We start from the raw sequence: 72,089 nt of genomic DNA, 5'->3' as shown, positions 1-72,089 counted from the left end.
GGCAGTGAAGAAAAAAATGTGTAGTTAATGGAGGGACAACCAAACAGGTGGAAAATAGCATTTTATGTGAAAAAGAGTTGAGACTATTTATCTGGGCTTCAGGTATGTGTTTGTCAGTAAACAAAAATACTACATATCAGTAATATAAATGCAAATAAATCTAGATTCAGTAAAAAGTAGTCAGAATGTTTGATATCTGACGTCTTGATGCCCTCTGTCTATTGCTAGGAGAGCTTTGGAAAAGATTAAGTGAACATTCTGTCATGCTTAGAATCGCTACTTATTGTATTAATTCACTGTATTATAGTATTTATATTACTACTAGTGTTTGCTGTGCAAATAAACGCTTACTGCCCAGATAGATACTGCCAAGATTGCACAGTACCATAAAAAAACATATATATATATACATACACTCACACATCTTTCTTTCTTTCTCTCCCTCGATCCATGCTCCATTTAACCAAAGCGCCAGGGATTATCCAGTGTGTGTGTGTGCGTGTGTGTGTGTTTCTCTCTCTGTTACCACTCAGTACTTCAGTTTTATTTTTCCCCTCTGTTGTGTTTCTGATGTTTTTCATTTCGCTTTTTGATCTTCATTATCAGTTTTTCTTCATCTCTGTCTCTGTGGTTACCACTGATCTCTATTTGTATAACTGAAGCAACTTCCTGTAAGTTTATCACATGTAACATGTCACCAAATCAATAAAAGGTGAAAAGCATTCAGATCTCTTTCTTCAGTGTGTGTGTGTGTGTGTGTGCGTGTGTGTGTGTGTGTGTTCTGAGGGTGGTTGCCAGATCATTTCTGACAGGTGTGTTAAAACTGATTTTATTGTAGTTCTGTGTTTTGACCAGCAGGGTGGGATGCAGCTCTGCACACCACTGTGATGAATCTACTGCAAAGCCTGCACTGATGCACTACATTCAGTTGGCAGTGTGGTCTCTAGGAAGGCAGTTTAGTTTCCTGAGATTTGTACTGCTGGTAGGTTTCTTCCTTAGGCCTTCGTTACATTTCATTTGTACAGGATAGTTTGTGGTGTTTTTTTTATTTTGTATTTTCCATTTAATAAAGTTTAGCTCATTTGGGTTTTGTGTACTGGATTTATTTTGATAAGATTTGGCTTATGTTTAGTTGTTTGGCCAAATTTTAACATCTGCAAAAAGTAGACATGATAAGTTCTGGCCTCCACACATAATGCCCCCTGACATTAGCTATGCCTTGATATCCTATCCGTGAATATCACAAACAGGAATGGAGACAAGGCACAACCTTGTCCAACACCCAGATTGTACGAGCTTGACTTAATGGCTCTCACTCCAGGCATACAGAGACCTGGAGTAGTGGCCCTGGCACCCGTACTCCCAGGGGGAACTCCCACACAGTATCTTAGAGAGCATGTTCGTAAGCCTTCTCCACGTCCAGAAAACACATGTAGACTGGGTGGGTAGACTCCCATGCCCACTCAACAATTTGTGCAAAAAAAGGGCGAAAAGCTTGATGGAATCTGTGTTCCTCCTCCTCAGTCTGAAGTTCAACTATAGGTCAGAGTCACCTTTCCAGCACCTGGGCCTGAACTTTTTTCAGGGAGGCTAAGCAGGGTGATACCACCTCGGTCTACCAGTCTGAGAGTACTGTTCCCGAGGTCCACGTGACATGTGCAGGGGGATGTCAGCCACTACAGCCCCACAACATCCAGAGCCTTAAGCATGGAAATGGAGTCTGACACCTCATAGTGCTCCTTCCACTGACCAACAGTATCCTTTTTCAAAGTCAGATTTCTCCACCTTGAGTACAGCTTGAGCAAAGCCACACCAACTGCTCCTGAGTCACCAGAAATTTGTGCAAGAACCTCCTTGAAGCAAACAAAAGTCTTTTTCCATGGCTTTTCCAAACTCCAAATTTTGCTTATGCTACCGCTATTGCTGCTGAGTCAAGAGTCACCTGAGCCAACAAGTCCCTAAGTCCCTTAAGGCCTCCATCTTAAATGTGATGGGCTCCATGTCCACCAGGGGCTTCTTGGGCTGCCACCCTGGTTTTAGGCTTTAGTTTGTTGAAGTTGTGTTTGTAGAATTTAGTTTGTGAGATTTTGTTTGGTAGTTTCGTTTGTGAGATTTACTGAAGTTTAGTTCATGGGGTTTGGTTTGGTTTAGTTAATTTAGTTTTGTAAGTTGTTAGCTACGTTAGTCCCATAGCTCCAGTGTAAGTCTAAAGAAGCGAATTTCAGACACCAAGCATGTCTTGGCTGATGGACATTTTAGGTAAGCAGTAGGGGGGACTTCATACATTCAATTTTTTTGCCAAACTTATTTATAAAGATGTGCCCTGGTCATGCGTATGTTGACCATTTTCATCTGTAATGTGTGTCCACTTTTGTGTGGGCCCTGTTATAGCTTTAATGACAGAAATACACTGATTTCTTTTTTCCTGTTGTATTTTTACACTCCAGCTTACGTAACAAACTGTATTTTTGGACCCATGAATAGTAGATGTGCAGCTGTAATGGTAGACTGTCAGACCTAAATGTCTTTCTGGTTCTGGTTTAGAAGGTTGATGAGCAACTGATTGGCTGTTTGATCTGAAGTGGCTCTCATTGTGAAACACACACACACACACAAACACACACACACACTTATGTGCTCTGATGTAAAGAAGAAAGTAGTTGTGTATGTTTTTAACTGGAGAATAAAGATGTGTGTGTGTGTGTGTGTGTGTGTGTGTTTACTAGCTGTTCATTTTTATTTTGGGTAAATACAGACTGGAAACAGTGCTTTAAAACACACTGATTAAAAAAAAAAAACAGAAGGTTCAGGCTTCAAGATGGTTGCTACTATTTTTAGCTATGATGATGTACTTTAGTCCATATTTCATACAGAATGTCATATAGTGCCAAAAACGCATAAGCAAGTCTATTAAAAATGATTTAACAACTTGAAGCATGTGTGATGATATAGGCGTGCAGTTAGCACCATGTTAAATGGTGGGGTAAAAGCCTTGTGAACTACATTAGCCTTGTAGCTCTAAAGCTAAAGAAGCAAACTTCAGACACCGAACATTTCTTGGTTGATCAGCTACCTCTTGGCTAAAGGTAAAAGGGGGACAAAGAATTTTAGTTCAACTGTTGCTTTAAAAGATGCACTGGGTTCAGAGCCATAATGTTTTAGATTAATGTTCAGATAGGGGGTCACTCGCAAGCTCAGAGGGAATCTGTACTGGGATGACCCCCCACCACCATATGTGGCTCATATCAGTGTCACCGGTGCCACTGTTGCTAAGTAACTGTCTCCTCATCACTGTAAGATACTGGAGGATCGTCCTCAGACAACGTAGCCACGGTAACCATGTAACCCACAAGCTCTGAGATCCAGGTTGGGGTGTGTGGGTGGGTGTGTGTGTGTGAGTGAAGTAGAAAAAAAAACTGAAGGGGGGAGGAAACTCACTCTCCTTAAGGGGTGGGGGTGCACACGACGCTGAACAGTGACAGGGAAGAGTGTTCATTTCAGTGTACGTAGATTTCTTTCGTTGTTACAACACACAGCATCTTTATTTATTTATTTATTTAAAAGTAGCCCAAATGTAAACTGTATTGAAGTTAGCCACAATTTTAAACTGCATTTCTCCTTCTGTTGGACAGGCTTAAGTTATCTGGCTAATGGAGAAAATTCCTTGTTTATGAATTATCTCCACGATAAATAAATAAACCAATAAATAAATGCCACCCCCATTACAATGCATGGCCAATGCATTGCAAATGTACTGTTCTTCTGAACTCACTGTGCATTCCAACAGTGCAACAGAGAGCAAAGCATAGCATCTGTTAATGGGATCTACAATTATTGCAAAAGAGGACAAGTCAGATCATCTCTTAATGGGATATACAGTTATTCTATGAGAAAAGAGGATACAATTACTGTCTGTAAATGAAGTCTCCTGTTTTCCAACAAATAGAGGACAAATCAGAGGGTGTCTTAACAGGATCTACTGTTACTCCATTAGACAGAAGGCATACCAGAACATCTGTTAACAGGATCTGCTGTTATTACAACAGATAGAGAACAAATCTCGAGGGGGGATGACCAGAAAGAGTATGGCAGAATTACACAGCTTGGCTGGACTTGGCTGCTGCTATAGCGCCCCTTTGCTGTAGTGCTCAGAGTGAAGTTTGTTCTTGTGTTGGGTTATGACTTGTGTTGTCACACATTTTAGAACAAACAATGCTTGAAACTCAGAAAACCTCAAACCATTAGAATACTGGCATAAAGTATGTTTCTGGCCTAAGCTGTCTTGTGTATGACGGCAGGGTTACTGTGTGTGTGTGTGTGTGTGTGTGTGTGTGTGTGTGTGTGTGTGTGTGTGTGTGTGTGTGTCAGACAGCTATAATGCTGTTTTAATCCCCATGCTGAATGAGAATGAAGCTGCAGCAGGTTTTTTAGTGTGGAGGATAAAACCTGCTGATACAGCACTCTCTCTTTCTCTCTCTCTCTCTCTCTGTCTCTCTCTCTGTCTCTCTCTCTGTTTCTCTCGATCTCTATGTCTCGCTCTCTCGCTCTCTCTCCTTCCCCATTTTCCACGCAAAGAATGTAAGTGTGTTATTAGTTTTGGTGTGTATTTATAGAAGTTGGATGCAGTAAGAAATACATACACACAGACACTCTGCTGTGCTCTCAGTACTAAACCGATATTCAGGCACCACAAAATGAAAAACTGTCTGAGTAAGATGATATTTAACATACGCCACACCGCACCAGCTAAAGATCATTCCACCTGAGAGGGAGATATGTGTGTGTGTATGTGTGTGTGTGATAAAATGAAATGATATAAGGTTTAACTCTGCACTACATCACCTAGAACCTCTCCAGTCACTTCATGGATTTCCATGAAAAAAAAAAGTGCCGCTACTGGACTCTAGAGCAGTGGAGACATGTTCTCTGGAGTGACCAATCACTCTTCTCCGTCTGGAAATCCGATGGACGAGTCTGGGTTTGGCGGTTGCCAGGAAAACGGCACTTGTCTGACTGCACTGTGCCAAGTGTAAAGTTATGGGTGGATTATGGTGTGGGGTTGTTTCTCAGGTGTTGGGCTCCTTAGTTCCAGTGAAAGGAACTCTTAATGCTTCAGCACCAACAGATTTTGGACAATTTCATGCTCCCAACTCTGAGGGAACAGTTTAGGGACGGCCCCTTCCTGTTCCAACATGACTGCACACCAGCGCACAAAGCTGGTCCATAAAGACATGGATGAGCGAGTTTGGTGTGGAAGAACTTAACTGGCCTGCACAGAGTCCTGACCTCAACCTGATAGAACACCTTTGGGATGAATTAGAGCGGAGACTGTGAGCCAGGCCTTCTCATCCAACATTAGGGTCTGACCTCACAAATGCGCTTCTGGAAGAACGGTCAAAAATTCCCATAAACACACTCCTAAACCTTGTGGAAAAGCTTCCCAGAAGAGTTGAATCTGTTACAGCTGCAAACGGTGGGAGCACATCAAATTAAACCCTATGGATTAAGAATGGGATGTCACTCAAGTTTATATGCATGTGAAGACAGACGTGCAAATACTTTTGGCAATATAGTGTGTGTGTGCGTGTGCATGTGTGTGTGTGTATATATATGTATGTATATATATATATATATATATATATATATATATATATATATATATATATATATAAAATACATTCTTACCTTTTAAATGTTCTATAGAACAGATTAAAGGACAGAATTTATACAATTATAAAAACTGATAAAAGGATGGAATGTATGGAATTATAAAACCATTCAGTATAGAACAGATGAAAGTGTAAAATTCATGAAAACATAGAAAAAGTATAAGAATATAAAATATAAAAGAATAATTCATACAAATACAGGGCAAATGATAGTACAAACATGTAAAGGTAAACAGAATCATATGTAGAATTTATAAAAATATAGAACAAATAAAAAGAATACAATTTATGGAAGTAATGAATCAGTAAGTATAGAATTATAGCATAGAATTTGTAAAAGTAAAGAACAGGTACAAGTATTGAATTTATGGAAAAGTATGGAAAATATACAATTGGTAAAAGAAATGAATAGAATATCTAATTAGGATTAAAGTGTGCAGATGGTGGAGGACAGCGTAGCAGTAAATGCTATGGTCATGTGGTGATATGATCATGTGACCAGTGAAGACAACAATAGCAGGGATCCGCCGGTCGGCACTTTCTTTACCAAAGGATTATCGGCCTGTGGCTCAGCCGCAACACCACTGGGTCCTCTATTACAACGTCACACACACACTGATGTCTGTCTATTCCATGTGTGTGTGTAGCGCTGATTTACTGAGAACATGATCCTTCACCCTTGTCTGCTTACTCTCTCAGCACTTCAGCTTCACTTTCCAAAATCACACAGCCAGTACTCTGTCCTCATATAACACCTCCCTGCCCCCACCTGAAATTCAAGGCTATAGCAGTATCAGCGGAAGAACACTAAATGTTAGGGTTTATGGTTGAGTTAACTTAGGTTTGGGTTTTTCGGTTGAGGTTAGGGTAAGGGTTTAGTGTTAGAGTTAGATTAGGTGTAGGGACCTAAAGGTTTATGGTGGGAATGAGTTATGGTTTATGATTGGACTTAAGGTTTATTGTTGAGTTAAGCTTTTGATTGAGTTAAGATTTATGGTTGAGATGTGTTAAGAATTATGATCGGAGTGAAGTTAATGTTTAGGTTAAGCTAGCATTTAAGATTGGAATTAAGGTTTATGGTTAAGTTAGGGTTTATGATTGGAATTAGGGTTTATGGTTAAGTTAGGGTTTATGATTGGAATTAAGGTTTATGGTTAAGTTAGGGTTTATGATTGGAATTAAGGTTTATGGTTAAGTTAGGGTTTATGATTGGAATTAAGGTTTATGGTTAAGTTAGGGTTTATGATTGGAATTAAGGTTTATGGTTAAGTTAGGGTTTATGATTGGAATTAGGGTTTATGGTTAAGTTAGGGTTTATGATTTGAGTTAAATTAGGGGTTATGGTAGGGGTTAAGTTAGGAGCTACATGTGGGGTAAGATAAGATTTATGGTCAGGTTAAGTTTAGCTTTATGAATGATTCTTTTAAAAGTTATTTTAAAGAGCTGATAAAAAAATCTCTTCTTTATGTCTGCAAAAGGTGATGTTTTCCACTCTCTCTCTCTAACTCTGTCTCTCTCTGTCTCTCTCTGTCTCTCTCTCTCTCTCTCTCTCTCTGTCTGTCTGTCTCTTGTTGGTCTCTGACTCAGGACAGAGTGGAGTTGCCGTGGAAATGGCCCATTGCCAGTCCGTGTCCTCCAAATGTTCTAGGACGGATGATCTGTGTGTTTGTCCAGGAAGAGTCATCTTTATTTAAAATAATAGATCTGGTTATAAGCCATTATTACTGTGCTCAGTTATAACACATTATTAACCCAGTATTACTGTGCTCAGTAATAACACGCCACTCAGTTGTTTAGTTATATCACATTATTAGTGCAGTACCTTCTAACATAATATTGCTCTTTTTACTATGTTCAATTATGTATTCAGTTGTACTCTGCTATAACACCTGATTACTGCTCATAGTTATAACACACCAGTCCTAATGTTCACAGTCAGCATGTGATTACATAAGGCAGTCACTGTGTGTGTGTGTGTGTGTGTGTGTGTGTTTGGCAGCAGTGTGGGGTGCATTAATATTTAAATGTTTTAGGCATTTATATGTCATCTCCTCTTACAGTCAGCAAGAAAAAGAAGAATCAGCTCTGAAATATGTACACATACACTGCCTGCCTATCTATCTATCTATCTATCTATCTATCTAGAAAGACGTAATAATTATAATAGTACAACTAATAATAACTATATGTGATAGAGAATTTCATTCCTTCTGCAGATCTTGTGGGGGTGGGTTGTGTGGATGTGCATGCATGCATGTGTTTGGTGTATGTGAGTGAGCAGTGTAGGGTTTACCACTGCAGATATGTCTTATAGAATAAAGATCACTTTATATCATTAAATATCACCTATGGTATCCAATAAGACAGAGAAAGTTAAACAATGTTTATACACTGGTGCACAGTTAAGAGTATAGTTGGGTATTATTAAAACACACCAATTCAGGTTTGGTTATAGTTTTGCTGGCACAGGTAAAAGCTTTGACATTCACACATCTCAAATGCTGAAGCACAGTCCTCAAATGAAGACCATAGTAATTCAAATATTGTGTAAAATACTCCTTATCAAGAGTTCATTTTTTCATATGTCTATTTCTCATTGCTTTCCCATAGAATTGAAATGTGGAAGCAGTTTTGCAAGTTTGCAGCTGTCTTCAGTTGGCCTAGAGATGCAGCTGAGTAAGCCTTGCTGTTCAGAAAGGATGACACTGCTGTTTTGTTGAATTGTATTACTCTCACATTTATCACTTTGCTCATTGTATGAATCCTAAAATGTAGAATACATTAAAAACAACATTCATAAACTGATTATTGAACTCAATAATCAGTGAGTTCAGGTGCTTAGGCCACATTCATTGCTGACAGGTACGAAAAATCAAGCACAGAGCCTTGCAATTTCCATAATTAAGCAACAGTAGAATGGCACTGAAATGTGCAGTTACTTTAAATGTAATGCTTTCATAGTATCCCCACTTTGCCAAAAGTCAGTTTTTATAGAATTTCTGCCCTGCTAGATCTGCCCCAGTCAACTATAAAAAGTTTTGTTATGACATGGAAGCATGTTGGAGCAACAACAACTTAGCCACAAAGCAGTACACCATGCAAACTCACAGACTGTGGCTGCTGAGTGCTGAAAAATGTAGAGCATAAAAATCGCCCGACTAATGGCTTCAATAAAAGAATGTTCTCAGTAGCTTACTACTTTTAGCAGTGGCAAACTGTAGCCATTAGTGTTAGACCTTTGTCTTGAAATAAAATAACATAATTTAATTTTTTTTGTATGAGCTGGTATAGAGCTGCCACCGCTGTTTTCCATTTTTAACAACTGACTGAAGCCTGGTTAGACTACGGCTTGTATTCACAGTCAGTGATTTGTCTACAACTTACAGAAATAATAGAGTGATTTTACTCACAAAAGTAACTACTGTTATGAAAAACAGAGGAGAACACCCTTAGGCATCCTTAGGTCCTCCTGAAAAAAATGCTCAGACCTTTGTTTGTGTTGGTTTAAATTATTACCCAGCACAATCATGCTGGTTGACCAGCATCCAAAATATAACATGTTGGATTTGCACCCCAAGTGCCTGTCCTCACAGTCATGTATAATAGGTGAATACTATATTTTGAGGTAAAAATATTTTTCTGCAATTTTAACTGCAATAATCGATACATGACTATGAAATATATGATTTGAATGACATAAAAAAACAAATGCTAAACATTATAAAATATATAATGAAAGTTGTGGTCCTCAGGAGTCGTGTCACTGGTGTTACTGTGTAAAAAAATCTCTTATTTTGAAATATGATGTCACATGACTCCCTTTTACATATTTTCTGAAAATCTAAGAACAAAAGCACGCGGTATCTCCACTGTGTCTGTTCATTCATCAGAAACGTTCTCATTTAGCTCATGATTTCACATGACGCTTTTAGCTAAAGTCATTGGTGTGACTTTAATCTTAGGTGATGGTGAAAAATTAGAATTCAAATGGATGAAATTACATACTTTAGTGGTTATTCCATTATTGGCAACATGTAGTTTGATGCTCTGTAGCAGTCATTTTGTAAAATGCATTTTTCATTGAAACTGTCTCCGGTGTCACCTTTTTTGTGTGTGTGTGTAACACCAATGACGATCAATAACACCAGCGATTCCTATGGACAGATAAAGAAGTGGACGCCTCTGTAGAATGACCCAGACATCATCGCGCTGTAAAGACCTAGATGGCCCAAATGTTTCTCATTGAGTTGTAGCCATGCTCGTGCGCCAGCACTGTGGTAGGCTTCATCGAGACACACAAATCTGAATATGGCATCTCATTTCGATGCAGAGTAAAATCAGAATTACTGGGACTGAATCTGAAGAGTGAGAGAGTGCAGGGAATAGATAAAGAGTTCACTGAAGGATGAAGAGTGAGGTCCAAGGTCATGAAGCTTTTTTGCCCAGTGCTGAAAGAAACTGACAACCATTAGGATCCATCTCATTATGGGATTCTGTTTATGACTCAAACGCATCAGGCCTCCCGCACAAATCACTGTTTCAAAAGGCTCCATTCATGGGATTCACTAATGAGCCCGATCCACATCTCCGAACGTTTAATATTCAGTGTGCCTTTATCTGTTCTATCTTTTGTTGAATAATGAAACCCCAGCGAGAAGCCTTCATTTTTCAGGGCTGAAGGTTTTGTGCAGTGTGTGTGTGTGTGTGTGTGTGTTGGTGTAATCAGTACCTGTAGATAAAATGATACATCTGCTCATCTGACTGTGATAGAAGGGATCAAAAAGTTGTGCACCAGAGTGCTCACATAATTGAATTTCAGCAGGATACTTTTAACGTCATTTTTTGGGGGCAGTAGTGGGCTGGAGGTTAGGGAACTGGCCCTGTGACTGGAAGGTTGTCGCTTCAATCCCCAGCACCGACAGTCCATGACTGAGGTGTCCTTGAGCAAGACACCTAACTCCCAATTGCTCCCTGTAATTGGCACAGACGAGGGGCTGGTGTAGCAGAATCTGGTGCCTGTATTTTTACCTGAAAAAGTAAAGAACTCACAAAACTGCCATGGGCTTCTTTGAGCTCCATTAGGTCCTGTTGGTACCAGTCTACCAGTCTTGAACAGGCACCAAAAACCCATTTTGGAACCTTCAGTCATGTGACAATGGAAAAAGCACACGTCCAGTTTTCTGGAGCCAGCTGCGTTCAGCTACTTCGTCCAGCGAAATAAATGCCCACAGTGTATGAGACGTTCTCTCTCCTAAGAACTGAAGCTGGTAAGCTGTGCTGGGCTCACAGATATAAAACTAGTTAGCGATGAAGCCATGACTCTGAAAAGAGAACAGCCCTTTCATTAAACCGAGCAGGGAGAGAGGCACAAAACATACACGCCATCCTGAGGCCGCCAGCACAATGTAAAGACCTGTAAACTAAAGATGTGAGCAGTTCCGTTTTTCTGAAATTATACTTATTCTGAAATTATAAGTATACTTCAGGAATTATACGAGTCTCTGTGATTTAAACCTGTTTTAAAAACACAGATTCATGAATTTTGAATTTTTACTGATTATTATTTATTTATTTATTTGGCATAAATAGCCGGCTAGAAAAAAAACCCAACAACATAGCAAACCCAGGCTATGTGGTTGTGTTGTGGACGTAGGTATATTGTTCAGCAGTAATGGAAGTTAATATGCTGACCATATGAGCGGGGTAAACGGCCCAGAGTGACACTCAGCCCGGCTGCAGCGCCGCGTGGGCTCCTTGTAGGTTCACTGGTGTTTCTGGGCAGTAAGTAAAGTGACTATATTTATGTTGTCGACACCATGACCCCTGGTTCCCATCGGCACCACTGTAAAGAAATCCGAGCCGGTAACAAAGCTACAAAGCGCGCGCACGGAAACGCTTCTTAAATTTTACAGTATCGGTGGAGTTCCCCTTTAAACTTCTCCGCACAACATGGCGGGACAGGCGGGAGCAGCGTCTGCGCGGTTCCCATTGGCTCCGCGTTGCCCCGGTGACTGCCGCCCTGCGTGATGACGCTATATGAGCGCGCGCGGCGGGAGCGCGCTCCCTTTTTTACCGCCATCAGAGCGGCGCGAGAGAGACACGCAGATCCAGGCTGAGGGGCAGCGAGAGTGACCGAGTCAGAGTCTCCGAGTCCGGCCTCAGTCCGCCTTCATCTCCGCTTAAAGACACAGACGCGCCGCTTCTCCGCGCCTCAGCTCTAGGTAAGCTGTGCTGCCCGGCTCTCCCGCGGTTTTCCCTCAGGAGGAGCGGAGCGCGGTCTGAAGATGGACGTGTTGAAGCTAGGCTAGGCTATGTTAAGCTAACGGAGCAGCGCGGCCCTTAGGCGGCCAGGGAGAAATGTCCGCTTCTCATGGTGCCGGCGAGGCTCTCCGCAGCTGCTGCCGCGGCTCTGGAAGCTGTCTGTGGATGATGTTTATCTCCACTCCGCCCCGCTAGCTTTAGCTGCACACCTCGATGTCCGTCTCCCCCTCACCCGTTCAGGAGCTCCGGGAGGCGCAGCTAAAGCTATCGGGCGGAGTGTAGCAGAGAATGGATGAGGATGGGGTGGAGAGGTAGAGGTGGAGAGATTAGGGAGCAATAAGTTTAGTTTTTTGCGATTTGAGCTGTTTGGGCCGCTCTGATATCGCATCTAGCGGGTTTGCTAACAGTTAGTTGTTACCTAATTTAAACCGTGTTCAATGGAGACCTCATCGGTTAACCTGCTAGGTTAGCGGGTTAAATTTATATCGGGAGAAAGGAGTTAGTCTGTGAAACCTTTACTTCAGAAGGGCCTTTTGGCAGAGAAAGTTGAGGCTCCACGCAGTGTGGAGTAACGGAAGACTATGGTATTTAATCAGCTCCTCCAGATCAGTGTTAATACAGTTAGTCATCTGCGACTTAAGAAGCTTTATAATCGACTCGTGTCGCTTCAGGACTGCGAAACGTGGTGGACGTCGTGCCGCGGTGTGGATGGGAGTTTCAGGTTTTGAGTTTTATTCCTGTATACGAGTCACATTTAGCATCAGAGCTAATGGCTTATCCGGACAGACGGAAGGAGAAACACGTGGAGCCGCTGCTGGGCAGGGCGAGGGGGGGAGCTGGCACAAACACGCGGAGCCTCTCGCTTGTGTGGAATTAGTGCGCTAAGAACGATCACCATTAATATCCACTTTTCCTTATCCTTGTTGTAAAACTCTGCCCCGCTTCTTGCCAGCTGGGTCACTGGGTACAAACTACAACCCCCCTCGCTGTGGAAAAAGTCTTGAGCATCGCCACTGTTGTGCCCTGTGGCTAAAAAGGTTTAAAATCCTATGCTTTGACAGTCAGAGAAACTTGTGAGACAAAACTGCAGGTTTGTAACGTTTGTTTATAACGGGGTGCAATGTCAGGCACATCTGTCTGGGCCTCTAGTTCCTAATGTAAGCCTGACTACTGTTTTAGCTCCACCAGTTCGTGCTGATGTTTAGTTTCTTTTAAATGGAAAATGGTCATGCAAAAATGAACTTGCAATTGTTTTTGTAAATAAACTCACGCTGGTGTTGTAAGTGGGGCTCCATGAAACACAGTGCAAGGAAAGTGTACTACATGAGCTGTTTTAAAGTAGTGACAATTTTCTGGTCTGTTAGTTTGTATTACGTATTACTATAGTAATAGGCCTGCCTACTGAAAGGTGCTGACAATGACAGCAGTGACGAGCATCTGTCTTGGACTGAATCCCTGCAGGCTGTTTTGAATATGGGCATTAAACTAGCTTATTTATGGTTACCATCACTCCAGAAAGCCCTCTGGAGGTTGAAGATTTCATAGTACTGTTACTGGAAAATGTAGTTACATTAACTCAGTGAATAGAGCCGTCAATGCTTTTGATATTCTGATGAATCATGTGGTTTCTTCATGCAGACTGGTTAATCAAGACTTTGACTTAAGATCTGCAGATGTTCCGCCTGCTGTTGAGTTAAAAATCGGATTGTAGTGTGTGAATTTGTAAGGAGAACTTTCACTTACCATTCAAACGGGTTTAAATGTTAAGCTAGAAATTGATAATTGATGGTAATGAAAACTAAATACCTTAAATCTCCTTAATATTTAATTTACTCATTATTAATTTAGCACCCCTGTTTCTCATTGGGGATCAATAAAGTACATCTGTTTATAAACCTTGTCAATAAGAAATTTGAGAGGTAACAAGTTTGTAGTTGTGTGTTTTGGGTGTTTAGTTCTAATAAAACCCTTGCAGTAATCCTTTGTAGCCACTCGCCAAATATCAAGGGGGTTCGGTCTCATGCTTTAGTCCGGCCTGTTGGCTGGCAGCGGGTTTTGCTGATAGCAGCACTTTAAAACTCTTTCAGAAGAATGACGTTATAAAAGTACTCCACTAAAGCATCCAGCCAACACTGGGTACCAACTGCTATAGATTAGTTTACTCATCTGAACACTGTGCTACAGTCTTTACTTAAAGCTGCTCAGCAAACATACTACAGGTTATGTTTTAAGGGGTAATTTAAGCCCTCACACATGTACAGGAGTATATATGCCCCTCTCCTTTTTTTAAAACATGTGGACATCAGTATTTGAAATTGGGTTAGAGTATCTATAGATATTTACACAATTTGATATGATGATTATTTTCAATATCATTTATTTCAAAAACTAATTTTGTCAGTGGAGAATACACCCCTGGCTTCAGTAACTGCTGCTGCCCCCTCTGGCAGAAACAACTGTCTCCTACAGCTGTCAACCAGTTTTTGACATTTACTGGAAGAAAATCTAAACCAAAACATTTCTGCCATCATGCTTTAGTTGGTTTGAAGTTCTTCTGATCAAATGCTGTCTTGTTTTTGCCAAACATGGCTTCTGGTACTACGGCCAAACAACGCTCTTTGGCTCATCTGTCTATAGCACATTCTTCCAGAAATCTTGGTCCTTGACTAGATGTACATTAACAAACTTTATTCTTGCCCTGGTGTTCTTGTTGGGCCACACAGGCTTCTTCCTGGTGCACCTCCTATGTAGAACAGATTTGTGCACTCCTAATGGTAGGTGCATGCACTTTCACTTCAGTGATTGGCTACCTGCAGTTTCTTGTGGTGATTCTGGGGTTCCTCGAGACTTATTTATAGCATATTGTCTTCTGCTTGGGGGCACCTGATTTTCAGTTTGACACACTTGAAAAAGTGATGGGAGTATAGTTACTTTTTGGTTTTGGTTAATTTCAATTATATAATGCAAATGTTAAGTGTCATTTATTACATTATGACCTTTTATCTAACAATCTTGACTTTGTTTGAATGAAGACAGGATATCTGTAGATCTAAGTTATGTCTAAAGGACCAGTTAATGTCTGTGTATGTATAGGTAACCATGTCAGTCAATGAACACTTTCCAGCCTTTGGCCTTCTTAAACGTGCTGTTTGTTACTGCACCTTGAAGATTGATATGTAAATGACCTCTTTTCTGGTTGGCTGTCCTGTTGTACTGCCTCTTTCAAAAAGACTGGGCTGATATGCTCAATGTTAATATTGGTGAGGTTTTATTAGTGCTGTCATTTATATTGGCTCCAATTCAAGTTTAAAAAAATGTATTAACATATAAAACTGCCTGGAGACCATTGTTTTGAACAAATTTTGAAATGTTGAGTGGACCATTTAATTCTGACATTGGACGTGTTTGTGGTGTCAATTTATTAGCATTTAACAGGCTAATACAGCTCAAGTCTGCTGAAAGCCTTGCTCCTGGCTGAGTTTTGCCTGTGCTTTGAATATCTACCCCATCACAGGCCTTTGTGTCGGCAGCTCTTTAACCAAAGGAAATTTCACTTTCTCTCAGGTTGAAGCACACTGCTGATTTTCATACGTTAATCTGGCCATTTATGGACTGATCTTTATTTAAATTTTTTTACAGGAATAACAGTGAAACATGGCAGACCTTGACAAGTAAGTACTGATGCTTTTATGCATTTTTAAGTTATTACCGTTTGTATTTGGCTTTTTCTTCCCCGCGTGTTAGCTTTGTGCTGTAGCCTTAGGAGAGTTTGTGCATTTTATTTAAAAACTTTAATTTCTGAATAATTTATAGTAGTTAGTAGGAAAAATCATAGCAGATACTGAATAATTTTATATATTCTGAAACATTTGCAGTGTGAATAACTTATTATAGATACTGAATAAGTTCCTATATTAAAAGGCAACTAATAATCCTCGGGTTTAAAGAATGTTTACTGCAGTATGAAATCACTTCCATATGTTGATCCTTAAACTGATCTGCTGTGCCGTTTGGGTTTTGTTTGCTGTGCTGGAGTTGATTCGTCTTCTCCCAGTTCATGTCAATCACAACCAGGCTCCTCCCACCTGCTGTCTCCTGAAGGGCCTTGAAGGGCTCCGCAGTGCTACTGTTAATACTGCCAGCCCAAAAACCCACACGTCTGGTCCAGCAGTTATTTGTGGCTCATCCGGAAGGAAAGCAGCTAGAAGTGTCTTCATTTATTAATACTAGAGGGTAATTGGTGTTCCAGCAGCAGACAAGACACCAAGAACCCAATATAAAAAATCCAGAATGTGTAGATAATGAGTGATTTATATTAGAATAAACACGTACTGTTCTGCAGAAATGCAAGTTGTCCTCTAAAGTGATCTGACTGCATTGTAAAGTCACTTCCTGGCTTTGTGGTGCTCTGTGCCTCTTGTAAACAGAGTATTGCTACAACATCTCCGATTTTCCTTTAGCACTACTGAGGAATAAGCCTTATATTTATAAAAACATTGTACAGATGGTATGTCAACAGGAACACGGACCCTTAGAAATACATGAAGGTTTTGTTTGGAGTAGTTTTAAGAGATGAAAATGGCAGTTTAATCAAAATGTGCATATAACACTAGCTAGTTGAATGATGGATGGAATCGTCACCCGACATGGCTGTGGCTTGATCAGTTGGAGCTGAAGGTGTCCCTGTATTTAACATGAGTCTCTAAACAATATTATCCTTTGTGTTTTTCAGTAAAGAGCAGGCTGAGCTGGACCCAGCTGATATGGAAGATGTTGAGGAGGTTGAGGAGGAGGAGACTGGAGAAGATGTTAACAGTAAAGGTTTGACATTTTTAGTCTGCTGAATGCATTGCCCCCCCCCCCCCCAAAAAAAAAGTTGATTTCCTGAAAATATGTAACATAGCACTTGTGGAATGTTGTTCTTATAGACAATTAGCTTGCCCATTAAATGCCTTTCTTTGTAATGCAAATTGGTATAATTCATCGTTGGTATCGTTCATTAACACTTCTAATTGAACATGTTAAATTTCCAGTATATATTAGGTAGGCTGTAATATGCTGATTGGTTAATTAAGAGGGAAGATGAGAATGAATCTCACTTACTGTGGCTTTTGTACTTATTAGAGGTATAGCTTTTGTCTGAGCTGAATTAGGCTGTGTAGCCCAGAATTGGGGAACATTAACGCAAAAACTAGCAAAATGATTGAATCTTGTGTGCATCATTGCACCTTTGAGACTGGTGTATTTTTAGACTCAGAGGAAGTTGAGATCAAACTGCAGCTCTGTCTCAAATGCTTATCACAGTTATGCTCAGTCATCAGCTGGAAGGAGGTGTGTGTGTGTGTGCGCGTGTTATTTGATATCAGTTTTTGACCTCTGTGACCTTATCAATGTTCAGTAGCTGTTTGCTGACCATCAGGAGAGTGAACAGTATCTGTGCAAGTGTAAGCGTGAGTGTGCTAAATCGTGCAGTGTGTTGAATAATGTAGGGCTCCCCAGTCTGGCTGGCTGAAGGGTGTGTTTTATGTGGTGCTTCAATTACACCATTATCCTCCTGTAGGAGTTTTTTTTTAATTTTGGCAGTTTTGTAAAGTTGCCCTGGTGTTGTGAATAGACCCGATGCAATTAATGGTTTTCAAAATTGAATATTAGATCTACTATTTTATAGACAACTAAAGTTCTTTCATTCAGATTTCTAACTGTGCAACAAGATTTCTTTTATGGACCAAGGAAACTTTAGTCTTGTCCTCTGCGTTTTCTGTAGTGTACAGTCAGAATATCTCTGTGGATCATATAAACATTAGTAAAACTAGGGCTGGGTGATGTGGCAAGCATATTATGCTGTAAGACATTTTCACCATACATTTAGTTTTTCCTGAGGTTTAAGAAGTTGCAGAACCTGTTATGCCACACATAAAAAGGCTACAATAGTAGTGGTATTAATCATAAGTCAAAGTACAATCATTTTTGTGTTTTACAAAGTACACTGTATTCAACTGGCCTAACTGTGCTCACGTTGTAATAAAACATGTTCTTTTATGTGCTGATTGTACCAACAGTATGTTCAGAAAAGCATATTTGCCCACCACCAAGTAAAGCATTGCATAGATATTTCTGACGGTTGATGTTGACTTGATCAGCTAATCATTTCAAGCCTGTCTTTAAGAAATTAAGTGCTTGTCTTCAAATTTGACTGACAGTTTGGCTCACATGTAACACTTGCTTTTCTATGTGTTTAGAGAGGCAGTTGACTGTGCAGATGATGCAGAACCCTCAGATTCTGGCAGCTCTGCAGGAGCGACTGGACGGCCTTGTGGGTTCTCCCTCGGGGTACATGGAGAGGTGGGAACGTTCATATTTGGTAACAAAAAGCCCAAAACAAAGGGTTTTTGGCAATCAAATTTTAGCAGCTTGTTAATATGCTAGAACACTAGAATGGCTTATGAATGCCTGGCAGCTACATCTGTGTCCTAAACCAGCTTAGCGCTCAACTGCAACCAGGGGCTGGGGGGAGGAATTGACATTTGTCTTATTAAAATGCTACTAACCAGTCTAAAGGACTATGTGCTACTGCAAAAACAATTGTAGGCATGCTGCTAAATTTTGCTGTAGTGCTGAAACATTTTTCATTAAGTGGACTTATTCTGTATTGTGTTAATCTTGGAATGTTCTGTTATTGTTAAAATGCTGATCATGCATACTGCATGAAAAGCTATATTTTATGCCTGTCGCTACACCTAGACTCAGTATTGAGGGTATTTTTGTGTTTCCTGTCCAGCTTACCAAAGGTAGTGAAGAGACGTGTAAATGCACTTAAGAACCTGCAGGTGAAATGTGCCCACATCGAGGCAAAGTTTTATGAAGAAGTTCATGAGCTGGAGAGGAAGTATGCTGCTCTGTACCAGCCTCTGTTCGACAAGGTGAGAACACCGCTGCATCTTACAGCTTCCTGTTCTATCTGTACAGGCTCTCCTCTGAAAAATCTCCTTCAGAGTTGTCTGCAGCCGTGCGAGCTATAGCAACATTTAGCCAGGCAAAATCACCTTCAACCTCAAACTAATATAGAATTAAATTCTCAGATTGAGCTGCTGCAGTAATGGAGAGGGGATGCAAATCTGAATTGTAATGATTTCTTTAGAAATTGGTTAAAAGCAACACTTGCATTTCACCCTGATTTGATTAGATTTTGATTTGATACAGATCGTTTAAAATTCTTGGCTACACTTGGAAAATAGGGATGCGTTGAAATGAGGTTGCTGAAATTTTGGTCCAATGCTGATGACCAGTGTTTTTCATGCATGTGTCTGCCGATGCTGATGTTCCTTTTACATGTAGAAATTGGTCGGCGTTAGTTAAGTAGGGTTACAAATGCAGTAAATTGTAATGCTGCAGTTCAGTGTTGCCTAAACCTTGTTCTATCACCGTACATTAAATACAAGTGTGTATTTGAAATATTGTTCAAATGTCACGTCAATACAATTTTGTTTTCAAATTATACGCTAATGATGTGTTTCTTAGTGTTTTTGCTAGAAAGAATTAACTTTATTGAGCCGTATTCTAATCTTTTGAATTTTAATATTCAAACATCAATGGGTTTCTACACATGTACAAGTGTATAACCTATAGTGAAAACTTTTAAATAATTGTTCCTTCCCAAAAATTAAGCTTTACTCATTTACTGGTATGATGCACTGAGAGGAAATGTACTGTTTCTGTGAACAATACAGCTCTTTCTTGGATTTGATTCCCTTTGACTTCAGAACTGACTGTTCTGCCTGCCTGTTCATTGTTCAGACTATTTTAGTACTGGCTAATTGGTGTTTTGGGATGTTGGTGAAGCTGTAGTTGTATGGATGGGCTAACTGCTGTGTGTTTACAGAGGAGTGACATCATCAAAGCTGTGTATGAGCCCACAGATGAAGAGTGTGAGTGGAAACAGGAGGAGGAGGAAGAGCTGACAGTAAGTAAGCAGGTACAGGTGAGCATTACCTGCATGCTCAAAACTGGACCTAAAACCATCACACACAATCTCATTTTACCAGAACACTGCTGTTAATGTGCTGTCTGCATTAACTGTACATTTTATGACCATATAAATGCATCTTGCAATTGTATTATACACCTGTGTGCATGCACTCAATTTGATTGATCTCGGGTGTTGCTGCTGAGTGTTCGTTTCCTGTGTGATTGAAGCTTATTGTTAACATTTATTAACGTTATGTCGATACTCAAACACTAGTCATTGTTACTCTAGAACACTAGTCATTGCATCTTTCCACTTGTAACTGTTGCCAGTTATTACTTGATGTCTGTCCCAAGTACCTCCAATCCAAGTACCTTAATACTGAGGATCGAATAATGCCAGTTCGTTCTTTATATTCTTAAGCCTCACAACTTGGGTAAGATTCTTGACTACAGATAACTCCACAGTAAAGTCACTTAATTTTTTTTGTATTTTGTCTTGTAAGACTATTTTAGGGTTATACCTTTGACTTATCAAACGTAAATGATTTTCATATTGCTCCAACAGACATGCAGTAGTTGCTATTTTCTGTTTTTAAACTCAGTTTAATGCTAGTTTAAAACAAGGAGCAGCACAGCTAGTAAAGTGTGATTCTGGTATAGGTTCTTGCTTCTGCTGGCATATTCTGCTCACAACAAGTTTCAAAGTAGACAAAACAATGTTCACTTGCTCTCATTTCAATTATCAGTGTTTAGAGGAAATGTGGCTAAAACACACACTGGAGATTCAGATTATAGCTTTTAATTGTCTATCAAATTGTTTCGCTCTGAATACATTTAGATATCTTCTGAAAACGCTCCTCAATGATCCAGGTTTTGGATAATGTCAGTTTGTTTTGTCTACGACAGTAGAGTAAACACTAACAGACGAGAAACCAAGGAATGGATCTGGATCATATGTTTTAATGTACTTAAAAATGCATGCATCAACTCTTACATCCCTAGTTACAATGTAAAATGTATTTACAATATAGCACTATATGCACAGTTTGTTTAAACTGCCTTTTTGTGGGAACAATGCTGGGTCCCTGTATCTCTGGCTTTTTACACAGCTCCCTTTGTTTTGGTCCATAACAGGAGGAGATGAAGGAGAAAGCTAAGCTGGAGGAGGAAAAAAAGGATGAAGAAAAAGAGGACCCTAAAGGAATCCCTGAATTCTGGCTTACTGTCTTTAAGAATGTGGACCTGCTCAGCGAAATGCTGCAGGTGAGCTGTGTGTGGGTGGGCATGTGAGAAAATGGGTCATTCAGGCTGGGTGTTTACAGCTTTGTATATATGCTTTGCTGCCACCTAGTGATGCTGAAATGTAGCTTTATTTCCTTTGCACTTGACTGTAATATGCTGATTCTCTTCTGCGCAGGAACATGATGAGCCAATCCTCAAGCACTTACAAGACATCAAAGTCAAATTCTCTGATGCAGGCCAGCCAATGGTGTGTTAAATATGTTCATATGTTAATGCAGCTTAAACAGCACAGCAGTTTAAGACTAGCATCTTATACTGTTTTCTCTCTCTGCTCCTCCAGAGTTTCACATTAGAGTTCCACTTCGAACCCAATGACTTCTTCACAAACACAGTTCTGACCAAAACCTATAAGATGCGATCTGAGCCAGACGAGTCAGATCCATTCTCCTTCGATGGGCCAGAAATTATGGGCTGCACAGGGTATGACACTTATACTTGCTCTCAAGATAAAACACGCAAAACTGTTTTTCGTACAGCAGTTAATTTGACTACAGTTGCTCAGTAGTTGTAACTTTTGTTCTTTTACTTGATAAAGTTCAAGATTTGTCATGTAACTGAATTGTTACAGGAACAGCACCATCTGATAGTTTTGTCTGAGACTGTAGAGTGAACGCTTAGCTTGATGCCATATCTATTAGTTATCTATTCCAGCGTTCCAAAATAAACACTGTTGGATCACATGTTCACGTTGATGAATCGTGTGTTTTTTATTCCCTGATATGGAACAATTTTAGCTACAGTGTCGTTATTGACTTTCTCCATTTCTGGTTAGGTGCACGATCGACTGGACCAAAGGCAAAAATGTTACATTGAAAACCATCAAAAAGAAGCAGAAGCACAAGGGTCGTGGCACAGTCCGAACGGTTACAAAAACGGTCCCCAACGATTCTTTCTTCAACTTTTTCTCTCCTCCTGAAGGTACACTCAACTTTCTTAGACCTGAGATTAAGTTAAGATTTGGAATGTTCTGTTAAGTGTTAATCACTAGTCTGTCATTTGTTCTCTTTCAGTACCTGAGAGTGGGGAGCTGGTGAGTAAATTGGCTTAATCACTCATAAGACTAAAATAAAACAAAATAAAAAGTAATCGCTCTATGTACACGCACTCAGCAAATGGTCACTTTAAATGTAGCTAAGCACTTTTGTGCCTTTCAGGACGAGGACTCTGAGGCAGTCCTGGCAGCTGACTTCGAGATCGGTCACTTCATCCGTGAGCGCATTGTTCCCCGAGCCGTTCTCTACTTCACTGGAGAGGCCATCGAGGATGACGATGACGACGTAAGTGGATGTTTCAGGGTGTTGGTAGTGCAGCTAAGGGCAGCCTGCAGATATATAAAATGTTCAAAAGAGGCTTGCACAAAGTAGTGCCACACTGACAAACTGTACCAATGTAGTGCTGTTGCCTCAAAGCAATCAGGGCCTAGGTTCGATATCTCCTTCTGCGACCCAGGAGGATCCGTGGTTTAGCATGTTTTATGCTAATAACCTCAAGGAAAAACCATTCAAGTGATGTGGTGTCCATGAAGATATCCTAGAATTTTCAGTGACACACAAGCCAAATAAATGCATTGTTGAGACATGCCTTTGCATACAGACCATGTATACCTCTTGATGTTGGTATGCTTAAGTTCAAAACGGCGGCCTTGGTATCATGATGGCTGGTGTTTCTGGCCTGTCTTTTAAATGCAGGTCTAGCACCCTCAGGCACCAGCTAGTATGTTCAAAAAACATTTGTGCTGGTTGGACAGACTTGTTATAATATGGTGCTTAATTGACCTAATGATAAATCTTAACTTTCAGTATCTGCTGATTTGTGTCTTATTAATACTTATTTACTTTTTTCAGTATGATGAGGAGGGAGAGGAGGCTGATGATGAGGTAAGTTAAACAGTGTGCGGTTTTATTTTAAATTTTTTTGTAAAAAAAAGCCAGCTTTTGGTTCTTAATGATCCTAATGTTGTTGTTCTGTAGGAGGGAGAGGAGGAGGCAGATGAAGAGAACGATCCAGATTATGAGCCGAAGGTACAAATCCTCCCCTCTCAGGGTCTGTTTCAGACTGATTTCAACATACAGAATGCATACTGACCAGTGCAGCTCAAACAGTTACTCTACGACAGAGTTTGGCTCAGAGTGGTGTTGTAGTTATTACAAGTTAATTCTGCAAGATCTGTGATGGAACTCCGTTCTAACATTCTGCTAATGGGTTTTTGGAATTGCGTGCATGGCTTTTTTTTTTTTCTTTTGTGCTTCTCATATTTGCTCTAAAATCAACATGCAAATGAATCATTTTACTAATCATACATGATGGAAGGGCTATGTGTGTAATTTTTGGTTTATAAGCACTTGCTTTTTGCACTCTTCTGCCCCCCCCCCCTCCTCCCTCTGTCAGCCACAGTGTGATTTTTATACTCATGTTGTGATCTGCAGTCAGTCTGGCATGGTGTGAGCCTGTCTCTAAATTTCTCCTCACTAGGTGTAAATGGTGTCTGTAGAAATAACCCAGTCCTGGTAGGTACAGCTTGTGACTCTTCAGCTTTTAATGCCCCCTTTACTCTCCACCATCCTACCCCAGCTCTGTGTACCTACCCCATCACCCCCACCCCCGTCCCCAACACTGTACACTAACATTAGCTGGCTGTGGTGTTCCTAAATAACATTAGTGGGATTGCATCTGCGTCTGTATCTCTTCTGTATGTTGAATCTGCCCAGTTGAACCCCACTGATGACCAGTCACTGCTGGACCACCACTCCAGGGCTGACTGGTTCGGGTAAAGACCACCTGCACTGTCTGTCCTGTTGGTGGAGTGTTAATCATTATTGTACCATCCCTCCATCTGTGACAGTCTGTTTATCAGCAAATCCGATTGTCTTGACTGTAACGGAGTGATTATCCTTGAACACTAATTTTGGGCTGCTGTTTGGGTGTGTGAGGACCTTCAGTCTCCCTCTAGTGGCATTAAAGTTCTGCAGTACTTTTTGAGTGGAAATTTGGGTAGTGACTGTACACCTGCTAAACGTGATTTTGAGCTAACGGCTAGTGTTGGCACTGTTGGAGTTGAGATGGGCTCTAAAGTACTTCATTTAGTTGAGAAACTGGTAACTTGGAGAATTTGGCTTTTTTTTCCAGATTTTCTGCATAATTCAGTGGTCTTGAGTCTTTTAAAGGGTTTTGTTAATTCGTTTGCTGCAGAAACACACCAGTTTGGTTTTCCTTAGTGGTGGCGTGAACAAGGGGTAATATCGAACACAAATAAGCCGTTTTATTTACCATCCAAAACCACCAGTGAATCTACATGTATTGTTTGAGACAGACAAGACCAACTACCTATGAGCCATGTTTCATTAGATTGAGTTCAGGATTGCTACATCCCTAAATAAGGGATGTCTGAGTCCCATCATCAGCACTGTAGATTGACAAGTTTCTCTAGAGTGGAGCGTTTCACATCATACCACTCTGAACCACTTTTAATTATGCAGAATTCTTTTCAATTTTCCATTTTATTTATTTTTTAAATGGTAAGATATTTAGCTGAGAAGCGTTACTAAACACAAATCAATGACTCAGTTCACATACTTTGCTGTCATTAATCTAAATTAAGGTATTGAGTTGCTTTTAGCTGAAGGGTGTTAACTGCAGTAGCTAAGCTATCTAATAACATGCATGTTTTAGGTCAGCACAATCAGAACAGACTTTAGGATTTTCTCCGGTGGACAGTCACTGTCAAAGCACAAACATGCAGTTGCAAAGTCAGAACAGGATCGTTTGGTTATTAAATTCACGGTTATTGGCTTTATAGAGCAGATGTGTTTTGTTAACCACACCAAACCCTCTGGGCTGCTTTACTTTCATTTCAGTTGGATTCAGTTGATCTCTAAAGGTGCTGCAGAATGCTGTTTGTTCTTGTGTGGCAGTCAATCTCTGCTGAATAGCTGTTAAGGTGTAGTGTGTGGGGGGGGGGGGTTAACCAGTTAAATTGGTTTTAATGCTAATTGGTAACATTTACATTAATTTATTAGTGAATTTTGTATCTTGTGGTTGAACCGGCCCACACATGCACCATACAGCTGGATTCGTGTGGTGGTTTTTTTTTTTTTTTTTTTTTTTTTTCCCCTCCAAATTAGACGTGCTTGCTTTGACCTACATTAATGGGTGCTCTGAGTTTGTACTAGTCACTGTTCACCCATCTTTACCTGCTGTAACAAATGACCATGAACCTGCTGTAGAGCAGAAACTTATAAAAAAAGACTTTTTAAGACTTTCTGCTTGGAGATGTTTCTGTTCAGGAAGTCTTTCTGGCATGTCTTAATTACCTCAGGTCCTACAAATTCTAAACATTTTGCCAACCTGTTATACGGTGCTTTTTGGAAATCACTGGTATGAGTGTTCTCAAACAGTTGATGTAGAAACTTTTTGCCGTTTTTCTTTTTTGTATTTTGACTTATCCGGTGGGGTCTGAATAAATGACATTAACCTTGACCGCTATGTTTTCAGATTGTCGAGTTAGTTCTCTGTTGCTGTTATACGGTCATTGGAGCCTTAGTGGACTCCCCAGTAGTAGAACTGTTGAGGCGAAGGGTTGCAGTGATATCAATCATGAATAGGCAAAAAATTCCACATATTATGGGGATGCTTACATTTGACTCATTTTAAACTATTTGACTCTTACACAGAGCATTTTGTTTAGATGGCACATGGCTGCTGTGTTAATCTGTATTTTATTCATTTTACTGCATTTGTCACCCTTCAGTAATGATCCTGGTAGGTTTCCCAGCTGAAATTGTACACTTGAATTATGGACAAGTTGCACCCAAACCAGAAGTCCATTAGAACCATTTGGATTGACATGATGCTTTTGCTTTTTAATGGGAATTGGTTCAATGGATCCCATTACTAGTTTCCTAGTTAAGCCATTAGTTTCCTGTTAAACAATCAAACCTTTACACTGTAAAATCACAACGTACCAGTAGTGATAAGCACCACTTAGAACAAAGACTCTTTCCTCTTTTTGTTTATTTTTTATTTTTAGTGGCTTTGACTTCTGGAAAGCAGAAACATCTTCAAGCAGTGGGTTTTACCCCTGCTGAGAGCAATAGAACATCAGTTGGACTTGGATTCTTTTACCGGTTTAAACACTCCGCACTGATTAGTATAGGTCAATATTTAAAGCAGTGTCTGCTTCACCAACCTGGAGAGAAAGCAATAGTTTGGTTTAGAATAAAAAAAGTAAAATTTCCTCACGTAGTCAATCAGCTTGGACATGTTTGGTGTCTATGGTTAGTTTTTTAGTTTAGCACTGGAGATGTAATACCAATATAGCTAACGAGTAATATCCTGCTAATTTGCATGGTGCTGACTGCGTTCTTAAATCACACTTGCTTCAGTCAGTAATCTGAAAGATTCACTTTAATGAAAAACAGAAATGGGCTTTAATTTAATTTTCTCCAAGTTTGTCTGAATGTATCATGTTTTCAGTGCTAACTGGAGTGATGAGCATTATGGGTTTATCCCACCAATTAATGCCAAGCTATGATCTATTACTTGTTGGCTACATTAGCTTTGCTGGTGCAGTGCTAAAATGTACGAAGCAAACTTCAGACACCAAACCGGTCTTGATTTTAAGTGCATGTGAGTAATATTATGGTCTGCCTTAAGTGTCTCAGATTTTCCATGCTTGTGTTGCAGAAGGATGCCAACCCCCCAGCAGAGTGTAAGCAGCAGTGATGGAGCTCCACCGTGGTTGGGATTCCACTGCACTGTAACGGCTTTCGAAAACATAGTTCCTTACCGCCTTATAATGTTTTGTATTTTTCTTGGTAGAAATAATTGAGAAATTACAGTTTTTGTTACAAAAAAACACACTCATTAATGGAGCTGTGGCTCGTTCATCATTTAGTATTTTACTAGACCCGTTTTTGTTTGCTTTTTTTTCCTTCTGTAAAATAGTTAGAATGCAGAGAAATCCCTCAAACGCATGACTCGTTTCTTCACTGCTAAAGTAGTTGGGTTCTTGTGATGTCTTTTGTTGTATTGCTCTTAGACAACAGCTGTGGGAAGATTGTTTTGAGGCATGATTAAGGAAGACAAGTAACCATTCCCCCTCTTTATGCAGTTTAAGGTGCATGATGAAGGAAAATGCATCAAGTTAATGTTTTGGGACATTCCAATGTGCTAAATTGCTTGGTTCAGCAAGAATTGATAACATTATTAGTCTGAATGTGCAAGGACAAGTTAAAGTATCACATTCCAGCCTAATGGGGAATTGGCTCTGCCTCTTTAGCTAAGGGGTGGAGCCAATAGCTATAGCACGACTTGACTCTTCTGCAGCTCAATTCCGAATGGCTCCCTATTGCACTTCCCAGTGCTGTTTAATTGCAGATGGCATTATTTCATGCCCTATATAGGGATGAGGTAAATAGGGGGTATTTGAGATTCAGGCTATTTTAGCACTTTTAATTGTCATGTGCCAATGGCATCTTCATGTGTAGCCTGTGTCTGAGCTCTGAGGGGATGTTTTGGTACAAATTTTCACACTTTTGCTTTATTCAACTTGGGTTAACTGATGGGATACGGGTGGGGACCAGTTTAACCCAGGTTAACATGCAAAGACGACAGTTAATTAAGACTGTGTTGAATTAGCACTTTGAGCAATCAAAATTTGCAGATGTCAATTTAGCACTAGCTTTTGCTGTGCAGGGCTGGACCAATTAAAACGAGGCAGAAAACGAGCTGGTTTTGACTAAACGGTTCTGATTTAGCTAACTTTGACTGTTTTTGAAGCTTGTTCAGTTGGTGATGACCCAGCCTCAGCATAGCAAGTCTATCACTGTGAAGGGGTCTGTGTACAAGTGTGAAATGTACAGTCAGGTTTTTGTAGCCTGGTCTCTGTTGTAGCCCGGCAGAAAGAGCAATAGCGCCCCTTGGAGCCGGCCCCGATGCCCTTTTGTAGCCTCTGAACAGTGAGTGCACACTGCAGCTGTTGTCAAAGTGAAATGCCATGCTACAGATACTAATGTACTCAATAACTGTTCGTGGATGTATATTCATGAAATAAATGGGTTAAACGTGTGCCGTTTTCATTTGCTTTTCCACTTGGTTGCTCTAAACCTTCTAAACTAACCTGTGTAGAACTGCTTAATATGCAGAACAGAAAGGGAAAGCAAAATCCCAATGACTTTTCAGGAATGGGGAGGGTTGGTACACCATTCTTGCTTGCACAATCAATACAGAAGTCTTCAGATGGATCCTCATCTGTGACCCCATCTTGCATGTCAACATGAGTAGAATCCAAAATATCTAATGCATTTCAGAAACAAGTGATGTAGACTAAAGTGAACCTTGTGGGCACAGCGGCATTTGAACACTTTGCCACCTTTTAAGTACACAGGTGGATCTATTAAGCTTTGGGGTTGTGTTGCAGCCATAAACCTTGCAGGTAAATGGAATACAGTTTTAACGGTCAAGCTGTAGTCTGTAACGGGGCAATGATCCAACTCCTTGAAGACACAAGCTGAAGCTTTTGGAATGGCCATAGCAGTGTCCTCCAATGAGCGTCACTCAATAACATGCTGTGCATGAAAGATGGCTCAAGAATGTCACAAAGCTGTAAGTCTTATGTGAGGAGTGAATATTCATAAAGCAAGCATAGAAAGACTCATAGCTGGCTCTGCATGCTGATATCTCTTTGGGTCTTGGTAGGATGTTCAAGTTTGGTTTTTTTTTTATGTTGGTATAGAATCTCTGCATTAATGTTGCAGGAAAGTTGCTTTTTTTTTAAAAAAATTAGATTTATGTATTTTACCTCACTTGTTTCCATAATATCCAACAGGCAGGCAATAATTTAAATGCACAAATGATTTGATTTCATTTTGTCTGTGTTGTTCCACACGTTTTTATCTGTAAGCTTTGCCTCTTGTAAATGCTGAAGCACTAATAGAGCAAAAAGTCTATCCATAATTTAGAATCAGAATCAGAAGTAGTTTTATTGCCATTGTCAATAAACAGGATTCACAGACTAGGAATTTGCTTCGGCATGAAGGTGCAACATAAAAACAAGTAGTAATAGGCATGCAAAATTAAGTCCACATAAATAAATACTCTATGCAAATATAAAATATAGATAGAATGAATAAAAATAAAAATACAAAAGGCATGTACAACAGTACTATATACAAACAGTGCACGTGGAGTATTGCAATTCAAGTAAAGTGACCAAGGCAGGGTTCTAAAGAGGTAAGTGACGTGATTATATATTGTTCTTGAGTCCAATGGCAGAGGAGAAGAAACTGTTCCTGTGGCGGGAGGTTCTGGTCCGAGTGGACCGAAGCCTCCTGCCCGAGGGGAGTGGATCAAATAGTAGTGGTGACTCACCCCATAATAGGGGTGAGAAGGGTCTGCTATAATCCGATCCGCTCTCCCCACAGTCCTGGAGACGTACAGGTCTTGGAGAGATGGGAGGCTGCATCACCTTCTCAGTGGAGCGCACAATGCGCTGCAGCCTTTGTCTGTCCCTGGCAGTGACCCCGGTATACCACACTGTGATGGAGGAGCTGAGGATGGACTCGATGATGGCCATGTAGAACTGTACCATCAGCTGGGCTGGCAGTTTGGCTTTCCTCAGCTGCTGCAGAAAGTACATCCTCTGCTGGGCCTTCTTGATGAGGGAGCTGATGTTCAGCTCCCACTTGAGGTCCTGGGTGATGGTGGTGCCAAGGAACCGGTAACAGTCCACAGTGGTGATGGGGGTGTCGGTAAGGATAAGGGGGGGCAGGGGGCTTGTGGCTTTCCTGAAGTCCACAGTCATCTCCACTGTCTTCTGGGCATTGAGCACCAAGTTGCTGTTGCTGCACCAGGTCACCAGCCGGTCCACCTCCTTCCTGTAGGCAGACTCATCACCGTCTGAGATGAGTCCAATGAGGGTGGTGTCGTCCGCAAACTTAATCAGTTTGACAGAGTCATGGATGGAGCTGCAGTAGTTGGTGTACAGGGAGAAGAGCAGAGGGGAAAGTACACAGCCCTGAGGAGATCCTGTGCTTAAAGTCCGCGTGTCCGAGACAATCTTCCCCAGCCGTACTCGCTGACTGTGGTCCGTGAGGAAGTCTGTGATCCACCTGCAGGTGGAGTCAGGCACATGGAGCAGAGAGAGCTTGTCCTGGAGCAGAGTGGGAAGGATAGTATTGAATGCAGAGCTGAAGTCCACAAACAGGATCCTAGCGTAGGTTCTTGGGAAGTCCAGATGCTGCAGGATGAAGTGGAGGGCCAGGTTTATGGCATCATCTATGGACCTGTTGGCTCTGTAGGCAAACTGCAGGGGGTCCAGAAGGGGGTTGGTGATGGACTTGAGGTGGGATAAAACCAGACGTTCCAAGGTCTTCATGACTCCAGACGTCAGGGCCACAGGCCTGTAGTCATTAAGTCCTGTGGCGCGTGGTTTCTTGGGGACAGGGACGATGATGGAGGACTTGAAACAGGCTGGGGCATGGCATGACTCCAGGGAAGAGTTGAAGATTCCCGTGAAGACTGGGGCCAGCTCATCAGCACAGTGTCTCAAGGTGGCAGAGGACACGGAGTCAGGGCCCGAAGCCTTGTGTGGATTTAGCCTCTTAAACAGCCTGTTCACATCCTCCTCCTGGACTGAGAGGGCAGGTGGGCAATCCAAAGTGGTTGAGTGTATTGTGGTGTAGGGGGTGGAGGATGGGGGGTGTGAGTCCATGACATCAAAACGTGAATAGAAGTCGTTAAGGTCGTTAGCCAGTTTGAAATCTTCTGAACAATGAGGTGCTGTGGGCCTATAGTTGGTGATCTCTTTCAGCCCCCTCCATACAGTGGCAGAGTCGTTAGCATAGAACCGCTGCTTCAGACGAGCATTGTACTTGGATTTAGCCTTTAACACCTCCCTGCTAAATTCATACTTTGCACCTCTGTATCTGACTCTGTCTCCCTCTCTGAAAGCAACCTCTTTCTGCTGGCGAAGCTGTCTGAGTTTTGGTGTGAACCAGGGTTTATCATTATTAAAAGGGATTCTGGGGCGTGATGGGATGATGCTATCTTCACAGAAATGTATATATGACGTCACGGTATCTGTGTATTCATCTAAGCTGTCTGTAGAAGCCTTGAACATGTCCCAGTCTGTGGTGTCCAAACACGTGCGTAGCTCCTCCACAGCTTCACTGGTCCACTTTTTATATGACCTCATGACAGGTTTAGAGAGCTTTAGTCTCTGTCTGTACGCAGGGATCAGTGAACCATGACATGATCTGAGAGTCCTAAAGCCGCACGGGGCACAGCACGGTAAGCACCACTCACTGTAGTGTAACAGTGATCCAACGTGTTCCCCTCTCTGGTGGGCATGTGACAAACTGTTTGTATTTCGGTAGTTCATGACTAAGTTTCCCTTTGTTAAAATCTCCGAGGATTATAACAAGGGAGTCCAGTAACAACTACTCCACGTTCATAATCTGGTCCGCCAGAGCACGCTCAGCTTCGTGCACATCGGCGCTCGGTGGAATGTAAATAGCGGCCAGAATAAATGAAGAAAACTCATGTGGAGAATAGAACGGTTTACAGTTAATGAAAATGTATTCCAGAGAAGGAGAGCAGTGTTGGGAAATCACTGTCACATCGGAGCACCAGGCATTGTTGATATAGAAATATTTATGGTGGTGTCTTCCATCTGAACCCCTCCACCTTAATTAGGAGTGCCCTTATGGGCTGATGGTTTTGGAAGGCCGTTCATCACTCTCAGGCTAGTGTTTGAGCTTCAGTGACTGGGTTTAACCATCAGGAGGCAGAAGAGACTACAGTGTATCAGAGGAGGAAGAGGAGAGGTGATGTTGCACATAAAGCCCCACCCTCAGTATCCCCCTACAAAGGAAAGGAGGAGGAGCTCCATTTGGCTCCACCCATTCACAGCTCATGTTTGCAGTTTCAGCTCCAGCAGCTCCAGTCAGGCAGCGTTCAGCGCTGAGCACAGAGCAGCTGGAGGAGAGTGAGAGAGGGAGAGCGAGGGAGAGAGACATCGGAGCAGCACAGCGGCACTGAGGACAGACCACAGCGCCTCCCCCGCCCCTGGAAAATTCCCGTGCAGAGCCTCCAGCATGCTGGAGAGCCGGGTGCTGAAGGAAGGTCTACTGGAGAAGCGCAGCGATGGCCTGCTGCAGCTGTGGAAGAAGAAGCACTGCAGGCTGACGGAGGAGGGGCTGCTGTTAAACCCCCCCAAACCCCCCCAGCAGCAGCAGCAGCAGCAGGAGGGGAGTGGGGGGCGGGTGAAGGAGCTGCACTTTGCCAACATGAAGACAGTGGACTGTGTGGAACGTAAGGGGAAGTACGTGTACTTCACGGTGGTGATGAGTGAGGGCAAGGAGATAGATTTCCGGAGCCGTCAGGATGATGGCTGGAACGCGGCAATCACGCTGCAGATGGTGCACTACAAAAACAAACAGGCCATCCTCGCCGTGCGCTCCACCAGGCAGAAACAGCAGCTGCTTGTCGTCCAGCTGGCTGGACAGAAAACAGCCGCCAGATCGCAAGAGGCAGCGTAAAATGTTCAGGTGAGGAATAAGAAGAGGAGGAGGAAGAAGAGTTTCATCTTGTGTTCATTTCAAATTTAATAAATCCCCCTTTAAACCGAACAAGGGAATATCTCTTCAAGGACAAACAGAGCTCATACTTACCACAGGAGCATGGCCTTTGACATTGCTTTATGCTTGTCTCTAATTTCGGGAGTTTTCAAGACCTTTGACCTTGGTTTTAGGTTATCTTTCATCTCAGGGTGGTCAGTCACAAGTCTGTCCACAAGTCCACATATAACGCATGTCTTGAAGAGTCAAAAAGGTGCCAAAATAAATGACCAAAATTTGCATGAAAGTGTTCGCTCACTTGAGGTGGATAAACTTTGTGTGTGGCGATTAAAGTCAAACGTCATATGACTGATCACACTTGTCCTGAATAATTGAGTCCACACCGAAGACCGATTCTGGGCTCGTTTTGGGGAGGGGCTCGTTATCTCTGTTTTGCTTTTACACCCGAGAATTCCATCCGAACTGTGAATCAGTTGCGTAAGTCCTTGCATTACTTTTCTGCGTAGTTTGCGAAATGGTAAGCACTAGCCTTGTCTTGATAACCTTGAAAAGGGAAGTATCACGATAAGTCGAAGCAGTCCATTACAAAAAGAACCTATGACACAGTGCCAGACACGGTGCCTGGAGAGGACAGCTTCCACACACACAGCGGACCGTACCAGAGCTTGCTGGAAGTAATTCTTAGACCACCGATTTCAGGAGGACCAGAGTTTGGTTCTCTGAACCAATCATGTGCTTGAAAACAGCTTTCACACTTCACTAATCATACCGAATTCGCAGAACAAGTGGACCTGGGTGTGCAAAAAGCTCTAATGTGAAAACGCCTTTAAAGCACATTTATGCTCAACGACAAATATGGATACGGATGAAGCCTTCTGTCCATACTCTGCCGTTCAGTTCTCTGGGCCAATCATGTGCTTGAAAACAGCTTCAGTAAACATACTGAATTTGCAGAAAATGTGGACCTGGGTCCGGAAAACGCTGTAGTGTGAAAACGTCTTTAAGGCACATTTATGCTCAACGATAAATATGGATACGGACAAAGCCTTCTGTCGATACTCTGCCATTATTTTGTCTGTATTTGTGTATGTTCTCTGAAAGCTTACCGATATAATGAAACGGAGCAGTAATACCGAAAGCTATGGGGGCAGTGCGGCCAATCGTTCATGCAAGTCACAATACCAATTTCTCTGAAAAGAATTTGGTAACACTTTATTTGAAGGCTACCTACATAAGGACCTCATGACGCATTCATAAGCACTGAATAATGTGTTTATGAAGCACTACTTGAACATTTATTAAGTGCTTATGTTGGTTCTCGCAACCTGACATAAGATGTTTTATGAAATAAATGACATTGTACTGACATAATAAGAATAAACGTTGAACATATTTACAGCACTAAACATATTTAAACCACTATACATAACTATTTATGTCAGCATTCTTAAGACGGAATTGTACTGATATCAGGTTAAATATGCCTGGAAACCACCCCCTCTTCGCTCCATGGCATGGATAAGATGATTGATGCAATTATGTATAGGGTTTAAATATGTTTAGTGCATGTATGTTTATGTTTTGTACTTTTAGTGTATTTATGGCAGTAGCTATGAAATAATGAGACTACGGTTGACTTTGGTGCAGAAGTTACATTCTGGCACCTGTAAGGGGTGATATGGCTTCCATTGTTTCATTTAAAAAGTTCTTTATAACCTTCATAAAAAGCGTGTCTCAAAGTAAGGGACGAGGTACTTCACATTATAAAGTGCTCTTACTGCCATTGGTATACAAAGGCTCCTCTTCAGTACTCAGTTGAATGTATTCAGGAAGCTCGAAACAGGCTGAATTGACACGTCATTGCTTACTGATTTAAATATTAAGTTAAAAAACATTTCATGTTTCGTTACAAAGTCTTTGGCATAGCATCTTGGCATTCAAGGCTTTTTCTGCCATTTATTTTTTTTAAACAGTTGGCAGGGCAGCCTTCGCTGTTGTAACGGCCAAGAATCACAGCCTTCCTTGGCTCCATCCTTGGCTATGATCTGCAACAGTTGACACAAGCCCTCCTACTGAAGATGTGCTGCTTGCAGGTTTCATCTTCAATCCAAACCCTAACCCTAACCCTTTAGCTAGGAGGTGTGTTCTAGCTTGGGTTCTTCAAACAGGGTGGGTGACTGCTGATCTACACAGTCACTCTGACGAATTGTTGTTCTCTACAGGAAGTGTAGGGGGCAGTATGGTTATTGTTTCATATAAAAAGCGCTTTATGACGCTCTATAGTGTTCATATGATCCACGTAGTCTTGTTGATAGATTGTGATAACACAGTGTTTAAGGGGTGACTTGGCTGTTCATAATAACGTTCATGTAATCCAGGTGGTCATTCTGACAGTCAGTGGGTGGTATGACTGTTTTTATTGTCTCTCTGAACCACAAAAGAAGAAATTATCACATACTAATCAAGAGATTGTATTATTATTAGTTTGATTTAGCTCTTATCAAGTGTATTTGGGCATGAAATCACTAAACTGTGCTGGACTAAAGCCCTACAAAACTGGACCTGGACACTCCTGATTTCGTTTACTGTCATCTGCTCTGATCTGGTGTGTGAAGTGCAGCATTTACAGCTACCGTGAATACCAACAAGGGTGTAAATCTGACCTCAACATACGGGTTCAAGTTATGGAAATGTATATCACAATACTCAAATATACTTTCATGATACTTTTATGTATCACAATTTTTAGTTTTGCAAATAAATTGAAACAGAAAAACAACCAGCAGTACCACGTTTAAAAGGACTACCAAAACGAGTACACAAGTACAACTTTATAAATTCAGCTTTTCTTATTCAGTTACACTAAATGCAGTTAAACAGGACTAATTGTGCTTTCTTTGTACTGAAACATACAGTTGATCAGTGTTCTTTGAATGTTTCCTGAGCATTTATCATGACATTGGCAGCATTATATTGTCCACCTCTTGGGCTGGGTGTTGTTCAAAGGTTTTTGATACCAGTGCTAATATTACTACATTGACTTTATTACTGTTTCTTGGACTTTTTGATGAACTTTAAACAGAAAGTGGGTGTGGCGTGAATGCTATTCAGCAGTTGACACATCAGTATATCTTTCTAGTTCACAATCTGGCACATTTATTGGTAATGTTGTAGCAATTGATGTACTTAGATGTAGTTGTGTTTGATGTGACGTTACTGCAATGCAAACACAAGATTTTCCCATTATAGCCAGTGTTTTCTTTTACTATTTAAAACAAGCTGCTTCCACACTAACTGGATGTGAGATATTTATCTTCTAATTTGGTCTGTAAGCTGTGTTAATAGTTTGAAATTAGCCTTGGAATTTTATTTTGGCCAAAAATAAATGAATACTTTGTGGAATATTATATCCTGTTTTAACTTATTCTAACATACTAAAACTGAAGCCACCTTCAGATGAACGTATATGTACACTTTTATCTCATACTGCATGTGCATTCTGTGGTGTCTGTGTGCAGGCTTTATGGATTTCTTACTGACTGTTGGTGGACGCTCCTGGTTCCGTGCTGACCTGCAGACTCATCCACGGATTCCACCTCCCCTGCCGAAAAACCACGGAGATCAAACCTGGAGCTCCAGCAGCATCCTGAAACACTCTCAGAGTGGACAATAATGGGGTTTCTGGAACCATCTCTGCATTATTTATTTATTTGTACGTGTGAAGATTTTGTCAGATTGTTTTTACACTCATGAATGTTTGAAGGTTTGCATTCTGCACATGTGCAATACTCCACATTAGCTGAAATGCAGTTTCAGCACTGTTTCTATTATTTTGTCCCTCTGGCTTATGATGTGCTAACAGATGTTTATTAGTGTGTCATTTGATTTGGAAATGCATGTAAATATGCAGAAAACTCTGCTTCCTCTTCTGTTATCAAACCAAAGAAGCTCCAATACAGCTCGCAGTAAAGATTGAAAAGTTCAACAGATGTATGGGGTCAGATTTTGGATTGCGATCATTATTTAATTATTGAGTGCAAATGTTCTGCTTTTGATTGGAGCAGCATTCAGAAGACTTTCATATTCATAAAAAATGTTCTTGCCAAAATTACCTTAGTAAAGTTGATAGTTTGGTGAAAAATCAAATGGTCTCCCTCACCCCAAATGTACTTTAGATATCTTACATTTTCTTCTTTAGTTTTAACACTCAACCTACAAGGCTAATTTAAATAACAGTAAATGAAAGCCTATATCCAAGCAATTAGCATGGTGCTAATGGCATGCCTAAATCCAACAATTCAAACAGTTATCTACATTAGGCTTATAGCTCAAGGGCTAAAACTAAAGAAGACACCAAATATGTCGATTACACTTGGGGTAAACTGGGAGAAAACTGGGCAAATTTGACTTTTGTCTGAAGTATTTCGTTAAGATGGACTGTGTGACTGAAAAACACTTCGGAAACACATTTGGACTGTCTGAGGGATCTGCATCTTTATACTTTGCATTAGATCTTTATTCTCTGATTTAAGTGTGTAAAGATCAGTGTGTCAGTTTTAACACAGCCAGCCATGTGAAGCGGCTCTGTATGCAGAAGTTAAAGCTGCTGTCATACCTCTGAAATATACATTCCATTTCAAACACAAACACTGCCTCATTGCTTTTCTTATAAACACACCCTGACTAGAAAAAAACAGCCTATGATGCATTTTGTGTTGAAACTGAGAAATATTATTGTTTTCGAGAAACATATGACCATTTTGAATATGAAGCCAGTAAAACATTTTAAAAAGTTGGGACGGGGGCATGTTTATCATTGTGTTGCACCGCCTCTACTTTTAATAGCCCTCTTTAAGCGTTTGGGAACTGAGGAAATGAATTGCTGTAGTAGTTTGGAAAGTAAAATGTTTTCCCATTTCTGCTTGTTATAGGATTTCAGCTACTCAACAGTTCAGGGTCTCCTTTGCCATATTTTATGTTTTATAACTGTGTGCTGATAACATACCTGATGGTCCTTCTCCTCTGTAGCCCAGAGGACAAGGCATGTTTTCCAAAAAGAATTAGAAAATTTGGATTGTTGGACCAAAGGATGCTTTTCCATCTCACGACAGTCCATCTCATATGATCGTGGGCCCAGAGAAGACAGCAGCGTTTATGGATCCTGTTTCTCCAGTTGTGCTTGAAAGTTGAAAGTCTGTATTTCTGCATAAAATTGACCTAAAACTTCGTCAGATTTTCACACAAGTCGGAATAGCAATAAAGAGAAGCTAATTAACTAATTAGGAAAATGATCTAATATTATATATTTGTGAGTGGCAAAAGTATGTAAACAGAAAAAAAAGGGTTAGCAGTCAATTAGAGTCAGGTGTTTTCAATTAATGGGATGGCAATCAGGTGTGAGTGACCACCCTGTTTGTTTTAGAGAACAAGGATCTATCACAGTCTGATGTTTGTGGAAGTAAATCATGGCATGAACAAAGGAGATTTCTGAGGGCCTCAGAAGAAAAATTGCTGATGCTCATCAGGCTGGAAAAGGTTAAAAAACATCTCTAAAGAGTTTGGACTCCAATCCAAGCACTGCTGCTCTCCCCATGAGTGGTCAACCAAAAAGATCACATCAAGCGCAAGGTCTGTAATAGTCTGCAAGGTCACAGAGGAAGCAACTAAAGACATGTCTCACAGTGGCTAATGTTAATGTTCACCAATGTTCACCATCAGGAGAACACTGTGTTCATGGCAGGGTTGCCATGCTACCGGAACAATGTTTTGCAGATGGTTGAGACCAAAATAGCTCTTTTTGGTTTAAATAAGAAGCGTTATGCTTGAAGAAAGAAAAACACTGCATTCCAGCATAAAAATCTTATCCCATTTGTGAAACATGGTGGTGGTAGTATGATGGTCTTTGTCTGTTTTGCTGCATCTGTGCCAGGACGTCCTGCCATCATTGATTTAACAATAAACTCTGAATAATATCAGCAAATTGTAAAAGAAGATGTCAGGACATCTGTAGGTCAGCTGAAGCTCAAGAATGCGAGTCATGCAGCAAGACAATGACCAAGCACACAAGTCGTGGTTAAAGAAGAATAAAATTAATGTTTTGGAATGGCCAAGTCAAAGTCCTGACCTCAATCCTATAGAAATGTTGTGAAAGGAATAGAAGCAAGCGGTTCATGGAAGGAAACCCACCAACATAATAGAGTTGAAGTTGTTTTGGATGGAGGAATGGACTAAAATTCCACCAAGCCGATGTGCAGGACTAATTCACAGTTACCGGAAACGTGTAGTTGCAGTTATTGCTGCACAAGGGGGTCACACCAGACTCTGAAAGCAAAGGTTCACATACTTTTGCCACTCACAGATATGAAAAACTGAATCATTTTCCTCAATAAATAAATTACCAAGTCTAATATTTTTATTTTATTTGTTTGATTTGGTTCTCTTTATCTACTATTAGGATGTCTTAGAAAAGTTTTAGGTCAAATTTATGGAGAAATATAGAGAGGGTTCACAAACTTTCAAGCAAATTGACACATCAATACCTTAAAAATCAAATAATAGATAATATAATAAATAGACAATAAATACAAAATAAACTAGAGACACTGAAGTGTGCTGATGCATAGAAGTGTGTATATGTATATGCAAAATGTACAAAATACAGCAGTTTGGAATAACACTAAAGTGCAGTATGCACATAGTTTAAGTTGTGTTGTTTTCATGATATGAAACAAACAACCCAATTTCTCTGCTCTAGCACAAGAACCAAACCTGGTAATTAGATGAATCAGATGTGCTCGAGTCAGAAAATCACCACACTGTGCAGGAGTCTGGCCCTCCTTTGTGATGGCCACTCAATTACCTTAATTTTATTGTCCTTAAGCTGTTTTGCCACAACTTTGGAAGTATGCTTAGGGTCAGTGCTCATTTGGAAGACCCATCTGCGCCGAAACGTTTTTTTTTTCTGGCTGAAGTCTTGAGATGTTGCTTCAATATCTCACCATAATTATCTGACATGATATCTTTAACAACGTGCTAATATTTGCTGACATGGAATCTGTGGAGGGGATTCAAGGAAGTTTCAATGACTTCAATCTAAGTGTATGTAAATGTTATGACTTCAGCCCTTTACAGTGAACACACTGATACAGACACATTCCACTGAATGTTATCTTTTTTGGTTTAAATGCTCCCTCCTATTCCAGCACAAAGTGTATATCAGTGTGATGCAGGAAACACGGGAGAACCAAACTGATTTAAACTTTAAACCGCAGAATCCGCACTGTAAGCAGAATGACTAATGAACGGATCTCCAAACCGGACACACAACAGTGGCCTGTTACACTTACTGATTGACTGAATTCAGGGTAAACATGAATCAACATTATTTTCTCACAAAAAAACACACAGTTTAATTTGATTTCATCAGGCACTGCCTGGTGTTATTTGTAGACGAAGCCCTGGAGCTGCTTTCATCCACCTGTCCTCCTCTCTCCAGGATGGGAAACTCAAGACTTAAGCTGTGGGACATTTCAAATTTAGACAAAAAATCCGAGACCAAACCTTTTCTTACAGAAAAACATCTGGAGTAGAATCACAACTAACAGGGGTTAAATATCTTCAGATGTGAGAACTTTCTCCTAGCACACTAGTAGCATAAATTAGGCAGCAGAATGTAGCTTAGTGTGAACCACATTCAAGTTATCTTTAGTGTTGCCTGGGTTGTAGATCAGTATTTGCTAGGTTGAATTTTGGTTAACGTTAGCTGTCTTAGCTCGGCTAGTGTTGGCTAAGTTAAGTTAGGTTTAGCTGTGTGAGGACCGCCATGAAGGAGGGGCTGATTTATCTACTCAGTCCTCCAATCACTGCTGTTGCTTTCCTCCATTACTTCAGTTAATCTTCCAGTCTGGATATATTTTGAATGTGAAACTCTATACAGGGTCAAAAGATGTGCCTGGGGGACCTGTGAAAGAGTGTATTTACTACCTATTTTCAAAATCCAACACAAGTCATGAACAGCCAACAACCTAACCACCAGACCAAACCTTCGCTGCAGAGATGACTAGCTCTGAATAGCTGTTAGCTGTTCATTATCAGAGCAAGACAAAGGTGAAAAAAGGATCAGATGTGCTGCTTTGTCACTGTTTTACCACTAAATGATGGTACATATGCAGTTGTGTGGCCATGAATACATATCCGATCTAGGACCACATATAAAATTGGCTCAGATTTGATTTGAAAAGATTAGATTAGTTCCCTACACAGTTCTGAAAACATCAGATCAGGGTCACATTAAAAGCACAGTATTTGATTCTGGAGAACGATTGATGACATCGCTCCTTCTTGACCATGCATGTAGTTCAGCACATAGCAGCCTGTCCTTCCCCCTGTCATGTGCTATACTATGAATGCCCCCTGTTGCTGATTGGCTGTAATATTGTTCCTTCCTTTTTACAGAGCCAGAGCTGTGTATGAACAGCATATTTTTTTCCAGCGTGCACACTTAACAGCGTTTGCAGACAATAAGGAGATATTTGCCCAATTTCAAGTGTATTGGATTGAAATCATATACTACGCTGTTAAGGCAAAAAATCAGATTTGTACCATTTCAGCCTGGTCATGTGAATGTAGCTGTAGATTCATTACCTTTGAGTGGAGTCTTTATCTTCTACATTTGTGTAATGAAGCATCAAAGAGTTGGAACTGAACCTGTGTTTAATGTGCTTTAGCTTGCTTGCTAATCTAAAGCTAGCTTCTAGTGCTAACAAGAATGGTATAAAGGAATGAGAATAGGTTAGACAACAAAAACCTGCATAAATGGAGCTTTAGTGAGCTGAAACCTGTGTTGAGTGAATGCACTAGAGCTCCTTATTACTAAAAAGCTCTACATCTTATTTGAGTTTATTAGATAGGTGTACTGTATTAATTTGATGCTGTTTAAATTTTAAATACCAACATCATTTATCATTTTATTAAACATTTCAAACAAGTAATCGACATTAGCGCACCAGCATAGACTCAAGCTCATTCCTGGCATACAAAACTAAACTGCTACATTGTGCCCCACAGATTGCTTTTTTTCAGATGGACAGAGAAAGCTTGTATTTTTATTAAAAAAATATGAATTCTGCACTGTTGTAAGACATTTGAAAAATAGCATCAAATAATCAAAGGTAAGACATAAATGGACAATCTTTCGTTCCTACTGTGGCAGTATGCTTAAGCTTACTATGTCTGACAGTTTAGGTTTTCCAGGTGTCGTTTTTTTCTCAACTGTCTTGCGTAACTTACAGCTCAAGTGATGTAAACTCAGTTATATGATCCTCATTTGGTTTGGTTGCATTTGTTCATTTATTAATGTGTGCATAGACTTGTTATTGTATTGTAGCTTTGGAATATGTAGGATGATGACTGCCCTGCTGCCAGCAATATCAAGACACTATATATATCGACCCTCTCAGTATGCAATGGATAGCCCATCTGACAAAGTTGTCCTGGCACCATAGCTGAGTGGGGTAAATGTTACCTGTGTTTGAGGTAACTATGTTAGTCTCATCTGGATAAGAGTTAACTGGGATGGACAAAAATATGGCACATAAAAAAGAGGACAAAAGTAGCTGCAGCCAGAATTTTTGTCCAAGCTTTGGTCCATATTTCTAGATTATACTGCACCATCCAGTGTGTCATAAATCACATAAGCAAGTAAGCCTGTTAGTGATTTCTTAACAACTCGAAATGCTTTCATGCAAGTGTGTGATGGATAATGCTTGCCGTTTTTTGGTTCTATGAGGTTTTAGCTACACTGGCCTGTAAAAGTAAAAAAGCTAACTTTAGACTCCAATTTTGTCTTGGCTGACTTGGCAACTACATTTTTTTTTACCAAATTGTCATAATAGGGGTTAATAAGGGTTATTTTGTAGGGCTTCCTCTCTGGCCCTTTGAAGATCTGAAGAACAGAAGCCGCTTTTTCTTTCTCTCTCTCTCCCTCTCTCTCTCTCTCAGTCTGCACCTGTTCCTGCTCCAGACTCAGTCTCTCTGCCTCGTACACACAGCTGCCCCCACTCCACCCCACAACCCCCCCCCCCCCCCTGCCACACACGCACACACACACACACACACACACACACATACACACACACACTGGAAGTCCCATCAGAGCTGTTAGAGCTGCAGTGTCACCTTTGCTATATCAGCTGCTGACGAAGGCACAAAGCAGCCAGAGTGTGACGGAGTGTGTTTACTGTGGAGAGGGATACCAGGCAGCTCACTTATCAATGTACACACACACACACACACACACACACACACACAGGAATAACGGGAAACACTTCAGCCTGATAGAGCAGAATAATGAAAGGCAGGTTTAATAATGTGCTCTGAGAAGACGTTTCTGCGAGGTGTTATTGTTTTTGTGATAAATTCCTCAATGATACTGTTTTCTCTGTGTGTGGTCCGTACTTCTAAACAATTGCATGGATTAAAAAACATTGATTTAGACCAATTACAGAGAGCCTGATAACAACAGCCAGTGTATAGTGGTAGCTGATGATAACTGGTAACTATAGTAACAAGTAGCTGATTGGATGGCAGCCAATTATGATGTCATCATATTTTATTCATCTTTTCATGTTTACCAATTGACAGATTTTTCTACCTGTTCCTTATTACACAGTTTAAAAGTAATTATACTAGATGCTTTCTTATTTAAAAGTAGGTCAGCTGTTTTGATGTTTTTTTTCCCACAAACCTCAGAAAAATTAAATATTGTGATATATGGTTGTTGTCACATTTTTTAATGCTGTTAACACATTACATAGACTAACCCTAACATTGCATCACAACAACAAGTGTGTGCACAGCAGGGAAGTGTCAGTGTTGATGGGTCTGGTGCATCAAGTTTGGGAGATTCGCTGTGTCCAAAAGTTGAACTGAACTTTATGGAAATGATTCTGGCCAAAGCAATGCATGTATCCAGGAAGGAGGCAGGTGCTATTTGCATGAATCTTGTATGAAATATGAAACATTGGCATTGGTTAGAGTCTCTGCCGCAGCTAATGTAGATCACTTCATTGATTATGATGGAAGTGTTTTGCTTTTGTAATAGTTGTTTGTTTGCATCCATACTTCCACCCTGAAGCCCAGCTGCTTGTGTGCTGTACGGTGCTATGACTCAGCTCTCTCTTTCAAATGCTGCTTTTAAATGGTAAGTTGCACTATGGATACACTTACAAAACCTGCGTCTATCTATCTATCTGTCTGTCTGTCTGTCTGTCTGTCTGTCTGTCTGTCTATCTATCTATCTGTCTGTCTATCTATCTATCTATCTATCTATCTATCTATCTATCTATCTATCTATCTATCTATCTATCTATCTATCTATCTATCTATCTATCTATCTATCCAGTGTAGGGACACCTAACTGTTCAGAATGTTTTTAATCCAACTTATCATATTTTCTTGTTAGTTTTCAATGACTGGGCATATTGAAGCCTAATCAAATCGATTTAGAAGAAAATGATCTCCTATGTAAATATTTGTGCTAGTATGTGACAGTGCCACCATGGGAATAAAAGGTTGCATCCTTTATCTGCACTCCAATCTTTAAGGTGTTTGATTAGACCACTTTTTGGGCCAAAAGAATTTCAATGCATGCTTGCAAGCTAGCTGACCCATCAACCACAAACAGTAAAAACACAAATCTGAACATGATTACAACACAGAATTATACACTCACAACAGCATAGCTCTACACACTGAGTTGGCAGCAGTAGCATTCTGCAGCACTTAGCAAGCACTGACCCTCTTTACTTCAGACTGTACTAATGCCCTTTTTCTTGGTTTGCATAATAACTGTTTTACATTGATTCCACTGTTCATCAAGATCCATTTCAGTGAGGTGAGGCTCAGCCTCGCTCTAGGAATAGAGCTTTTAGATTGGCATAGGTTCTGTCAAATGAATCACTCTTGGTCTTTCCCTGTGGTGCAGTATTGACCTCAGGTGATTCTAGGCAGAAACCTCAACCTTTCGTGCATCACCACAGCACAAGAGAACCCACGAATAAAGTTTCTATTTTTTTAAGACAGCATCACATTCCTTAATGTGGTTATTTTGAAAAACAACCAAAGACAACATTGGCAACAGAGGTTGTTAATAACGTTACACCAAGTTTGCATTATTTAAAAAGAAACAACAAAAAAACAACAGGGATTATGCAAGTCTATGGAGCAGTTAATTGAAGTCGTAACTAAATACTGCATCCCCTTTAAATCATAAAATGAACAACACCTCGGTTTTGCATGCTGGTGACTGTGGTTCACATCTTTGCACAGATGGTAACATTGCTGTCTTTGGATAAACCCAACAATACGGTTGGTTTTATCTAAAACATGATTACGCTGCCTGTCTTGATAAGAGTGACAACATACAGTAAATAAATTACGTTTCAACTCATGTTCATCTTTCCCTTGTTCCCCGGAGCACCTGTTCCCCAACATGTCTGTGCGTGGGCCTGGTCTTCAGTGCTAAATGACCTCTAAAGTTTATTTGCTCTGGAGGTCTCATCACAGCAAATTTGTCCCTGAGAACATTTCACCGAGAAAATGCTAGTGTGACTGATCCTTTACATCGAAAATGAAAAGTGTAAAATCATTACTCAGAGAGCATAAAAGATGGAAAGAGGTCCCCAAACTTCATCAGACTATCAGATCAGTTATTTGTGCAGCTGCTTAATCAGCACGCTGAAGGTGTGTTCACTCTCCTTGAAGGAACCCCTCCTGCATTTACTTTCCGTGCCGTCAGCAGAATTCAGAACAGAATTTTTGATGTGTTGACAGAGTGAGTGTGTATGCGTTTGTTCACACACCCACTTGTCCAGGTGTCTGTGACGTGTCCCCGGAGTCCAGGCCGTTCAAGTGTAAACTCTTCAAGGTCACTGCTGACATGTTTAAATGGCGACAGATTGGCACCTCCACGCAAACATGGCTGTGTCTGCTTTTTAAATAAAACACAATTGTTCAGTGAGAAATCTGACTCCCAACACCTTACCCCAAAAAAATCAGTCAAAATCAGTTTGTTTCTTTAATTTTTCACTAGAGCTACAGGCTTATACCCCACCAATTATCATTTTGCATAACTGCATGCCTATATTATGCCCAATCCACCTCAAACTGTGTCAAAATAGACTTATTTATGTGGTTTTTGACAAAGTATGATGTTTTCAGGGCAGTACACTCGCATTTAAGCACAGTTTAAGACATATAGATGCTTTTCCCTGCTAATTTTCCATGATATTTTCATTTTACTTGTTCCTTCTTTTTGTCTTTCTTTCTTTCTTTCTTTCTTAATCCTTTGCCTCGTTTTTCTTATTTAACCATAAATTGGTAAGTAAATCATTGTAACAGTACATCACAAATAAAGCCAGCAATAATGCACCAAACTTTCAGATTAAAAATTATATTTATCTGGAAATGAACATATTTAAAAATGACAGCAAAGATGCTGAAATGAATGCACAATTAATGCAATAACACACAAAACAAACTTATGTCTCAAATTTAAATCCGACTTCTGACATCACTGTGGCATTTCTACAGAGTAAGACGCAGTGGAGGCCATGATTCCACTATGAGAAGTGCTCTTCATTAAATTGCAGGACAGAAAGACATATACAAAGCACTAAACTTGCAGAGGAGGTCACCACCAGCTATAGGCTTCCACCCCATGGTGACCAGCCACCAACACAAAGCACCTATACCCTCAACACCCTCAACAACACAACTAATATACCAGACATCTTTACTCATGCATACAACAACAAAAACAATATGTTCCTTGAACCCATGAGCTCCTCTCATGACCCGCTTCACGGTCCAGCTGGTCATGTTGGCCAATCAGCTTGGTCTAGCTGTATACGTTGGTCAGCCAAGGTAGTTTACCAGCTAAAACATCAAATGAAAAAAAAACATGCCTTGTGCTGGTTAAATTGCTAACTTAAACCTGGCTAAACCTGGACAAACTCAGCTAACTTAATACAGATAATTACACAGCTAAATATAACACAAATACTATTATTATACACATTTACTAGAAAAGAGGGTGACATAGTGTCAAAAACCACATAAGGAAGTTTATTTAAGTTTCTGTAGTCCAGTTTCTATAGTGTCTCAAACCGGTCCTCAGGGACCACTAGATGGTCCACATTTTTGGGTCCAACCCAAATCTCCACATATACCAATAGAGCAAAAATGTGGACCATGAGGGGGTCCCTGAGGAGGCATTTGAGAATCAGTGCTATAGTCTGTTAATTCACAAATGAAGTGTATAATTTATAAAGTTTGACATTTGTGGATTATTGCTGTGTGTAACCTGTTTGCTCTCAGTAATTAAGCATTCTTGAACACAGTGATTCATATTACCTACTGACATTTAGCTTTGCGTATGAATCTCCCCCAAAATCATTAGTTGCTCTATTTGGCTAAATGAGTGCTGTGGTTGGTGGAGCAGTAAACTGCCTGCAGTAATGTGTTAAAGGGAGAAAAGCTGTGTGTGTGTATGCATCCATGGCTGTGAGATCATTTAATTAATTATTAATAATTAATTTCTATAAGACTGCCTATTCAGCCTATAGCAGTTAAGTCCCATCCATTCAGCCTACAGCAGTTTAGCCCCATCCATTCGGCCTATAGCAGTTTAGTCCCACCCATTCAGCCTAAAGCAGTTTAGCCCCACCTATTCAGCCTATAGTATTTTAACTACAGCCATTCAGCCTATAGCAGTTTAGCTCTACCTGTTCAGCCTACAGCAGTTTAGCTCTACCTGTTCAGCCTACAAAATGTAGGATATGGGCTCTTACAATGTGTGTCTCAGCTTCTTCAGTGCAATGGTGACTCAGTAGAGTCAATGTGCTAGAGCAGTGAATTGTGGGATTGAGAGCATTGCACCCTTCTTGCTGTTTCTAACACTGACCTGTGGAGTGTGTTTATTTCTGTTTTACCCTCTCTCTCACTAAGAATAAACACTTTATTTGTACATCCTGATACAACCCCAATTCTAATGAAGTTGGGACGTTGTGTAAAACATAAATAAAAACAGAATACGATGATTTGCAAATCCTTTTCAACCCATATTCAATTACATACACTACAAAGACAAGATATTTAATGTTCAAATGGATAAACTTTATTGTTTTTTGCAAATATTTATTCATTTTGAATTTGATGCCTGCAACACGTTCCAAAGAAGTTGGGACAGGGGCAACAAAAGACTGGGAAAGTGGAGGAATGCTCAAAAAACACCTCTTTCGAACATTTCACAGGTGAACAGGTTAATTGGAAACAGGTGAGTGTCATGATTGGGTATAAAGGGAGCGTCCCTGAAAGGCTCAGTCATTCACAAGCAAGGACGGGGTGAGGTTCACCACTTTGTGAATAACTGCGTGAGCAACTAGTCCAACAGTTTAAGAACAACGTTTTAAACAGAGTTTAAAACTCTGCCATGCAAAGCGAAAGCCATATATCAACAACACTCAGAAATGCCGCTGGCATCTTTGGGCCCGAGCTCATCTGAGATGGACTGACGCAAAGTGGAAAAGTGTCCTGTGGTCTGACGAGTCCACATTTCAAATTGTTTTTGGAAATCATGGACATTGTGTCCTCCGGGCCAAAGAGGGGTGTGTTAGTGCCCATGGCATGGGTAACTTGCACATCTGTGAAGGCACCATTAATGCTGAAAGGTACATACAGGTTTTGGAGCAACATATGCTGCCATCCAAGCAACGTCTTTTTCAGGGACGTCCCTGCTTATTTCAGCAAGACAATGCCAAGCCACATTCTGCACATGTTACAACAGCGTGGCTTCGTAGTAAAAGAGTGCAGGTACTAGACTGGCCTTACCTGCAGTCCAGACCTGTCTCCCATTGAAAATGTGTGGTGCATTATGAAGCGCAAAATACGACAACGGAGACCCCGGACTGTTGAGCAACTGAAGTTGTACATCAAGCAAGAATGAGAAAGAATTCCACCTACAAAGCTTCAGCAATTAGTGTCCTCAGTTCCCAAACGCTTATTGAGTGTTGTTAAAAGGAAAGGTGATGTAACACAGTGGTAAACACGCCCCTGTCCCAACTTCTTTGGAACGTGTTGCAGGCATCAAATTCAAAATGAGTGAATATTTGCAAAAAACAATAAAGTTTATCCATTTGAACATTAAATATCTTGTCTTTGTAGTGTATTCAATTGAATATAGGTTGAAAAGGATTTGCAAATCATCGTATTCTGTTTTTATTTATGTTTTACACAACGTCCCAACTTCATTGGAATTGGGGTTGTACAACAGAATAACGTAAAAGGCTGAGGCTCACACAATAAATAAAAATGCACCAATCTGAAGGTGGTGATTCAGCTGCATTGATTTTAGAACGTTAGAATCACGTATAATAGATGACATTCAGTAAAGCATGCCTGTTTTTCCTAAATTAATCCAAATAATCTAAAATGTTTTATTATTTATATTTCAGTAAACAGTTTCTCATGTTTAATTAATTTCTAATATTAATTCTGAATCATACCAAAATAATTAAATTGAATTCAGGTTAAATGTATGACTTTTAGGATTTTAGGATTGATGATTGCTTAACAACTTGATGTGGTTTGAGGCAACTGTGTGGTGATCTAGGCATGTAGTTAGCACAATGCTAATTGGTAAGCTTCCATTTATTGTTAGCTACATTATCTTCATACCTCCAGTGCTACAAATAAAGAAACAAACTTCAGATACCAAGCCTGACTTGGAAGACTGACTTTTAGATAGGCCCAAAAATAATGCTTAAAACAAGTAAAATGGTCTGCCAATGGAATAAGACTTCAAAAAAGTTAGAAATTAGTTCAATAATCTTACAATATTCTTACAGTAATCTCATAATGACAATCAATCAAATCTCATTATGGCAATCAACAAAATGCTCAGGAGCACCCTTTATGTGCTGTTACTGCAATGGCAACCATACTTATTGTGTTGGGCCTTCAGCGGACATTGCAAAAAAAAAGTAATTTAAAGACACATGCGTTCAATTGTGACAGCCTACAACCTACACCATCGCTGCATTAATGGACTAAAGACCAAATGCAAATGCTGCATCAATTGCAATGTTTGACAGTTATTCAGAAGTTATTATAACGATGTGTCCAGCAGTCCTGTCACAATGCCAGCAATAAAAACAGAAACAGTAACTCACCAGAGCCATTGAATCACTTAGTCATACAGCTGTCCCTTGCCTTTTAAATTCCAAAAGAAGCAAAGCCAGTTCAGATAGTTGGGACTATGCCTAGGTCTTAATACGTTTGAGAGTAGGTGTTCTGGAATACACTGGAATACACTTGAAAATGATAAGAAAAAACATACAATTTTACACTGAATGCCTTGAATGTCTTGAAATGGGTGCAGTTAACATTTCATTAATAACATTGGGAGATTCCATAATTTCAGCCAAAAACCCTTTTGCCTCTCATGATACTGCTCGCTATGTAGTTACTAGTTAGCTAGCTAGCTAGCACACTAAATGCCTATGATGCACTCAGGCACATAATGCTGACATATACGGGCCATCTAAAATACCTTGGAGAGCTCAGAGCAAGCCCACATGATTCAGAATCAGAATCTGATTGGTTTATCAAACTGTCAATCCATAATGATAGTAATATATTGAGTTAATCGCAAGGGTATGCTATCAAGACACCAGTCTTTTTTTACTAAAAATATTGGGCTTTTAGAAAAGGTCTTGAAAAAGCCACCATCAGCATCATATATATGGGTAATTATTAAGTTTTGTCAGTTTGGCAGGCATTTTTATTAGACTGTATAAAATCTCACACATTGGAATTTTCTGAATTTTGGAGTTGTGCAGGTTCTATGGATCCTGTCCACAAGTCAAGCTAATCCTCTGATTGTAGTGTTTTCTGGATACTTCATATAAAGTGTTCAGATATCTTTTGCATTCATTTTGGCTTTTTTGCTTGGTCATCATGCACATGCAAGGTTGTAACTGCAGCAACGGTGATGAGACATGTCTGAGTTGCAGCTTGCCTGCCAAAATGGCAAAGGGGTGTTCTTAATGATGTAATTTAATACTATGGATACATTTTACTCATTATAAGCTGCATTATACTTGTAATCTGAACTGAATCCATATAGACAAGCAAATTAGCTCAATACAAAAAGAGAAGGACTGATATGCCCAGTGTGGCACATGCACAGCATACATGTCACATGTGTCTGTCCCAAATGTTTAAATTAAGCACCCTTGAGATTTTTCCCCTAAATGTCTGCATGCTGTTGATGTCATCAAAGTATAGATGGACCACACACTTCTTAGCACTTGCTACCTTTAATAAACAATAAACACCCACCCTGCCCACATCATAATGCCCCACCCCTACACCACAAGCTTCCACCCACTTTGCAACGCCCCTCCCACACACTCTGTCCGCATCACCATGTCCCGGCCCTCTCCCTTTCCCTCTGTTCTGGTGTTTTCCTCAGCCAGCGTTTCTATGGAAACAAGGAGACAGGGAAGACCGTAGCTGGATTTGACAGAGCGCTGTCAGCTGTTCGTGCTGTGTGTGTGTGTGTGTGTGTGTGTGTGTGTGTGCGTGCGTGTTCAGATGTTGAGATGTTTATCTGGACGTTTCCTCAGACTGATGCTCATTAGGCCTTCAGGGAGCGTCTTTGCAGGTTTAGAGAGAGAGAGAGAGAGAGAGAGAGAGAGAGATACGTTAAGTGCGTGTAACTAAGTTATTTTATTCCTTTTTTGTAACTAGCAGTGATATTCTCTCAGAGCTGCTGGATATAACCATCAGCTGAATTCACTAAACCATCAAAACCCCAAAAACATCCGACACCAAAACCTCGAAAAGTCACAGAACCTCAAAACCACCAGAATCTCAGAAACTTCCAAGCCCATGAACCTAAAAAACACCAAAAACATTCAAAATCTACAAAAACAACCCCCCCAAACCCTCCAAACGCAGGTGCAGAAGGTTCACCTAACTGCTAAATAGCTAAGTTAACACTGCAGCCTACCACACTGTTGTAGCACGACTGAAGGGATTTGCTAATATTGCTAGCTAGCTAAGTCAATGTCATAGCCTATACTCAGGGCTCTCAAGTTTTTTAGTTTGGTGGGAGTGAGATTTTTTTTTGGGGGGGGGGGGGGGGGGGGTGTCACCCATCGACCCAACGGCCCATTGACCCTCCAAGTGTGTTCAACTTAAAAGAGAACAAGTTTGATTTGATCAAATTTCACGGTTTATTCTATGACATATAATAAAAAGTACAAACATTTCCACTATATCCAAAGTCTTCTCTGCTATCTCCCCTGATGTAGTAGCCATTTCAGTCTCTTCCATCGTCACATTATCTGCCTTCCTTGCCTTTGGTTTCTGAGCCTTTTCCCAGAAGGAAATAAGGCTCTTCTGTTTCTTCCCTGACATTCTAAATAAATCCATGTTCATGACAGCTCTAAGGTGACTAAACCAAAGTTATTGTACCCTATAATACCCAGAAAGACCCTATAAATACCCCAAAAAGTCTCTGACTAAACGAACATTTAAAACATCGTCAGGCTCCAGTGGTGCCGTTCTCCTTCAGTTGTTCACCGACGTGTGTTAGTCAGAATCGAATCGGACAGCTCTTCGCGCCTGACACTCTGGCTGAAACTCCACCCTCTTTGACTAACCGATGGCTGAATAGGGTGTGGTAACTGGGTAACTTCTCTGAGCACAGAAGCGCTGTGACCAGTGGCTGTGACTCGTTTGTAGCCAGGGCGAATTAATTTTTGATTGGATTTTTTTAGAAAAAAAATCAAGAGTGAGAAATAGCATGTGTGGCGTGTGAGCGTGTGAACTCGCTGAGGTGCGTGTGTCACACGCTCAAAGCGTGAGACTTGAGAACAATGCTATACTGCTAGCTACTGTGGCATGTTTCAGTTTAATCGGAGGGCCTTAACAAGCCAAGCAGACGAGGAAGAACTAGCACTAACTAAGACTGACTGATTATCACCTACTGTCAGCTCCCCAGTGCCTCTTTTCTCCCGTGAAGATTTGCGGTCAAACACGGCAAAAGGACTGCTGCTGATGGCCAACGCGCGCGGGATAAATGTGCATGAGTAAAAGGGAACAACTCTAGCAGTTTGCAGTCAAACATTAAAAGAATGTTAAAGAAACATTAATTTGTTAGACGAGCTTCAAATGTCTAGGATGTGAAACAAAGTAAACCACTGTTAGCAGCACTGGGAAGGTAAAAATAAAAAGTATTTATTACATGATCGCACTTTTTCTCGTTGGAAACACGATAACCTACTGCTCGTTTAGGAATTCAGACATTTGAAAATGCCCATCGGTATTAATAAAACTGTTGGTGTTGAAACATTAGGCTGTTCACTGCGTGTGCTGGATTTGCTCGCTTTCATTTTTCTCCTAATGTGCAGCTCTCATGCCTGACCACCGACAACAATTCAATATGCTCAGTCAGCCAAAACAGCACTGACACGAGCCCACCAGAGCCAGCAGGACACACCGCACAAACTGTGCCAGTCGCCTGAGGGTGTCCAGTCGGTTTGATGTGCCCAGGTCCTAAAAGATTTCCCTGTCATACTGCCATATATACCCACATTACAAATTACCAAAAAAAAAACAGAAAGAGAGACGGTATACATTCTGTATACTCTGTGACAGAGCGTGGAGAGATATGCAGAGGATTAGCCAACTAGCCCTGCTAATTCAGCTGAAGCTGGTGAATGATCTGCTTGTTTGTGCTCCAGGTTCACACTAGGTTGGATTTGTACCAGTAACACTGGATCAAACGTGTTAAAATACGCAACATTCGCACAGATGTATTTAACTGCACACATTTTCATTGATTATATGCTGTTTATAACATGTCTATTTGTAACAGGCCTGAGTCCTGATTGAAACCCTACAGGGAACAATTGGTCTCACATTAAACATAAACTAGGCAATGTTTTTCAGCGGTTCAAAGTCATTAGTGCTTAAAAAATAGAAAAATATTGACTGTACTTTTTGTAAAAGTTGGTCTGTAAGTTACTTCTGTCTGTGTGTTTAATAATTTGCTGTGAAGACAATTAACAGAGGAGGGTACACTTACCATTAATTACACACCCTATTGACAGCGCAACTGCACCACTGTTCACCAAGAGTCTCAAATGATCGGATGCTGAACTACATGTTAGAATACTTCATTCTAATAATGTTCAATGCATATTTAATAGATAACAGATAACAATGTGTCGTATAGTTTCAGAAAGCATATAAGCAAGTCTGTTTGAGATGGCTGGAAAAATCAATATGAAGTGTGATGATTTAGGCACGCATTTAGCACCATGCTAATTGGTGGGCTATGAAGATTACATTACTTGTAAACTAAGTCAACCGTGTAGCTCCTGTATTAAAGTAAAGAAGCAGTCTTCAGAAACCAAACATGCTGTGGCTGATCTACTACATTTGGGGCATGGGGGGGGGCTGGGGGAAGTGAAGTTGGGAGAGTTTTTGTGGGAAGTGGGGGAAGTGAGTTTTTGCTAGACTAGCGCTTTAAAACAGGAGCAGTGGGAGCAGAAAAAAAGAGAGAGAGAGGAGCTAATTATCTGTGCGTGTGTTAGCACTCTCAGTCGGGGAGAAAGAAGAGCTCAGTAGGGAATCCTCTCTAACTCTAAAACGCGAGAGAGAGAGAATGAGAGAGAGAGAGAGAGAGAATGAGAGAGAGAGAGAGAGAGAGAGAGAGAGAATGAGAGAGAGAGAGAGAGAGGGGAAAAAATAAGGTGCATTTTTAACAGTGTAACCAGACAAGCAGAAGCAGATCTAAATTGTGTGTGTGTTTTTTTTTGATAAAGATAAGGCTGAGGGTTCTGCTGAAAGTGTTGGTGTAGGTTTTGGGGAAAGTAGGTTTGGCTGTAGGTTTTTGTTAGTTTCTGCAGTAGGTTTGGCTGTAGGTTAGGGTTAGTTTCTGCAGTAGGTTTGGCTGTAGGTTTTTGTTAGGTTCTGCAGTAGGTTTGGCTGTAGGTTTTTGTTAGTTTCTGCGGTAGGTTTGGCTGTAGGTTTTTGTTAGTTTCTGCGGTAGGTTTGGCTGTAGGTTTTTGTTAGTTTCTGCAGTAGGTTTGGCTGTAGGTTAGGGTTAGTTTCTGCAGTAGGTTTGGCTGTAGGTTTTTGTTAGGTTCTGCAGTAGGTTTGGCTGTAGGTTTTTGTTAGGTTCTGCAGTAGGTTTGGCTGTAGGTTTTTGTTAGGTTCTGCAGTAGGTTTGGCTGTAGGTTTTTGTTAGGTTCTGCAGTAGGTTTGGCTGTAGGTTTTTGTTAGGTTCTGCAGTAGGTTTGGCTGTAGGTTTTTGTTAGGTTCTGCAGTAGGTTTGGCTGTAGGTTTTTGTTAGTTTCTGCAGTAGGTTTGGCTGTAGGTTTTTGTTAGGTTCTGCAGTAGGTTTGGCTGTAGGTTTTTGTTAGGTTCTGCAGTAGGTTTGGCTGTAGGTTTTTGTTAGTTTCTGCGGTAGGTTTGGCTGTAGGTTTTTGTTAGGTTCTGCAGTAGGTTTGGCTGTAGGTTTTTGTTAGTTTCTGCAGTAGGTTTGGCTGTAGGTTTTTGTTAGTTTCTGCAGTAGGTTTGGCTGTAGGTTTTTGTTAGTTTCTGCAGTAGGTTTGGCTGTAGGTTAGGGTTAGTTTCTGCAGTAGGTTTGGCTGTAGGTTTTTGTTAGTTTCTGCGGTAGGTTTGGCTGTAGGTTTTTGTTAGGTTCTGCAGTAGGTTTGGCTGTAGGTTTTTGTTAGTTTCTGCAGTTGGTTTGGCTGTAGGTTTTTGTTAGTTTCTGCGGTAGGTTTGGCTGTAGGTTTTTGTTAGTTTCTGCGGTAGGTTTGGCAGTAGGTTTGGCTGTAGGTTTTTGTTAGGTTCTGCAGTATGTTTGGCTGTAGGTTTTTGTTAGGTTCTGCAGTAGGTTTGGCTGTAGGTTTTTGTTAGTTTCTGCAGTTGGTTTGGCTGTAGGTTTTTGTTAGTTTCTGCAGTAGGTTTGGCTGTAGGTTTTTGTTAGGTTCTGCGGTAGGTTTGGCTGTAGGTTTTTGTTAGGTTCTGCAGTAGGTTTGGCTGTAGGTTTTTGTTAGTTTCTGCGGTAGGTTTGGCTGTAGGTTTTTGTTAGGTTCTGCAGTAGATTTGGCTGTAGGTTTTTGTTAGTTTCTGCGGTAGGTTTGGCTGTAGGTTTTTGTTAGGTTCTGCAGTAGGTTTGGCTGTAGGTTTTTGTTAGGTTCTGCAGTAGGTTTGGCTGTAGGTTTTTGTTAGTTTCTGCAGTAGGTTTGGCTGTAGGTTTTTGTTAGGTTCTGCAGTAGGTTTGGCTGTAGGTATTTGTTAGGTTCTGCAGTAGGTTTGGCTGTAGGTTTTTGTTAGTTTCTGCGGTAGGTTTGGCTGTAGGTTTTTGTTAGGTTCTGCGGTAGGTTTGGCTGTAGGTTTTTGTTAGGTTCTGCAGTAGGTTTGGCTGTAGGTTTTTGTTAGTTTCTGCGGTAGGTTTGGCTGTAGGTTTTTGTTAGTTTCTGCGGTAGGTTTGGCTGTAGGTTTTTGTTAGGTTCTGCGGTAGGTTTGGCTGTAGGTTTTTGTTAGTTTCTGCAGTAGGTTTGGCTGTAGGTTTTTGTTAGTTTCTGCGGTAGGTTTGGCTGTAGGTTTTTGTTAGGTTCTGCGGTAGGTTTGGCTGTAGGTTTTTGTTAGGTTCTGCAGTAGGTTTGGCTGTAGGTTTTTGTTAGGTTATGGGGTAGGTTTGGCTGTAGGTTTTTGTTAGTTTCTGCAGTAGGTTTGGCTGTAGGTTTTTGTTAGTTTCTGCAGTAGGTTTGGCTGTAGGTTTTTGTTAGGTTCTGCAGTAGGTTTGGCTGTAGGTTTTTGTTAGTTTCTGCGGTAGGTTTGGCTGTAGGTTTTTGTTAGTTTCTGCAGTAGATTTGGCTGTAGGTTTTTGTTAGTTTCTGCAGTAGATTTGGCTGTAGGTTTTTGTTAGTTTCTGCGGTAGGTTTGGCTGTAGGTTTTTGTTAGGTTCTGCAGTAGGTTTGGCTGTAGGTTTTTGTTAGGTTCTGCAGTAGGTTTGGCTGTAGGTTTTTGTTAGTTTCTGCAGTAGGTTTGGCTGTAGGTTTTTGTTAGTTTCTGCAGTAGGTTTGGCTGTAGGTTTTTGTTAGTTTCTGCGGTAGGTTTGGCTGTAGGTTTTTGTTAGTTTCTGCGGTAGGTTTGGCTGTAGGTTTTTGTTAGTTTCTGCGGTAGGTTTGGCTGTAGGTTTTTGTTAGTTTCTGCAGTAGGTTTGGCTGTAGGTTTTTGTTAGGTTCTGCAGTAGGTTTGGCTGTAGGTTTTTGTTAGGTTCTGCAGTAGGTTTGGCTGTAGGTTTTTGTTAGTTTCTGCGGTAGGTTTGGCTGTAGGTTTTTGTTAGTTTCTGCAGTAGGTTTGGCTGTAGGTTTTTGTTAGGTTCTGCAGTAGGTTTGGCTGTAGGTTTTTGTTAGTTTCTGCGGTAGGTTTGGCTGTAGGTTTTTGTTAGGTTCTGCAGTAGGTTTGGCTGTAGGTTTTTGTTAGTTTCTGCGGTAGGTTTGGCTGTAGGTTTTTGTTAGTTTCTGCGGTAGGTTTGGCTGTAGGTTTTTGTTAGTTTCTGCGGTAGGTTTGGCTGTAGGTTTTTGTTAGTTTCTGCGGTAGGTTTGGCTATACGTTTTTGTTAAGTTCTGGGGTAGGTTTGGCTGTAGGTTTTTGTTAGTTTCTGCGGTAGGTTTGGCTGTAGGTTTTTGTTAGGTTCTGCAGTAGGTTTGGCTGTAGGTTTTTGTTAGGTTCTGCAGTAGGTTTGGCTGTAGGTTTTTGTTAGGTTATGTGGCAGGTTTGGCTGTAGGTATTTGTTAGGTTATGTGGCAGGTTTGGCTGTAGGTATTTGTTAGGTTCTGGGTTGGGTTTGGCTGTAGGTTTTTGTTAGTTTTCAGGGTAGGTTTGGCTGTAGGTTTTTGTTAGGTTCTGCAGTAGGTTTGGCTGTAGGTTTTTGTTAGGTTCTGCAGTAGGTTTGGCTGTAGGTTTTTGTTAGGTTCTGCGGTAGGTTTGGCTGTAGGTTTTTGTTAGTTTCTGCAGTAGGTTTGGCTGTAGGTTTTTGTTAGTTTCTGCGGTAGGTTTGGCTGTAGGTTTTTGTTAGTTTCTGCAGTAGGTTTGGCTGTAGGTTTTTGTTAGTTTCTGCGGTAGGTTTGGCTGTAGGTTTTTGTTAGTTTCTGCGGTAGGTTTGGCTGTAGGTTTTTGTTAGTTTCTGCGGTAGGTTTGGCTGTAGGTTTTTGTTAGTTTCTGCGGTAGGTTTGGCTGTAGGTTTTTGTTAGTTTCTGCAGTAGGTTTGGCTGTAGGTTTTTGTTAGTTTCTGCGGTAGGTTTGGCTGTAGGTTTTTGTTAGTTTCTGCGGTAGGTTTGGCTGTAGGTTTTTGTTAGTTTCTGCAGTAGGTTTGGCTGTAGGTTTTTGTTAGTTTCTGCGGTAGGTTTGGCTGTAGGTTTTTGTTAGTTTCTGCGGTAGGTTTGGCTGTAGGTTTTTGTTAGTTTCTGCGGTAGGTTTGGCTATACGTTTTTGTTAAGTTCTGGGGTAGTGTTCAATTAGGTTCTGGGGTAGGTTTGGCTGTAGGTTTTTGTTAGGTTCTGGGGGAGGTTTGGCTGCAGGTTTTGTCATAGGTTTTAGTGTAGGTGTTGGTGTAAATATTAGTTGTAGCCCCACTTTGGACCGCTAAAATGAATTGTGTGTGTGTTCATAATCACTGAATTCTCTCCCTAAATGAGGCAAAATTTTCCCTTGAAGCTTTCTTTTATACTTCCTGCTGTTCTTCATGCATCCTCTTTATTCTCACCTCCTGCTTTTTCTTATTTCCCCCAAACTCCCTCTCTTCCTTCTCTTTTCTCTCATCCTCCATTCTCTCTCATCTTTCAGCCTTTACTCTCTGAGGACACAGCCTCATTTCTCCCTTCATCATAAGATTAGAATAGATTAGATTCAACTTTATTGTGCTTGTGCGCAGTACAAGTACAAAGCCAAAGAAATGCACTTTTAACATCTAGTCAGAAGTGCAGAATACAGTATTATTTACAGTTAAGTGCAGGAAATTAAGTACCATTGCAAGTGATGCTATATATATAGAAGTTCTTCCTGAGCCTACTGACTTGGGAGCAGATGCTCCTGTAACACTGAATCAGCAATAATATGTCCTGTGTTTAGCAGGCATTTAACTCAAATATTGGTAGCAGAATTCAGACCAGAATGCCCTTCCACACACAGACAAACTTGGTATGGTTCATAAAAAATTCCCCATCTCTACATCTATAATAAACATGCCAATTCCTCTTGCAATGAAGTCACTAGAGTGAGATTTCCCCCTTTGATTTCTAATAAAACCCCATTCTGATGATGTATCTCAAAGGTGGGAGCGGATTTTGAAAGATGACAACTGCATCGGGGTGGATGATTAAAGGATTTTTTCAGTATTTAATACAGTTAATACAGCCAGAAGGAAGCTATGGAGCAAGCTATGAAGAGCTGCTAAGAGGCTGAATCATTGCAGTTGTAAACTATAGTAACTGTTTTCAAATCATCAGACCTGAGAGAATGTATTACTAAAACAACATCTGATGAGGACAAGAAGCTAAAGTGACTTCTTAGCTAGATGGATTTCTTACCTCAGTTTGGCTTCTTTTCTCTGGATTTCATTTTATGTTTAGTAAAGATGGAATTACAGTTTTCTTTATGATCTGTTTTGGCGACTATCCCAGTAATATAGCTTTCAGTGCTTCAGCTTTAAATAATAGGAATGAACACCCTTTCTTACAGGCACTAACTGGCCCTGACTGCAGTAAGTGCTGAAGGACTGCTAGCTAGCAGCATGGATGCATTTGTTATCTTCTAGCTCAGTGGTGAAAATTGTCATTCTGTCTGTATTTTATTTCCAACAATGTGGCAGGTTCACTGTATTTCCATCTGCTGTTTCCATTTAGTTCTCATTAACACATCTGTTTGACTGCATTTAAATCTGATGAATTATTCACGTCTTTAAATCAGCTGTTGATGTTTTCACCAGACACAACAATGCCTGCCGACCAACTGTTTCTATAGAGACAGACAGGAACTGCAATGGTTTACTGCATAAACACAGGCAGAGTTTCAAAAGAAAACCTATGCTGGTGTGTATATGTGTTTATGTGTTTATATGTGTGTGTGGTTATATTTCTTCCTCATTCAGTGATTTACTGGGTTTCCCCCACCAGTTCTGCACACACTCTGGAAATATCTATTCAAACCCAATGAGACAGGGCAGTGTTTAAGTCAGTGTGAATATGAAGTCATAGGTCATTCTCCTTTTGTATCGTGATGTATTTCCTACAGTTCATCACTACTGGAAATGGTTGATTCTTTTGACTTTTGCACATCTGAGAGTTGATGTTGACACTTGGCAATTGACTTGAAATACTTGGAGTCGACTTCAATTCTGTCAGCTCCATGTTATTTCAAACATTGCATTGAATATTGTGGAAAACATAAAAAAATAACACTTTTAACTGTTCTTTAGTGAAAACATTTAAAAATATGGCTCACCAGCAAATAATGGTAATAATTTGTTTTGGTTAATCTTCAAAACATTGTGTCTTCATCAGTGATTTTCTCAGTACATTGCCCTAGTAGCTGCCCACTATGGTACTGTTTTTCATTTGCGTGACTATTCTGTAGGCTTCATTATGAAATTGGCTGTGTTTGTTTTCTTGCAATCATGAATAATCTATTACTAACTGTGTGTTTAATGATTTGGCCTAGATTTAGTCTGAGGCAAATGTAGTGAATGCAGAATATGCTTGTGTTAATGCAGAGTAACCTTAGCCAAGCTTTTTTTTCTTTAAACTCATAGTAATCGTATCACTATGATCTGTTACATCCCTAAAAAAGTGGGTATACCATGTTTAGTATCCTATAGTTTTGCTACATCTTTGTATCCATGGCTCTGGCCTTGTCTTGGTTAAATGAAGTGGAGTTGGGAGGGGAGTTGAATTGGGTGGGAGGAGAAGGTGAAATTATATTATTTGTTAATGTAATGAAGGCAAAATACTGAATACACTGTCCCAAATGTATGTAATTCTCACTGTTCCTTGCTGTTACTATTTGGTTGTTTTCTTAATCTGATTCCTTTGTTAATCTGTTTTATGGAAAATCTGCTCATCATTTAAAATAAGTTCGGAAATTCTAATCCTTTTTCTTTTCCTCTGTCATCACCTGCTTCAGTCCACTGCTGCTCCCACAACCCCCAGAGCAGGAGCCCAGTACAATACTGATGCTAAACTTACTCACAAACATATCACTATTGAGGAGATTACTAGGTTGATCATCTCGGAAAAGAGTTTGTTAACAATGAAAGTAATAACTGATCATTACATCGATTTATCAGTCTACTCACGCTTCAGCAGCAATTTTTGTTTGTAAAGCAGCTGTTCTCTTTAACGTTCATCTAGTGAGTATGTTTGTTACATGCCATGTGCTGATTTTAAAATAGTTAAAAAACAAATGTTAGTGGTGTTTATTTTGATGATTATATGTTTTTAGTTAGTAAGTCTTTTCCTAAAACGTGAAAAGTAACTGCATTCTGAATGCTGCCTTTACAGAACGTAACTTGAAATGAATACAGATGCTTAATGTAACTTAAAGCGCAGTGAAATATCAGAAGACATTTTAGATGCAAGGCAAAATCACACCACAAGAATTTAGTCTTTTAAATGATACATGATGATTCATGCTTAATATGACCAGGGATGTGAATTTACAAGAACTAACAAGGAAAAAAGGTCAGTTAAGATTTCATGTTAAGTTCGGACATCGCTTCTCAGATATTTTTATGTAAGGATTTCACATTAAGGTTTCTCGCAGCCCATCTCCATTAACAAACTGTACTCTAACCCTGCCTTAATGCTGCTTTAGTTTTCCTCTTTACTGTAATGTTCTCCTCTAAATTTATAACCTTTAACAAATGTGTTTAGGCAAGCTGGAGTCAGTCGCGTTAATTTAATTGCATTATTATTCTTTAATTTATTGTTCATTGTTCATTTTTTAGTTTCTTCATCAGTGACCTGCTACCTGAACATTGTTGTCAAGATAATTGAACAGTTACAGTTTTATTCAGAGCTTAATTTCATTTCTTCTTAGTGCTTAGGTTCAGGTTGGGTTCAGAGTCAGGACCAAAATTTCATGCCCAGATAAAGCTCTACACCAGGGGTGCTCAAACCTTTTCTGTTGGGCCATAGTGCAGTGTTTGTGATGGTCTGAGGGCCAAAAAACAAAACAGTAAACAAATAAAGGAGGTAGGTAGATTTCAAACTGAGTATGAAAATGTGTGAATGAATGTATTTTAAAACATTACACTATATTTTGGTTATTCAAATACTTAAGTGTCTGGTAACTTTGGGAAGCCCTACTCTATATAAACACCATTTACAGGAGCGTCTTCATAAAGAACTTTGGCCTAATTTCTATATAGTATTTTGAGCATAAAGTGAAGAAAGATATGATGTGAAACTATAACAGCTTTGAGACACATCTATCAGGTCATCTAGGCTCAGAGACAGCCCAGGCACTTAGGCTAACAATGACAACACATATAGATTGAAGGAGATAACAAAGTTAGACCAAGGGCAGTACAGCATCTACACTAACACACACTGATAACACACTACTAACCCAGAGCGTTAACCCAGAGTGCTAACACGGGCTGATAAAGGAAGCGGTCAGAATATGACTAAAGAGGCACAAGGGACAATCCAAAATCCAAAAAGGCCAAAATAAATCTGCAAGTTATCCAATAAGATTAAAGCTTTAGGTAATGTAAAAGATTACATACACGGTCATGCTGATTGACCAGCATCCAAAACACAGCATATGCTAGTTTTGGTGGTGACCAGCTGTGCTGCTCTATGCTGATGTGTCTAGCAGGGACAGAAACAACAGAACACTCCTGCTAGTGCTGACTGATGGAGGGTGATGAGGAGGGAAATAGAAAACGTGACTTGTGTGTAATTAGGTGGAATTAAATCCCCAAGTGTAATGCATTCAATTACAGAGAGAAATGGCTTAGTGTTAGAAACTATGACTATATGAGTGTTAGGGGGATGTGTGTGTGTGTGTGTGTGTGTGTGTGTGTGTGTGTATGTGTTGAGAGTATCACTCTGGCTTGCAGGCTGATACTGCAGTTACTCCTACTCAGGAACTTTATGTGCTGTATTAGAGAAGTGCTGAGAATGTGTGTGTGTGTTATATAACACAAATACAAATCTCAGCCCAAATCTGTCCAAGCACACTCTTGACCGGGCAGATCACATCAGCCTTCACATCTCCAGCACTTTCACAAAGTGAATCAAACATGCTCTCTCTGCTGGGCTGTGTAGAGACGGAGTGCAGTCACACAAACTCCACTCAGGACTTACTACACCGCTATAAAGGCCACTGGTGACAAAGCAAGCTCACTTGAAAGGTAAAGCAATTTGTAATGTTTGAGCTTATCTAAGTGAACTGTAACCATATGAATTTGTGAGCCAACGGAAAACAGGAAGGAGAGCTGTGGTACCTTCATTCTTGGATAAACTGGCCCAACACATTTGTTTTTTTTTCCTAAAGCCACACTCTGATCCAGGTGGGCTGCATTTCTAGAGTACTACATCATTAAAGTCATTCAAATCAGAAGAGCTCTTCAAACATAGCTGAGAAATTCTTTGTTTTCAATGCTACCAGAATGTCCTTCATGGTTTGTGGTCACCATTCTGCATGTGTCCGACCTGAAGAAAGCACATTAGCGAATAGAGGATGCGATGCATTGTGTTACGTACTCTACCCTACAAGGAGCATGAGAACATTCATTGTTAGTTATCAGACTGATAGCAAAGTATCATAGGACATAATCAAGCAATCAACATACATTATGCTGTATTTTGTAGGAGTAGTCTGTATTCCTGTTCGCTAGGATTTGGTACAGGCAGCCTTTTGTAACAGACTTTTAATGCATGCTTTTTGTGAGTTGGGGATCGAAAAGTGAGAGAGAAAAAGAGACAAGCAGAAAGTGAAGAATATAATATTTAAAATTAAATTAAATTAAACAGGTTATCTAGAGTCAAATCAGTTCATTGAACAGTAATAGCAGTTTATGGACGAGTGGAGAGATGGCAAAGGAATGAATGAAAGGAAAAGGTACACAACAGTTACAGTAGAGTGAAAAAGCAGCATTGATTTGGTTGAAAAACATTACAGTTTACAGTGAAATACACATATGCATCACTGTGCTATGTGAAGTGGGTCACTGCATTGGCAATAGCAGAGCAAGTACAGACTGAAAGACAGCCATTTTCAGGAGGTGAATCAGTTTAGACTGTTTGCTCAAGAAGAGAAAATCAATTGTGAACGACACTTTAGAGAGTAAGACAGCGATTTCTGAGGCAGTTTTGGGTCACTGTGATTCCTGATTGAGCACCTCTCTCTGTTTCTGAAGGGCTCTGAGTCTCTCTCTTTCATCCATTCTCTCTCATACTCTCTCTCTTCCCATCCTCCGCTCTCTCTCGGCCTGCAGTGGTGCATGAAATGGCGTCTTTGCTAATGACCTGCTCCTGCGTAATGGTGCTGCAGCAAAACTCAAACATACTGCAATTCACCAGTGACTGATATACAGTAGCATTAGTAGTATACAGTAGCAATGACCTTAGACAAGGTCAGGGGTTTCATTCAGTAGAATAAAGTAACTGGCTTTTCTCTGAAACATTAAAGGGCATTTCACTCTAAAAATACAGTTTAACATGTTATTTGTTCTGTTTTGCTGTATTCTATAGCACAGCATTATATTCTTCAGCTTTATCAGTTTAACTGAATGCATAATTTTACATCGTTATCATGTTTTTGTTCATGAGTGTTCTCCCAACTACAAAACCCTAAAATGCATACCCAGCATACATTACACAAATACATCATTGTGAATCTCTGGCCTTGTTCAGACTGCCAGTCCAAATGCAATTTCAGGCATATTAAGATTGTATCCAGATTTTTTTTTATAGTCAGGACAAAAACAAACCACATGAAATCCATCCATCCATCCATCCATCCATCCATCCATCCATCCATCCATTTTCTAAGCCGCTTCTCCGTCATGGTCGCGGGGGGGGTGCTGGAGCCTATCCCAGCAGTCTTCGGACGGAAGGCCACATGAAATCATTTTTGCAAATCACATCCAAACCATATTTGGAGGCAGCTTCAAATGCAATTTCAAATGTATTTTTACAGATGCATGTCAGCATGGATGCTCTGCCTCAAGTCAGATTTCAGAGTATCTTTTGCATCACTTGCAATGTGACAAACAACAAAGATGTCAAATCCAGAGTGAAGGAAATGCTGGGATTCAAAAAGAGCACCAATGATTCATGCGTATGCCAAATAATGTTGAGGAGCTTGGAGGTGCAAAATGATTCCATCTCTCCTGCATCTGCTTTTGAAACCAGCATGTCTATGTAGATAGGTTGATGATGTCTGGACGTGCAAATTTGATCCGATCACTTCCAAATAACAGTACTGACAGTCGTTTCAAGGGATCTGATTTGAGAAATAAATCCAATTTGCTTGCAGCCTGAATATAGCCTCTGCAGTGTCAACCAATCCTGACTGCTAGCCTAGCCACTAAGGTCTAAGGTCTAATAAATACATCCAAATATCAGTGTAAATCTAACCTGTGATGTCGGCACAATAAATAAATAAATAAATAAATAAGAGAAAAGGAGAAAATGAGCCAGAGAAAAGGAGTCAAAATAGGGGGCTTTCTTAGTATTTAAAAAAATCTCACTGTAAAGATTACAGCAGCACTGCTGCAGGAGGAGAGTAAGCATATTCATTACAGATGAGAAATCAGTTTTTCATTTTGGCTACAGTGTTCATTTAAATCACACACCTGCTTAAAGCTGTGTTGAGTTGTTATGTAATCTCAAATGAACTTGCTTGTGGTTTCTGACACTGTGCGACACACTGTTATCCATAAACAGGGCTTGAAGTATGTTAGCATGGCTAAAAACAGTAGAAGCCACCTCAAAAACTGAACTGAATTGTCCGTTTTTCTGTCCATGTTTATAGATAATAGTGTGCGTAACAGTGTCAAAAACTACACAAGATTACTTAACAACTTCACACAAATCGAGGAATGTGAGTGATGATTTAGTGACCCCTTAGCAAAAGGCTAATTGTTGCCAAGCAATAACCAAGCATTACATGCTACATTAACCTCATAGCTCTAGTGTAAACTACTACTGCACACTGAACACAATGCAAACAACTTGATTGTTTTATGCCTCAAATCTACACATCCTGGATGCAACACAATAAAAACAATACTTTTTCTGTAAATGCTGCAAAAAAACAAATAGGCAGAATGTTTTACCCAAAAAGATATTCTTTGCTCCTCACAAAATGGGTAAACGGTGACCCTGCTAGGCTACTTTCAGTTAAGGAAAAATAGAAGGAGCATGGAGAGTCTCTCTTCATTCAGAAGCTGAAAGTTTCTGACTGTTTCCACATGTAACTCAAATCTTTGTAGCTCAGTCTGAGATCTACTTGAGATGCTTTTGGAGATGCTAACACCTTCTGTAAGAAAACTAATAAAACTAAATAAATAACTAAATAAACTAATAAAAAGAAGACTAATTCCTTTTGACTTTGGTCAAAAAGTTGTAGTTGTTGGGAAGCAAACAATGTTATCACCGTGCCATGACAGCAGTGACTGGCCAGTGAGTTCATGTTATTGGTGTGTGAAATACCCCTGCAATGCAGCCTTCCACACATTAACTGAAATGTTATACATTTCCTTTTTTGTCTTTGGTTTGAGAAATGAGCTCAGTGTTGAATAAATACATTCTTTCCACCAGTCTTTTATGAAATTGGGGAAGTTCGCTGATTTACATACACTATATTGTCAAAAGTATTCACTCACCCATCCAAATCATTGAATTCAGGTGTGCCAGTCACTTCCATGGCCAGGTGTATAAAGCCAAGCACCTAGTCCTGCAGACTGCTTCTGCAAACATTAGTGAAAGAATGGGTCGCTCTCAGGACGCTCTTCATGTTCCCTTCCTGTTCCAACATGACTGCGCACCAGTGCACAAAGCAGGTCCATAAAGAAGAATGTGGAAGAATTTCACTGACCTGAGTCCTGACCTCAACCCAATAGAACACCTTTGGGATGAATTAGAGCGGAGACTGTGAGCCAGGCCTTCTCGCCCAACATCAGTGTCTTACCTCACAAATGCACTTCTGGAATAACGGTCAAAAAATTCCCATAAATGCTTTCATAAACCTTGTTGAAACTAAACAAACGTATGATATGAAACATGTCATAGCTGATCGACTAAACTTTGGGTTAAGGCAGGAACCTGCAGCAATTTGACTTCTCACTAAACATCAGTTAAAAATTCAGGACGAATGTCACAGCATTTACTGATTTTCTCTGTGACTGCACCAGTGCTTGACTGTAGCTGCTGACCTCAAATGATCCAGCTGAACTGTTCAGAGCTTCACACTGCACTGTTTATTTTGGCTCACTGTAGTGTTAATGTGTCAGTGTATACAAACGGGCTACAGCATGTTTTATTTTATTAACCAATGAACTTCTGGATTTTATCTGTCAGTTCATTATAAACAGAATAACGCCAGCTCTTCTTCAGCAGAATAAACAATCAGGAATTAATAATGTTCACACAGTTCAGAGAAAGCCATCTGCAAGAAACAGACTGGTTTGAATTTATCAGAGTAGTGATGTTCCAGCTATAAACACATTTACACAATGCCACTCCACATATGATCTTTTCTCACTCTTTCTTTTCTGCACTCTTTTTTCTCACTTTTCTTCTCTCTGCTGTCTTTCTATCTCTCTCTCTCCCTCACCCATATTTTTTCCTCTTGTTTGTCTCACTCCTTTCTCTATTTATCTGTATCACTTTTTCTCCCCCTCACTTCTTTCTCTCTCCTTTTTTTCTTTTCTGACGGTCCTTTTTCTCTTTCTGCGTTTTCTTCTCTCTTTCTGTAACTCTTTCTTTCTCTGGCTGGCTGGTCATTGTGTATCGGTACCTCTATTAACGAGAATGTCACACTAACACATTCCTCAGAAGCATGCGTGCTGTGATAGTAAGTACTGAATGACAGTAAGATTCCTTGAGTTTTTATTTCATGTGATGAAACAAACCCACTGAAGTTGATCAGAGGGATCTTATAGCAGTGTAAAGAGGCTTTCCAGTATGTTTTATGTTTCATATACTATTTGTCATGTTGTGTAATATTATGAAGCAGAGCATTAAAGTAATTCATGTTTTTGTGTCGTTTACACATTTTTTTAATGTTCTCTCAATGCAGTATCAAGAATGCATTAGGTAAATATATTAAATGGCCACGGGGAATCTCTGTCACGCTGTATTATTTATAGGAACATTTCATAACAAATATGAACCAGCAGAACCAGTTAGCTAGTTATTTCTGTTTGTTACTTAGTCTCAGTGTTCAGCAGTCATTTGGTTATTCATTTGGTTATTTCCCTTTGTGTAAACACTGGTTCTATCTTACTTACTCATATCTCACTTCAGTCTTCAGTTCAGGTCAAAGAAATGGGGAGGCTTTGTAAAGACAGCCCCCAGATTTTAGGCAAAGTTTTGCAGCCTTTAGCTAAAGGCATACGATGTGGTGAATTTTTTTGACCATATTCATTGCAAAGAAATAATGATAAAGAACTTTTTAGTTGTTGTAGTTTCATATCCCTGTTACTTCTAGGAGTGCCTATTAAAGTTGAAGGTGTTTACATGAGCTAACAATCTCTTGACTTGAATCCAACAAAAAATGTACCATGGCCAATGAGATGGACCTTCATAACCTTAAGGAATTTAAGATGGTTTGCCAAGAGAAAAGGGGCAAAATTTAATCACATTGCTGAAAAATGCTTATTAGTTCTTACTGTAAATGTATCAAAGCTGCCAACAACAAAGCTACTAATGTTATTCAATTGTGATATCTGAATACCCTTTTCTCCCATCAATCATGTTTATACTCATTTATGCATTCCTTTTTAAAGTAGAAAAGTCAAAAGACATTGTTTGTGCACATTTTGTACAGTAAATAACAAAAACTAAAGTGTCTGTGAATGCTTGTTTCTCTTTACCATATCTGCCTTCTCAACACCACTATCCAGCTATCAAAAAGTTACAAGCAGCCCATCTCTTTAAGTATTAACCCTGAAGTGGTTGTAGTTTTTCTAAGTCTACATAGATATTGAAGATATGTCAAAGTAAGCAAGTAATCTCACTCTAGAGTAATGATTCTTAAACCAGTCCTCAGGGCCAACCAGGCGGTCCACATTTATGCACTATCCCTAGGTACTGTAAATTGTGTTGGAGCAAAAATCTGGTCCAACAGGGGGACCCTGAGGCACGGTTTGAGTACCACTGCCCTACAAATTGATTGATTACAAAAATCCAGGACCAGAAACTGGATTCAAGGTCCAGATTTGATGAGCTCTGATCTAGAGGCTGCTGCAGCACTGCTGTAAGAGGAAAGTTGGAATGTTTAGTTGTAAAGATATTTTTATTGTTTTGGACCTAGCATTGCTTTTATGCTCTCTTTGAGCTGAATTTACTAAACAGTGTATGTTTGTGTGTGCAACATTTTTCCTTGCTCTCATCATCATGATTTGGATTTGAGGATTGCCATGACAACATTAACTATGACACATGATGTGAATCGCTCCTCACCGTGGACTATGTATGCGTGTGCTTGTTTGTGTTTTCAGCTACAGCTTGATTTAAAACATCCTGTAGACAACCAAACTAAACAACATACAAGTCATCATGTTTATAAGCGTTGACTCGGCTAAAACCAGGCCACAGTGCTGGCCACCATCTGATCAGGTTTCATAACCTTAGGACATTTTTAGATATGCATTATTAGAAAGCCCTCCCATATAGCTCATCCTTGCTAGTGTACAGTTATAGACTGTAGCCCATCTGTTGACCCACAAGAAAGAAAAATACAAAAAGAGATCCCTTAATATTTCTGTGGTTTCTCCTCGACAGTGATGAGATCAGATAAAAAGACCAAGGAGACATTTGTTTAAATCTCCAGCTGTTCACATATTTCCCCTGACAAAAAACAAAAGACTCCTTTTCGTAGAGACTTAGAAGAAATCTCAGTAAAGTCACACAATGTGTTCAAATGTGCCAGAGCCATAACACTCATGTCTTCTTTATTTACATTTACATTTATGGCATTTAGCAGACGCTCTTATCCAGAGCGACTTACAAAAGTGCTTGTCATTACTTCAGAATATCTCATGTTAATAAAGGTCGACATAATTTTAAAGAGCTTTGCTCTAAATTGCTACCTGAAGTTATCTATGCATTGAGACCTAAAACAAATACAACAAGTAGAAAAATACCTACAACTCAACACAGAGTCTACACAACACTAAACCTGCTGAAAAAAAGTTTGTAATACAGTGAACAATAAAAAAGGTGAAGATCTTTAATAGACAGTGTTAGTGATTAGATAAGTGTAGTGTAAAGAGATGGGTCTTCAGACGTCGTTTAAAGACAGCAAGTGATTCTGCTGTTCGGACACTTAGGGGAAGTTCATTCCACCACCTTGGTGCCAGGACAGAGAACAGTCTGGAGGCATGTTTTCCTTCTGCAAGATGGTGGGTCAAGTCGAGCCGTACTTGAAGCATGAAGGTCTCTGGGTACGGATCTAGCTTTCTTTATCTCACCCGTATCTCATGTTTTCTTTTTTAATGCTATATAATTGTAGGAGAATGAACATTAAGTCTTTTTTTAAGCCATCAAAGAGCAATTTTTGAGTAATAACATTGCCTTCTGGGGATGTTAGTCATGTTAGTCATCCTTTACCCCTTCATCAATGGCTAGTTTCTGACTACAGAGCCACTGTTGGCTGGATATTTTTGGGTGCTGGGCCACTCAACCAATCCAGTGATTAATTCAATAGGGAGGGGTTGATAAACTATGGAGCACCAGATGGACTACAGTCTGTAATTGCACTTCTGTTTAGTGAGTCTATAAAGCATGTGGCCAGAGAGTGAATTAAGCTAGAGGTTTCTAATTAAGTGGCCAGTGATTGGAAGCATAAGGTGGGGGTTTCTAATAAAGTTCACATAGAGTTCATTTACCATGAATTCTTTGTTTCATGAAAAGCAGTGAGGTTAACCAGTAAATTGCATTAAAATTTTGTAGAATTTTGACTTAGTGTCATTTTGTCCAATAATTGTTTACAGCTTAGTCTATATGTGCATTTAATGATGTAGGTTGGATTCTATCTGAGAGATGTTCAGTGCTGAGTGGAATGAGTTGCTGCTAATGCTAAATCGATTAGCCAGTTGCTCAGCTAAATATTTTTCACTGATGACATTACTTTATATTTGCTGTTTGATTGTCTGTTCTGCAGATAAATGTTTCTGAGGCACAATATATGCATGCTATACTAAACACAGTACTCTCTAAGACACAGTCTATAGAGTGTCCAGGAGAAAATGAATGAGACAGAACTGAGTCAGGTTTCAGCTGTTACAGCTGTGATTACCTCACATTCATATCAGTCACACTACAGCACATATTCAGTCTGACTGTACCAGCAGCAGATGGACACTAGTGCAGCACTCTCTGGATTTTTTGGTGTGTGTGTTTAGGTAGAATGGATTATATAGAGAAACACTTCAGGCAAAAAGCAAACATTTTCACTCTATAAATATCATTCAACCCCCACTGCAGTAAAGTGTTTTAGCAAGTTTGATACTTATTTTTTATCTTGTTCACAATCAGATCAAATAAGGACTTGTATAATATACAAATGCAACTTAAATTACAACAATAATTTTTCTAATATACCAACAAATGTCCAAAATTATTCAACCCCTTAAAGATTACCACTCTCAAGAACAGAGGTTTCAATCAGGTGTTTTCAATCAGGCATTGAAAGATGTAGGTGTGACACCTGTAGATGTGAACAGAACCATAACGAGCAGCAATTAAGCAGATTTAAAAGGACTGAGATACTCCGCTCCTTCTAGACAGTTAAAGGTGTCTTTGCAACAAGGTGAAGTCCAGGGAATGGTCAAAGAAGTCAGGAGGGGAGGTAATTTCTCTTCATAAGCAAGGATATGGATATAAAAAGACAGCAAAGACATTTCAAAATTTTAAAGTTTAAAGCTAAAAGCACAGCGGAAATGCTACCTGGGCGTGGCAGAAAGAGGATTCTGTCTGTGACTGCTGTCCGG

General features: G+C 40.2%; 2 protein-coding genes across 5 annotated transcripts; both read left to right on the top strand.

The window, feature by feature from the left end:
- The first annotated feature begins 11,723 nt into the window (after positions 1-11,723).
- Positions 11,724-28,262, top strand: nap1l1 (nucleosome assembly protein 1-like 1). Of its 4 annotated transcripts, XM_017682110.2 has the most exons (16): positions 11,724-11,890; positions 15,570-15,601; positions 16,663-16,751; positions 18,170-18,272; positions 18,709-18,850; positions 19,810-19,908; positions 21,030-21,158; positions 21,313-21,384; positions 21,478-21,617; positions 21,970-22,115; positions 22,208-22,227; positions 22,352-22,474; positions 23,042-23,074; positions 23,168-23,218; positions 23,670-23,704; positions 26,880-28,262. In XM_017682110.2, the coding sequence occupies exons 2-15, from the start codon at positions 15,585-15,587 to the stop codon at positions 23,673-23,675; spliced, it is 1,170 nt and encodes a 389-aa protein (XP_017537599.1). In that variant the 5' UTR covers positions 11,724-11,890; positions 15,570-15,584; the 3' UTR covers positions 23,676-23,704; positions 26,880-28,262. The 4 variants fall into 4 exon arrangements, with proteins under 4 accessions (XP_017537599.1, XP_017537598.1, XP_017537597.1 ...); XM_017682109.2 differs by lacking the exon at positions 23,670-23,704 and having other exon boundaries at positions 19,810-19,890; XM_017682108.2 differs by lacking the exon at positions 23,670-23,704 and having other exon boundaries at positions 19,810-19,902.
- A 3,838-nt stretch (positions 28,263-32,100) lies between these two features.
- On the top strand, positions 32,101-37,420 carry phlda1 (pleckstrin homology-like domain, family A, member 1). Its single transcript, XM_017710634.2, has 2 exons — positions 32,101-32,743; positions 36,292-37,420. The coding sequence occupies exon 1, from the start codon at positions 32,291-32,293 to the stop codon at positions 32,732-32,734; it is 444 nt and encodes a 147-aa protein (XP_017566123.1). The 5' UTR covers positions 32,101-32,290; the 3' UTR covers positions 32,735-32,743; positions 36,292-37,420.
- Positions 37,421-72,089: the final 34,669 nt, after the last annotated feature.

The sequence above is a fragment of the Pygocentrus nattereri genome, chromosome 1 (assembly GCF_015220715.1).
Source record: "Pygocentrus nattereri isolate fPygNat1 chromosome 1, fPygNat1.pri, whole genome shotgun sequence".
Classification (NCBI taxonomy): Eukaryota; Metazoa; Chordata; class Actinopteri; order Characiformes; family Serrasalmidae; genus Pygocentrus; species Pygocentrus nattereri.
This window is presented reverse-complemented; position numbering and strand designations above follow the sequence as displayed.

Coding starts and splice junctions, on each gene's coding strand:
- nap1l1 (XM_017682107.2), top strand. Junction 16,752..18,169: donor AGAAGATGTTAACAGTAAAG/GTTTGACATTTT, acceptor CTATGTGTTTAG/AGAGGCAGTTGACTGTGCAG. Junction 18,851..19,809: donor ACCAGCCTCTGTTCGACAAG/GTGAGAACACCG, acceptor GTGTGTTTACAG/AGGAGTGACATCATCAAAGC.
- phlda1 (XM_017710634.2), top strand. CDS start 32,291: ATGCTGGAGAGCCGGGTGCTGAAGGAAGGTCTACTGGAGAAGCGCAGC.